This window comes from Pyrus communis, chromosome 3 (assembly GCF_041283825.1).
Source record: "Pyrus communis isolate YQ-2024b chromosome 3, ASM4128382v1, whole genome shotgun sequence".
NCBI classification, from domain to species: domain Eukaryota; kingdom Viridiplantae; phylum Streptophyta; class Magnoliopsida; order Rosales; family Rosaceae; genus Pyrus; species Pyrus communis.
In genome coordinates, this window is record NC_142567.1 from 25362618 (window position 1) to 25427965 (window position 65348).

The following is a 65348-nucleotide window of genomic DNA, read 5'->3' on the forward strand; positions in this document are numbered from 1 at the left end:
ACTTGTCTTCCAATTTTTGCCACAACACACTTGCCAAAGTCTCCCGCATCACAAAATACTTCTGAGTTTTTGCAAGGCACAACCGAATTGAAGAGCAAGCCCACAAATTTAATTTCTCCCATTCCAGTTTCGACATAGCTTCAGGCTTCTCTCCCAAGGCGGCAAGAAGATCTTGTTGAGCCAACACATCTTTAACCTCACATTGCCACATCCCGAAGTTGTTTGTGCCATCAAACTTTTCCACTTCGAATTTTGCATTTTGCACCGTAGTTCTTGCAAACCCGGAGCTGCTTCCAAAAGGATTCTCATCTTGCCCGTCTGACATCTTTGGCAACTAGACAGTACCCAAGAGCAACCAGTGCTCTGATACCAATTGTTGTGCTAGGATAGCACCAAAATCTTTTGGAACCAACTCAAGCTAACCCACAGGAAATATATCAAATAAAATGCAAGAACAAAATATAAAAGACACCAAGATTTTAACGAGGTTCCTCCACAGTCAGTGTAACTGGAGTACGTCCTCGGAGCAGTAGGAGCTCACCCAATAATCCACTATCAACCAAATGGGAGTTTACAAAGTGTTGTCAATCTCACAACCCAAAAACTCAATACACCCAATAGCTCTCACACACCAAAGAAACAAATAGAGGAAGAAATATAATGAATAATTTCTTCTCTATACATATAGCTCAAAGCTATTACAACAACAACTACTTTGGTGGATGATTACTAACCAATTGAAGCAGCAGCTTCTCTTCTCTCTTTGCAGCTCCTTTAGCTCTCTGCAACTCTCCTTAGCTCTCTGCAAAAGAAAGCTCTTTTTTGCTCTTCCTTCTCTCTGCTTCTTAACAACCGAAACAAAATGAGCTCCTTCTTTCTCTCTCTCCTTTTCTAAACCGAATCATGAGCACTCATTCTTAAAAACAATATTTCTTTTTCCTTTAGCCAACACCCACGGGTGTTGGTTCAAACTTTTTCCACAAAGACAAAGACTTTCCCTTTTTTTTCTCCTTAAAACAAGGAAGGTGTTTCCCACCTTCTTTTGTTTAATCTAAAGTATGGCCACTTGGCCACTTATTCAACACAATTGTCATCAATCCCTTCTGGAAGGGATGAGAGAATCAGCCGTTACCACTTACGGCTTTAATCCAGGAAGATATAGCCAAAGCAACTGGTAGCTGAATAGTTATAGCCTATAGATGCTCGTATACACCATTATCATATTTTGTGCCAATAATAGTGTAATGTGAAGAAGCTAAAATTTGTGGCATCGTGTTATTAGTTTGTGATACTGGGATGGCAAATTGGGATGTATATGTTAACTGAAGCAGCCATTGTAGACAGCCATTGTAGACTTGTTAACTGAAGCAGCCATTGTTGACTAAAGAATTAGGCATGAATTCCATTGTAATTAATAAAGTAGTTGTAAGCAGAAAAGTTAGGTATAGGCAGTAGTTTCATAGCAGTGTTTTTATGACTTCTTGTACTGGTTTCATACCTGATCATCATTGCTTGTATTCCTATATAAATCCTCCGATTGGGAGATGAAAATATCAAGAAATTAACTCTATTTTGGCATGGTATCAGAGCCATTCTGATCCAAAAGGAGTTTCTATTCTGATTAACCTACTGGCACTACTGCCATCTACCCCATAAGACCTGCAGAATAGCAGGCCTTCTACTTTCATACGAATCCAATCTCTCTTTGGCCATATCTGCCAACATCACTACCTATATTGAGCTTGTTAACCAGATACATTCCGCTGCATCTCTACCCATCTTCTATCCATTTGCAATATCTCCACGAACCCATAAAATTTTCCAAAAAACAAAAAAATTTTAAATACTACCCCATACCCTATAAACCATACCCGTTGGAATCACCCGACAAACCCGTGCCATTGCCTCTTCCCCCTTGCATTTTGTTCCTGCATCTCTCTCAGTGAGACTGACTCTCTATTGTTTCAATAAAGAGAATTCGTTGCAGTAGTAATGGGTGACTCCAAGACCACTGTTTCAGCTGCTGTTACACAAAATGATATGTCTCTGCATATCACCCCAGACAAGTTGGATGGGTCCAACTATTCCTCGTGGTCCCAAAGTGTCCGCATCTACATCACTGGCAGAGGCAAATGGTCTTATGTCAGTGGAAAAAAGAAGGCACCAGCAGAAGCCGATGCATTGTATGCTATGTGGGAGGAAGAAAATGCCATGGTTCAATCTTGGCTTCTCAACTCCATGACTAGAGATTTGCGGGCCATTTTTCTCCGACTCTCTACTGCAAAAGATGTTTGGGATGCTGTTACCCAAACTTACTCAATTGAAAAAGATGCATCAAAATTATATGAACTTCGCCGTCAAGCACTGGCTACTCGCCAGAATGGTGAGCCTTTATCTGCATATTATGGTAAACTTCAGCAAACATGGCAAGAAATAGATTTCTTACGTCCTGGAAAATTGAAATGTGCTGATGATGTTGCTGCTCGAGAGACAGAAATTTCAGAAGAAAGATTGTATGATTTTCTGGCTGGCCTTGATCCTCATTTAGATCATGTTCGCAGTCAAGTTTTGACTCAAACACCTTTGCCATCTGTTCGTGCTGCTTATGCTCTTGTGAATGTTGAAGCAAGTAGGCAAACCATTATGTTGGTTGGCCCACAAGTGGAAGGATCAGCCATGGTAGCTGCTCCGTCTCGATTTCCCCGTGGAGTCTCGAATTCTCGATCAGGTGGATCTAAAGTTACTGATACAAGGAAGTGTACTTATTGTGACAAGGATAAGCATACTAGAGATACTTGTTTTAAGTTGCATGGATATCCTGATTGGTGGGTTCAAAAGAAGGAAAATCAAAAGAAAAACATTGTTGGATCACAAGCACACCTGTCTACACCAACACCTTCCGTGCCTCGAGTAGATCAATCTGCTCACTCAGTTTCTCCTACTACTGCTTCCACTTCCTTAGTCGACACATGTAACTTTGGTTTTGCCTTGAACACCACATTTGGTGCTCCAAATAAACCTTGGATCATTGATTCGGGGGCTTCTGACCATATGACCAATAACTCTTCATGGTTTGCTTCTCACACTACTCCACCTTTAAATACCGTTAAAGTTGCTAATGGTATTTCCACTCCAGTGCTTGGAGCAGGCTCCATCTCATTAACACCATGCCTATCTCTCTCATCTGTTTTACATGTTCCTAATCTTTCTCACAATTTACTTTCCATTGGTAAACTTACAAATCAACTAAACTGTCTTGCCATCTTTTCTCCTACTCATTGTTGGTTTCAGGATATTCGAACGAAAGCGTTGATTGGTCATGGTAGAGAGAGGGGAGGTCTATACTACTTGGACTTACCACCAGATTGTGAGAAGACAAGTTACAGTTGTCAAGTGGAAGCTAAACAATTTGAAGCTTCTGAAAAAATTTGGTTATGGCACAAAAGATTGGGACATCCTTCCTTTCAGTACCTGCAATATCTATTCCCTTCTTTATTTTCTAAAGTCAAGGTTTCTAATTTCCATTGTGAAACTTGCATCTTTTCTAAAAATCATCGTGTCTCATTTCCTTTAAGCTCCAATAAAAGTGATGTTCCTTTCTCTCTTATTCATTCTGATGTTTGGGGACCATTTCATATTCCTACTTATACTGGTGCTAAATACTTTGTCTCTTTCATTGATGACTGCACTCGAGTTTCTTGGGTATACTTACTAAAAAGTAAGAGTGAGGTTATGTCTGTTTTTCCAATATTTCATCAAATGATTCAAACCCAATTTAATGCTAAAATTCAAGTTGTTCGATCTGACAATGGGAAAGAGTATTTGAATTATGGACTTGGAACATTTTTTCAACAAGAAGGTATCATTCATCAAACATCTTGTCCACATACTCCTCAACAGAACGGTATAGCAGAACGTAAAAATCGTCACCTCTTGGATGTGGCTCGATCTTTATGTTTTGCTATGCATGTTCCTAAACGTTTTTGGGGTGATGCCATTCACACAGCTGTTTTTCTTATCAATCGCATGCCATCACGTGTTCTCCAATTTCAAACACTTATCCAAACCCTTTCCCAATATCATTCTCTTCCTTCACTCCTTCATATTCCTCCAAAAGTGTTTGGTTGTGTCTGCTATGTTCATGTCCACATGCAAAATCGTGATAAGTTGGATCCTCGAGCCATCAAATGTATGTTTATTGGCTATTCTGCTACTCAGAAAGGGTATCGATGTTACTATCCTCCCAATGGGAAAATTTTTGTCTCTATGGATGTTACCTTTCAGGAACAAGAGGCTTATTTTTCAGAGGGAGATTCGGTCACTTCTCTTCAGGGGGAGATGGGGAGTAAGGAGGAAGAGCAGTGGCCACTTGACATTGGTGGTATGCATTTTTCGGATGAACACTTGTCTGATGCCGGTGATGGTCCAAATTTGCCTAATGATGAGGCAAAGAGTGGAAAAATATTGAAGGTATATGAGAGGACAAGAAAAAGGGGAGATAAAGGAAAAGAAAAAGAAAAAGTGGCTGATGAGATAGACCACCCACATATAGATCCCCTCATTGACCAACTCTCTAACCAATCAGCTGCTACTCATACGAATTATCCTGAGGTAACCACTCATTCTCCTTCTCTTCAGCCTACTATATTTGATGAGTCCAATCATGAGATTTCATTAAGTGCTGATCCAAATGAACCACATCATGAGTCTGGTTCTCGTTATCCTATTCGAGAAAATCGAGGGATACCCCCTGTTCGTTATGGTTATTCTTCTACAAAGGGTATTCAATATCTTATATCTAATTTTGTTTCATCTCATCGCTTGTCAGACTCTTATATAGCTTTTGCAAACCAATTGTCATCAGTCTCAATTCCTAATAAGTTACAGGATGCTCTTAAAAATCCAAATTGGAAAAAAGCTATGATTGAAGAGATGGAAGCTCTTCGAAAAAAACTCCACTTGGGAACTGGTTAAACTTCCTGAAGGCAAGAAACCTGTTGGGTGTAGATGGGTGTTCACAGTAAAGCATAAAGCTGATGGTTCAGTGGAGAGGTACAAGGCCAGATTGGTAGCCAAAGGTTATACTCAAACCTATGGCATTGATTATCAAGAGACATTTGCGCCGGTAGCAAAGATCAACACTATTAGGGTTCTTATGTCATTGGCAGCAAATCTGAGGTGGCCTCTACGACAGTTTGATGTAAAAAAACGCATTTTTACATGGAGACTTGGATGAAGAGGTATACATGGATCTTCCTCCTGGATTCACTACCACTTGTGATATTGGCAAAGTATGCAAGTTGAGAAAGTCCTTGTATGGATTGAAGCAATCACCAAGGGCATGGTTTGGCAGGTTCACTCAATCGATGAGAAATTATGGGTTCAAGCAAACTCAGGCTGACCATACCTTATTTCTTAAGCATGATAAAGGTAAACTTACAGCCTTAATTGTTTATGTGGATGATATGGTGGTTACAGGTGATGACGTCGAGGGAATTCAAAAACTTCAAATGTATCTAGCCAAGGAATTTGAAATGAAGGACTTGGGTACTTTGAAATATTTCTTGGGTATTGAAGTTGCAAGATCAAAGCATGGCATTTTTCTTTCTCAAAAGAAATATGTTATAGACTTATTAACTGAGACTGGGATGTTAGCTTGTAAACCTGCAGACACACCAATTGAGCAAAACCATAGATTAGGAGACTATCCTGATCAAGTTTCGGCTAACAAGGAAAGATACCAAAGATTAGTTGGGAGGTTGATTTATTTGTCTCATACAAGACCTGACATAGCCTATGCTGTAAGTGTGGTGAGTCAATTTATGCATAGGCCAAGTGAAGCCCACATGGATGCTGTACAACGCATTCTCAGGTATTTGAAGTCTGCTCCTGGAAAAGGCTTGATGTTTTCCAATCATGGACATCAAGAAGTTGAAGGATACACTGATGCAGATTGGGCTGGGTCAGTAACTGATCGCAGATCGACTTCTGGATACTTTACATTTGTTGGAGGAAATCTAGTTACTTGGCGCAGTAAGAAGCAACATGTAGTGGCTAGATCCAGTGCTGAAGCTGAATTTAGAGGTATGGCACACGGCGTGCAAGAATTGTTATGGCTCAAGATTTTGTTGAGAGAATTGGGTTTCAATTCTACAAAGCCATCAAATCTTTATTGTGATAACAAAGCCGCCATTAGCATTGCTCATAATCCAGTTCAACATGATCGTACTAAACATGTTGAAGTGGATAGGCACTTTATTAAGGAAAGGTTGGTTGATGGTACCATTAACTTGCCTTATGTGAAGAGTGATGACCAGCTAGCAGATATTTTAACAAAGGCAGTGTCAAGTAGGATTTTCCATCTTTCACTCAGCAAGTTGGGCATTCGAGATATTTATGCACCAACTTGAGGGGGAGTGTTAACTGAAGCAGCCATTGTAGACTTGTTAACTGAAGCAGCCATTGTAGACTTGTTAACTGAAGCAGCCATTGTTGACTAAAGAATTAGGCATGAATTCCATTGTAATTAATAAAGTAGTTGTAAGCAGAAAAGTTAGGTATAGGCAGTAGTTTCATAGCAGTGTTTTTATGACTTCTTGTACTGGTTTCATACCTGATCATCATTGCTTGTATTCCTATATAAATCCTCCGATTGGGAGATGAAAATATCAAGAAATTAACTCTATTTTGGCAGTATATATATATATATATATATATATATATTTTATATTCAGTCATTGTCCTGAATAAATCAAAGAGTAATCAAGAGCTTGAATTTAGAGGCTTATGCAGAAGGTAAAAAAGGATTTTTTTTAGTAACTCACCTCTATATAAACTCCAAGGGTTTCAATGAAACAGTCAAAGATTTAGAAATCCAATCACTGTAACCTTTATGGGGTGTGCGTGTGTCTCTAAGAGAGAAGAGAAAGAAGGAAGGATGGAGATGGAAAAGAAAACACAGAGTAACAGGTTGGTCTTATTCCCATGTCCATACCAAGGTCATATAAATCCAATGCTTCAGCTGGGTTCCTTGCTTCACTCAAAGGGCTTTTCTATCACTGTTCTTCACACCCTGTTCAACTCCCCCAACCCTTCAAACCACCCGGATTTCACCTTCTTTCCAATACAAGATGGCTTGACAGCTGAAGACATCTCATCTGGGAATGCAGTGGCCACTTTGCTGGCCATAAATGCCAACTCCACAACAAGTTTTTGACAGCACTTGACTCAAGTTATGGAACAGGAACCCGAGAACAAAATCACATGCGTTATCCATGATGACCTTATGTACTTCACTGAAGCTGTAGCTAAGGATCTAAACATCCCAAACATCATGCTACAAACTATCAGCGTTACCAATTTTCTAGCTCGTACTGCTCTCCTACGACATCATTCAAAAGGTCGCATCCCATTCAAAAGGTCACATCCCATTCCCAGGTATGTGCCATATATATCTCTTAATCAGAATGCAAAATCTATGTCTGTCATTCTGCAAAGCTATTCTAATTCCCAGATGTTCGTTTTTCTTACTTATAACTAAGAACACAACACTGTTGGATTGCAGACTCTCAGTCTCTGAATCTGCAGCCCAATGTTGATCACCTCAGGTTGAAGGATCTGCCCACCAACAACTTCGACACATTAGAAAAGTACTCAGAACTAGCCGGTAATGCACACAATGTGAGGACAGCATCAGCAATCATTTGGAACACCACTGATTGTCTTGAACAATCATCACTAGCACAGATCCATCAACAATGCCTAGTTCCAATCTTCTCCATAGGTCCTCTTCAGAAGATTGAAGCAGCAGCTTCTAGTAGCTTACTAGAAGAGGACACCAGCTGCATTGGGTGGCTCGACAAGCAATCTAACAACGAGGTTATCTATGTACGCTTGGGAAGTATAGCATCCATCAGTGAGAAAGAGCTCGCCGAAATGGCTTGGGGATTGGCTAACAGCAAGCAGCCTTTCTTATGGGTGATCAGACCTGGCTCAGTAAGTGGTTCAAATTGGATGAAGCTATTGCCTCAAAGTTTCATAGAAGCGAATGGAGAACACAGTTACATTGTAAAATGGGCACCCCAGAGGGAAGTTTTGTCCCATCGAGCAATCGGAGGGTTTTGGAGTCACTGCGGTTGGAACAAACCCTAGAGAGTTTGTCTAAAGGGATTCCAATGATATGCACGCCACCTTTTGGTGATCAGATGGTGCATTCCAGGTATGTTAGCCTAGTATGGAAAGTAGGGCTACATTTGGACAATGAGTTAGAAAGAGGAGAGATTGAGAGAGCTGTCAGGAAACTGATGGTAGATGCTGCTGGGGGGTGATGAGGGTTAGGGCCAAGGACTTGAAGGAGAAAATAGAAGTTTCTTTGAGGAATGGTGGTTCTTCTTACAGTTTCTTGAATTAGCTTGTAGTACTTATCATGTCACTTTAATTGCAACAAAAATGTATTTCTAAACACAACCTTGAATAAAGCTTCCGGCAGATGGATGCAAGAAAGATTTTCTTTGTTGTCCATCCTCAACTTTGAATAAAATGTCCTATATATTGTAATGCATAAGTTGGTAACACAAATATTGAACTTGAAGGAATAGAGCAAACTAAGAGGCGTGGTTGGTTCAGTTAGAGTTAGGGCACTAAAATGGTCCAACTAGATTTGCTCTTATATTTTGTTAGGTATGCTTTATGCAGAACCCAAACAATTTGTACCCAAACATCACATATGGCCGTGAGGAGAACAACAATGGTGAGTTGCCTCAGTTCAGTACCCTACAACAGAAGGTATTACGTAACCGAATAAACAAAACAATAGATATACATCCATTCATCGTTAGGAGAAAAACTTCATTGTGGACATCCATACCATGTGACCATGCCCCGCACACAAAGCACTCTCCGCATTTGTCCCGCATACCCACCCACAATTCAAGGTCATCTTCAGCTGTCATTTGGAACAGCGTGGAATGCCCCAAACAATCATTGCTGGTACGGCTCCAGCAATAGTACCAAATTCCATTGTTTACTATCAATACTCTGCACGAAACTGTTCCATCCCTATATATAAGCTTGTTGAAAGAGGACCAGAGTTGTATGTCATGGCTCGATAAATAAGCACACTACTCTGTCATCCATGTAAGCCCAGGAAGCATAGCTTTCATGGACACTGGACAGTAAAGATTTACATATTGACAATGGGGTCTGGCCAACAGTGAGCAGCCTTTCATGTGGGTGTTTCGGACGGACCCCATATCAATGCCCGAAGGTTTCCAAAAAACGGTTGGTGAAAGGGTCACAGTGAAATTGGCACCCCAAAAGCAAGTCCTGGCACACAGGGTTGTGGGAGGGTTTTGGAGCCATTGCAGCTGGAATCCAACCGCTGAGACTATCTCGGAAGGAGTCCCATTGATATGTAAGGATCAACAAAATTTTCTTTTGAATACGGTGATGAGAATTTGAATACGAATTTGAACTTGGCTGCAAAAGAACGAATACACTACCATAATTAACTAGTCTAACTCACATTTGTAAATTTTCTCATTTATTTTGTAAGAACAAAATTTTCTTAAGAATATACTGTAAACATACAAAAGAAGTAAACTTATATGATTCTGAAATTTTATTAACAAACAAAAAAATACAAAGTAGATGGCACTAACATCAAGTTCCACACTACATATGTGGAGCCTAAAATAATCCCAAAAAAGACAAGTGGACATTTATCTGAGAAAGACAAGATTGCACTTAATAAATGGACAGGCTTCTTAGATGCTCCCACGCGCAGCTCACACCCATGAAGGTCTCAGCGGCTGAATTCGACTACCCACAGCTCATCTGCTCTTGGCAAGGAATTAAAGATAAGCATTAATTACCCAAATCCTATCTTTAATACATTCCCAATTGAACATTGATTCCAATCAAGTAAGTAATCACAATTTAAATAAATTATGGATAATTACACTATTATCTCAAGATATTATTTCCTATTTAATATCTTGAGAATATTTCTACATAAACACCTTGGCCATTAGGATGCTGCTACGTGTAGGGTAAAACCTTAACATTGTAGCCAGCCCTATCCCTATAAATACCTTATATTCTACCAAATTTTCAGAACTTTTGCTACCCCTAAAAAAGCCTTGAACACTTTACTCTCTCAGAGAAACTGACTTAGACATCGAAGATCCATTGGCCTAACCACCCCCCTCCCACCTCGTGGGCGCATGAAGCTTAGGTCTTTGATCAAAGGTGTTAATTGTTTTGCAGGTGCATTTTCATCAAGACTGAAGACAGCGGAAATTTGCATCGACAAATTGGTGCTTTCATTAAGAGCTGATTCAAATACTCAAAGAAGTCTCTTGCATTTGTTTCTTGACTTTTTTGTTACATTGAATTTCTCACACGTCGTATCAATTAATTTTTCTTAGAAAAGTTTCTTGATCAATCCCTGGAGAAAGGATACACACTACTAGAAATTTGGCTATAAGCCATCCTTTTCATTGATGGCTATTGTCAAGTGTTGCCACTCGCATTGGTGGCAAACCTCTATGGTCACCAAGAACCCACTAAACTAGAGAGTGTGGCCTATGTAGAGGACTCTATTGTAACAATGGCTACCAATATTGCATTGGTGCCTTTGCTACAGTGCCACCCTAATTCACATCGGTAACAAAGTTGCAAAATAATATTACAAAAAAAAAAAAAAAAAAAAAAAAAGATGCCCTGTGTGGGCACCCAAATTAGAGTATCATATTTCTTTTTCTATTTTTGGTGAGAAAACAAATTGTTATATCATTAAAATGTAAGAATACAACTATAAATTTGCATAACTGATATTTTATAGAATTTTGTACAAATGTTGTAACCAAACTTTAAAAAGTCTTCGAACCCTTTGTTTCCAAGAGCTTAATCATCTCAATAACTTGAATCTGATCATCAGCTACAGCCTGCACCCAAAATCAAACCCACAAATTTTGTAAGAATAACGTTAACTCAAGTCCAACTGAAAGTGATTAGAGTTGAGGACAACACTGAGATATGACATATAAATACCAAGGAAAAGTAGATTTTCAAGGGGTTTGCAGTCATAATTTACCATACAAAAATCTCCACAAATTCACTGCAACCATTCTACAACTTCAACTGAGAACATATTAAATTGACAAGTTCATGAACATGCAGACTACCTTCAACCTTGAAACAACAAATGATCTCCCAATCAGCGTGGGTATTCAAGAATAAGATAAAGAATGCATAGATACTATATTTATGACCAATGGGCAGAGGACAAGATACAACAAAGCATTTACATATGAATGAGAGAGAACAGAAATGAGAATGGAATATCAGTGAAGAGCGCGCGCATCTTCACACATATAAATGCATTAACATTTTCTCTTTTTTCAGAAACTCAAAAAACCAGGAAATTCCAATACAAGAGATCACCAACTAATGATCAAGGCAGATACAAAACAGAAAACAAAAAAGTGAGTTCTAATTGAATTCAACCTGCATTGCAGAAATGAACACTGTAGCTTATATACATTCTCAATGTCCTCAGCAAGTCCTCTCTCCAATGGCTCTGCAATCTACAAAAGGTTTATCGAAGATTATAATTTAAAAACTGAATCACATAAAATTTCTGAAATTAGGTTGCTTCTTACCATGGTTATTTTATTCTTCTTATTGGATGTTTCAGCAAAGCATTTGATTGACGAAGGCTACACTGTTTCACAAAATGAAACAACATGATCAACCTACAGACAAAAGCATATCCATCAAGAAAAGAAGAAAATAAAATTTCACATTCTTAAGGGGTAGAAAAATTACTTTAAAAAGAAAAAACGTGAAGATCACGAAGATTGTTGGAGACTGATTCCAAAAACAAATACAAACATAGTAAAATTCAACTCAAATTCGTGCAATATAATATAAGCCAAACAACCCCAATTTTCTCAGGAAACCAAAAAACCCCAAGAAATAAAAAACGAAAATGTGAATTCCAGGATCTAATAAAAAAAATCAAGATTTAAAAAAAAGAAAAAAACAAAGAATGTGGATCCGAACCTTTCCTGGCCGGTGGTGTTCCAAATCTGGACCTTGACGACCTTATCGTCGAGCCGAATGCTTCTGGTGGCAAGGGAAACGCAAAACTAACCATCGCTATCTCTGACTTTTTAAATATTCAGACAAAAATCAAAGCACAAACCACCAAAAGACCCAAATAAAAAAAATTAGCCCAAAAAAACAAAGTGCAAAGATAAATTATATACCTGGCCCAAAAAGGGTTTGCAAACTCCCACAACAAAACCCTAAAGTTGGAAGATAAACGTTTCCTACAACCAAAAACAAAATCAGACAAAAGATCCACACGCAAAATAGGAAAAAAATAAAGAAAACACTTAGCAGTAATCCAATTTTACAACAATCAATTAAATTTTTTTCTTACCAGCCAAGCACAAAATAACGGCACACAGGAACCAACGCACCCAAACCATTGCGATTTTTCCGTGGAAAACAGCGGGAAAAACAGGCCAACCACCCTTCTAAACGATCGGATCGCGATGAAAACAGCGAGACACACTCAGAGAAACGCAAAGAGAGACGGAAAAACAGAGAGAAGAAAAGAAGAGGAAAAGTGAAAGTGAAAGATGCTGGAAGTGGAAGTAAAGGTGGAAGATGCTGAGGAAAAGAAAAGGATAAATTAAACTTTCATACCTTAGGTTTGGGGTCTATTTCAATTCCTTACAACATCTTCAAAAAATTTCACTTTCATACCTTAAATACCATTTTATTTCAAAATAATACCTCTGTTACATTTTTCATCCATTGATTCGTTAAGTGCTGACGTAACTTCTACATATATATACCACGTAGTTGCCAAATGTCTATCACATGGCAAAAAAGATAACTTCTAAATTTCTTTTTAAAAAACCTGAATTTTCTTTAAAAAAAAAATATATATATATATATATATATATATTTGAAACTCATCCCTAAACCTGCACCCCCTAGGGAGAAAAGAAATAAAAAAAAAAGGCCAAACCCAGTTTGTCCTCTCCTTTTCATTTTCAAAAATCTGAAGTATGAAAGTGTAATTTATCCAAAAGAAAAAGTGAAAGATGCTTCCAGTATCTTTTCTACAAAACGCAACGTGGCCAAAGCTCAACCAAAAAGCACCTTTCAAACGAGAGCAACACCTGCAAACAAAAATGAAAGAAGGGCAAAATAGACAATTTGGGGGTGTCTAACTTCGTATTTATTTGGGTGTGAAACTATTGTAGAATAGAATTATTAAATGAAAAAATAATTATTTTTTACAGATAAAAAGGAGAAGACTGATAAAGAAATAAAAAAACAGATCCCAAAGTTGAAAAAACATGTAAAAAGTCTTTGGTGTAATTTTAAGAAATAAAGTTAGTTAACAGACACCAATCATTGGTCGTTGATTTCTTAAGGTCACCGATATCAGTGGCATCCCACTATAAGGCCACCAAAAAATAGTAAGAGTAGCAACTTTATATCTATGGCCACTAATTGCAAAGAGTGTGCAAAAAATGGTGTGCAATGAGCATAATTCTAGTAGTGACAATGGTAGGAAATTCAGAAACTAAGACGAACAAAACCCGTACATACAAGGATTTGGACCGAAGAGTGGAGGCGAGGACATAACCCCACGACAGCGATTCTCAAGGCTCAACGCGACGGCAAGAGGAACCCCACCGCCGCAGAGCTGCACCACCACCATTGTCGTGACCCAGCAGCCGTGACAAGGCCACCAAGCCATGGCACCACTTCCACCGCCGCTGCCTTTGCAGCGCCGCACCCAACTAACCTGTAATTCCAATGTTCTGCAGTCATTGCTTCTTGAGCAAGCAGTCATGCTTGAACCTGTTCAAATTCAAGGGATGCAGAGCCATAGGTCTATACTGACAATATTTCAGACAAAATAAGAAAAACAAAAACAGTTGAAGCTCATAACAAGACAAAAACATCAGCGTTGATTGATAAAATATCTATTCATTACAATGAGATTTTCCATGGACAAGTTTTCATATTTTGAAATCGTTGCATAACGATCTCATTTTCGATACTATCAAGAATGTCTTTCGCAATATATGCAATCCAGCTATCATCCGTCCTTTGATCTTCCATTTGATTGAGTAACCGGTTCTTCACAATCCTCGTAGCACAAAACGCCCAGGAGTTGCAACTGGTAAGATAAGTGCCAATGTCAACAGCAAGTAAACTAATAGGTAAACACTGTCTTTTTTGTCTCAACCATTTTCTGTGCAAGATCCGCAATCCCATTCAATCCTGAAAACTCAAAGCTGGAGCGCAAGTCCATAATGTACATCTTAAGCTGATCTTCAAGTATCATCAAGTCAAGCGCAGAAAAGTCATTTGGGTAACTGAGCAAGCCAAATCAACTTTTTCTTGTCACAGGCAGAGAATTAATCGCTTGGATTCAAATTCTTTTAGACCAAAGATATTTTATCTGCAATTGTCATTAATATAACAATGACAACAAAATTATTTTAGACCACAGATATTTTATCTGCAATTGTCATCAATCCATTATGGAAGAGATGAGAGGATCAGCCGTTACCGCTTACCGCTTTAATCCAGGAAGATGTGGCCAAAGCAAGTGGTAGCTTAATAACTGTCGCCTATATGTGCGTACTATTCTGTGCCAATAATATAATGTAATGCGAAGAAGCTAAAATTTGTGGCATCGTGTTATTAGTTTGTGATACTGAGGTGCAAATTGGGATGTATATATATTTTACATTCAATCGTTGTACTGAATAAATAAAAGAATAATCAAGAGCTTGAATTTAGAGGCTTATGCAGAAGGTAAAAAAGGATTTTTTTTTAATAACTCTCCTCTATAAAAACTCCCAAGGGTTTTAATGAAGCAGTCAAAAATTTAGAAATCCAATCACTGTAACCTTTTGGGGGTGTGTGTGTGTGTGTCTTTGTAAGAGAGAAGAGAAAGAGGGAAGGATGGAGATGGAAAAGAAAACACAGAGTACCAGGTTGGTTTTATTCCCATGTCCATACCAAGGTCACATAAATCCAATGCTTCAGCTGGGTTCCTTCCTTCACTCAAGGGGCTTTTCCATCACTGTTATTCACACCCAGTTCAACTCCCCCAACCCTTCAAACCACCCAGATTTCACCTTCTTTCCAATACAAGATGGCTTGACTGCTGAAGAGATCTCATCTGGGAATGCAGTGGCCATTTTGCTGGCCATAAATGCCAACTGCACAGCGAGTTTCCGACAGCGCTTGACTCAAGTTATGGAACAGGAACCCGAGAACAAAATCACCTGCGTTATCCATGATGACCTTATGTACTTCACTGAAGCTGTAGCTAAGGATCTAAACATCCCAAACATCATGCTACGAACTACCAGCGTTACCAATTTTCTAGCTCGTACTGCTCTCCTATGGCTTCATTCAAAAGGTCACATCCCATTCCCAGGTATGTGCCATATATATTTCTTAATCAGAATACAAAATCGTCTATCATTCTGCAAAGCTATTCTAATTCCCAGATGTTCGTTTTTCTTATTTATAACTAAGAACACAACACTGTTGGATTACAGACTCTCAGTCACTGAGTCCGCTGCCCGATGTTGATCACCTCAGGTTGAAGGATCTGCCTACCAACAACTTCGACACAGTAGAAAGGTACTCAGAACTAGCCGGTAATGCACACGATGTGAGGACAGCATCAGCAATCGTTTGGAACACCACTGATTGTCTTGAACGATCATCACTTGCAAAGATCCAGCAACAATGCCCAGTTCCAATCTTCTCCATAGGTCCTCTTCACAAGATTGAAGCAGCAGCTTCTAGTAGCTTACTAGAAGAGGACACCAACTGCATTGGGTGGCTCGACAAGCAATCTAACAACGCGGTTATCTATGTAAGCTTGGGAAGTGTAGCATCCATCAGTGAGAAAGAGCTCGCCGAAATGGCTTGGGGATTGGCTAACAGCGAGCAGCCTTTCTTATGGGTGATCAGACCTGGCTCAGTAGGTGGTTCAAATTGGATGGAGCTATTGCCTAAAGGTTTCATAGAAGCGATTGGAGAACGCGGTTACATTGTAAAATGGGCACCCCAGAGGAAAGTTTTGTCCCATCGCGCAATCGGAGGGTTTTGGAGCCACTGCGGTTGGAACTCAACGCTAGAGAGTTTGTCCGAAGGGATTCCGATGATATGCCTGCCGTCTTTTGGCGACCAGAAGGTGCATTCAAGGTATGTTAGCCTAGTATGGAAAGTAGGGATACATTTAGACAATGAGGTAGAGAGAGGAGAGATTGAGAGAGCTGTCCGGAAACTGATGGTAGATGCTGATGGGGAGGTGATCAGGGTTAGGGCCAAGGATTTGAAGGAGAAAATAGAAGTTTCTTTGAGGAAAGGTGGTTCTTCCTACAAATTATTGAATAAGCTGTAGAACTCATCATGTCACTTTAATTATATATCTTTTACCACAACCTTGAATAAAGTTTCCTGCAGATGGATGCAAGAAAGAATTTCTTTGTAGTCCGTCCTCACCTTTGAATAAAATGTCCTATATATTGTAATGCATTAGTTGGTAACACAAATCTCTGAAGGAGTCCCAGTGATATGCCAACCATATGTAAGGATCAACAAAATTTTCTTTTGAAAGTGCGATATTATAAACTGCTCTAATTTACGGCGATGAGAATTTGAACAAGAATTTGAGCTTGGCTGCAAAAGAACGAATACACTACCATAATCAACTAGTCCAACTCACATTTGCAAATTTCATCATTAATTTCTTAAGAACATACTGTAAACATACAAAAGAAGTAAACTTATATGATTCTGAACAAAACTAGACGGTAGGAGTGAATTTTATTAACAAGCAAAAAAATACATAGTAGATGACACTAACATCAAGTTCCACACTACATATTACATTAATTTCAGCTAAAAGCATCACAAACACACACCTACGTCGTACATTTCAATCACACAAAGACATAAACTTTTCACATTCCGACACAAAACGAGGTTACCCATTATCTTAATTTACCCAGAAAGTGCACCCGATCGCTTCAACCATCGCCGGAAATTTCAATAACCCTGACATCGCGCCCGCCGCCGGCGGCCGCCAACTTAGGAACAGTCACAGTGAGCACTCCATTGCTCATGAACGCTTTGAGCTCCTCGATCCTGGCGTCGTCCGGCAGCTTCATCCTCGTCGTGAAGCTGCCGCTGTCGGTGCTGATCTGGAGCACTCGCTCGTCCTCAAGCGAAACGAGCACTTCCTCGTTGGCGAACGCCGGCAGCGCCGCGTTCAGGACGTGGGCGTTTCGGGTCTCTCTCCAGTCGAGCCGGGAGTTTACGGAAGAAAACGGATTGAATTCCCGGAGGACGTTGGAGATTGGGGAATGGAATGGAAATGCTCGGAATGGGAAATCCGTGAATGGGTCCCACAGGTCGAGGGCCGATGAGAGATTGTCGAAGTCGTCGCTGCCTCGTCGCTCGTTGATTGGGACGATCGACATCTTTGTCTGGAAAACAAGTAGGAAAGGAAAGTGAGGAACTTTGAGGTTGGTTGCGGAAGTAGGAGCTGAGAGTGCTTGTTGGCGGTTTTGTGTACTGACAATGTGGATTGAGGGGAATGAGCTCGCAGGTTCTAGAAATTAGGTGGGCCCTGGAGGGCATTGGGCTGGACAAAATGATCCATGAAGATGTGATCAAAAAACCAAGAAGTTGGGCCAGAAAACCGGACTGAACCGGGGGAAGTTGGGAAATTGGAAAGAAAATGGGACCGAATCGGAGGGAGTAGTGATGATACCGACAATTTGATCACTACCATCCAGAGGGAGTTGAGAATTGGGTTCAGAAAACCGGACTGAAATGATGAACTAGACCGTCCGGTTCAGTTTTGCGTGGTTTGCTATTTTTGAGTCGTGGGTTGAAAAACCAAATTCGAACATACATTTTAGTTTGGTGCATCTTTCAGTGTAAAATTAGAGAACCAAGGGGTCCGGTCCAGTCCGGTCTTGAACCTTGGCTTGGTTACCCACCCTGTAATTAATTTTATTTTTTTTCAATAAGAATTCAAAATCGAAAACAAAATGTGAATTAAGACTAAGGCCGCACTTGATACTACGATATAATCATATTTCTCTTAACTCGCTGTCACAAATGTCCAGCCAAAATATGACTTGTAAAATGCTGCTGGTTTGTTCAACTACTGCTATATTTGAGAATGCGGAGAACCATATGAATTGTATCTTGTCCAGGCTAACCGGTAACAAGCTTTACAACTCTGCAGCCAATCTGCCCATTAGATTCTGGACGGCATCAACCGATACGAGTTTAGTTAGTACTAAAGGGAAACCAGAAGAGTCCTATAACCATAAGTAAGACCACCGAAAGTGGAACTCCGATAGAATAAAGTCCAACATCCTCCTTCGTAATGGTTATCGAAGCATTTGGACTAGTACTTGAGGGAAACTAGAAGAGTCCTATAACCACAACATTTCTAATTGATTCTTGAGCAACGTCGTGGCTTGTCTAACGCAAGTACCCCCTTATATTTGAATCTATACAAGTTTGAAGTTCAGAAATCAAAGCAAATGCCAAAAGTAGTAGCTAGATAGAGAAGCAGAGACCAGATGAACAGCGCATTCTGTTATTCAACAAAACAAAGTGTGCTTCAACCAATAACAATAAATTGAGCTGGGTCGCCTATTTTTGTATCAGTGGAGAATTGACAATAATGACAAGTTCCAAGTCGAAAAAGGATCTAATTCAGTTCAATTGTAACACCCTATAATTTTCCGATACAATATGATATATCATGGCAAATACTAACTGCGAAATGCAGTCTATGGTCATCCACTAGCTAGATTCGAGAAAGTGGTCAGCCATTCAAGTACATTACTTCTCGACACTAACCTGTAATTCCAATGTTCTGCAGTCATTGCTTCTTGAGCACGCAGTCATGCTTGAACCTGTTCAAATTCAAGGGATGCAGAGCCATAGGTCTATACTGACAATATTTCAGATAAAATAAGAAAAATGAAAACAGTTGAAGCTCATAACAAGACAAAAACATCAGCGTTGATTGATAAAATATCTATTCATTACAATGAGATTTGCCATGGACGAGTTTTCATATTTTGAAATCGTTGCATAACGATCTCATTTTCGATACTATCAAGAATGTCTTTCTCAATATATGCAATCCAACTATCATCCGTCCTTTGATCTTCCATTTGATTGAGTAACCGGTTCTTCACAATCCTCGTAGCACTAAACGCCCTCTCTACAGTAGGAGTTGCAACTGGTAAGATAAGTGCCAACGTCAACAGCAAGTAAACTAATGGGTAAACACTGTCTTTTTTTGTCTCAACCATTTTCTGTGCAAGATCCGCAATCCCATCCAATCCTGAAAACTCAAAGCTGGAGCGCAAGTCCATAATGTACATCTTAAGCTGATCTTCAAGCATCATCAAGTCAAGTGCAGAAAAGTCATTTGGGTAATACTGAGCAAGCTGAATCAACTTTTTCTTGTCATAAGCAGAGAATGAATCTCTTGGATTCAAACATGCCACATAAAGAAGCAACTCAGTATTCAACTCAGCGAAACGAATATTTAGCTCTTGAAGTTGCATGTCAATAACATTACAAAACACCTCAATGCGATAATGATGCATGTTTGTTACCACCGGAGGTTTTTTTACCCCTATAGTTTGAAACATGTCATTCATGTTAGGAACTTTAATCTGATGCTTGTCACAGAAAGAAAAAACCTGACTGAGTAAAGAATCCCAACCACTCTTCTTCATCATTTTTAGCTCTTCTTTACATCTTCTGACTAAGTTAATGGCATTCACAATATCCTGGTCTTTTTTTTTGTAATGCCTGTGACAAAGCATCTGTGATTCCCAAAACATTTATCATCATATGTAAACTAAAAATACAATCTAAGGACCAGAGGGAACCTAATAGAACCTCTGCTTTACATTTCTGCTCAGTCTTTGATCCAAAATCTGCTATGACCTCAAGTACATCTATCACAGATGAGAACATGGTAAGCACATTGTTAAATTCTTAAACTTTGAGCTGCCTTCATTCAGACCTTGTCCACTTAGAAGATCACTGGTATTGAGTGCTTCAGAAACCAAAGCACCATGTTTCTTCCGAAGAATATCACAACATTCAACAAATGCCCCAATAACATTCACCAGATTAGCAACCGAGGTAAAGAGATGCAAGATTTCAAAAGGATCCTTTGCCACATCAATAAGTGTTGAATGAAGATTGTGAGCAAAGCAATGAACATAATAGGCACACTCGTTCTCCTTCATTATAAGTGTCTTAAGGCTATTCAACTCACCTAGCATATTACTTGTCCCACCATAACCTTGCCCCCGTAGCTTTGACATGCTTAATCCATGAGTAGAAAAGAAATCATCAATAACACCTTACATGAGTCAGCAGTATTATCAGTGGCTTGTACAATGCCTAAAAAACGCTCAATCACATGACCTTTATCCACAAAGCGTATAACAATAGCCAATTGATTCATTGGAGACATGTCATGAAGCTCGTCGATGAGAATGGAAAAATACAAATCACCAATATCTTTAGCTATTGCTTTGGTAATTTCCATTGAAAAAGCAGTTATAATGTCCCTCTGAGTATCAGGTGAAGTCAGCTTCAGACTTAAGGGAGGATTTCTCAATGTGATAGCTTTTAACTCCTCGTGACGACCACATTGGAAGTTCCAGAGTCCAAGAAAAACATCTTCGTTGTTTGAACCTTCATATTCATCATCATCTCCGCAATATATAAGCCCTTGATGCAAAAGAAACCTCATACAAACAATTGATAAACCCAAAAGAGTTTCATATTCCTTTTGTGCTTGGTTCTGCTTCAATAAACCATCGTAGGTTCTCCAAGCTTGGCTGTGGGCACTATTCCATCCTCCAATGTAACCCTGCAACCTTTCTTTCTTCTTCCAATTCGAAAACCCTTTGCTAATAAAGCAATCACCGCCCACTTGCTCTCCCGTATTTGGCTTAAACATATAACAACATAGACAATAAGCAGCGTCTAGTTAGAAGTGCTTTGGTGGCTCACGAGGACTTGACGGTGGTTCTGATAGAACATCACAAATGTAGGATCACCTTTGGGTGTTGTGTAATTAGTATTTGTTCTTTTGGACTGCACTTGGGCTTTCTATGCTCTGATACCAAACTGACACACCCCGACCGAAATCAAGGCGTGTTGGCCGTCACCCTCACATGACGGCCAGCACGCCTTGATTTCAGTCAGGGTGTGTCATACGGTCAACAAAGATTATAAATGAATTAATACCAAAAGGAAATTAAATTAAATAAAAGAATCATATCTAATTTTGAATTAAAACAAGGGGTGTGTTATCCACACACTCCTTGTTAATTTCTATATGTTTATTTTCTTCAATTTATCAGATTCGACGACCGAAAATTAAAAGGGTGTATAAAAAGTAAAATGGGGTGTGTGAATATCATGCCCCTAAAACAAATATAAACAACAAATGTAGTTTAAGATGAGAATTTGTGCTTTGAAATACCACTTAAAATTCCAATAATCCTCCACATATTTCAAAATACAAATTGAATCACCAGAAAGGAATTTGATAAATAAAAGGATAACGAGGACAAGGATGTACCAAGGGAAAGTGAGAATCCAACACATCAGAACTGGCGTCTTTTGGATTGTGAACCAGCCTTAGGACGAGCTAGCCATAACTCACAGAAATTTGGTGAAAATTAAATTTTCTATTAACCAAGATTTGTTTTCGTGAATCATAGGACTAACCATCCACATTGAATCCTCTGAATCAAGCTTATTCTAGCAGGTTGGTGCGAATAAGCCCTGCGCCCACCTGGATATTCACGAGTGCTCTAGAGAACCAACCTAAGCTCTCATAGGAAGTGGCTCCACTCCCACACTCGTATAGGTGAATCCATCGAATGTGTACTGTAGTCAAGCACACCACCCATATATAGGCTATGGTATTCATTCAGAACATAAATTCAACCTCACACGCTACAATAAGTGCACTATCTACACCATAGGGATAGACTCTCGATAATAATAACATTCGATATAAACGATAGTGCATGCCCGATCAACAACTTGTTCTTAACCATATGAACTTACTTTTTGGGATCTCCATTCACATAGGTTGGGTTACCATCACTCTTGATCGATGTTATAGATAAGTCTCATCCCCCTCGATGTAATAATCATCACAAGCATCTAGTTTAGTGGATTTGTCAGAGGATTAGCTAGATCCATTTCTGACCTCAAAACAATTATATCAAATACATATATCATTTAGTTTAATGCCCTCATAGCTATGATATCACACACAATGAACCAACTAGTCTCTTCCACAAATAGTTATATATCACAATAATAGACTCAAACAAAGTTGGTCTCTTCCATATAAAATGGGCTATAACAAAGAGGTTGTTAATTAAGCCTCAAATAAATATCTTTTCCAACGAGTTTCAACTCATGTTCGAATCCAAAGTGAACCTGCATATCTATTTAACATATATGTGCCAAGCGTGACATCTCAACATAATATGGCATTTGCACGTATAACATTACCATAAGTTGTCTAATAAAAATTACTGCTCATTCATATTAATATTTAATATATACTATATAATACCTCAAAATATTTAGCATTCAAAATGCCTCTGCAATGATCCATGGAACTTATTGGTACACCTGTTCAGATCCTTTACATCTCACCAGCTGAGTGTTAATATAATAATGGTTACATATAATTTGCATACCATAATTGGTGAGAACAAAACTGATTTCAAAATGTATCTCAAAATATTATATCAGATGCATATATGCTAAATAAATTTAAATTCAATTCAAGCTTTCATAGCTAGACTATCGTCACATATAAACACAGATAAGCTGATCTCTTCAACGTAAAAGGAATAAAAACATTTGTCGTTCAATGTTAAGTCTTCTTTAAGACTACCAACTAGATTTCATATTGGGCCTGCATGTCTAATTAGGATAGCTGTAGACATCTCTTCTCACCATATCAAAGTAAGTATCATAATTGACATAATATTATCATCATACAAGAAAGATAAAACTCACCAGACATTATCTATCAATAAAGAGTACCTCTCATATATTTGCAAGTGAAATATATGGCTCTCTAAGACTTTTGAATGTACTCCAATTAAGTGTTTCATCACATATGAATTCACAACTACATATTGTGGTTGTCTTGGTATCTTCTTAGCTATACCCCACATTACCAAGTATGTTGTCACCTGCAAGAAGATTTTTCCATACAAGGGCTCTCCACCCCGACAATTTGAATGGTATTCTGGAAAGGTGTATAGCGTCAAGACCTGCAAACATTAGCACTAACCTAGTTCCACCGGTGTCATGGTTAAATGTATAATAAGCTTTAAAAATGAATGAGTGCAAACTAAATTAGACAGATACACACACACACACACACACATATATCTTCAAGTTAAGTTCTCCCCCGCATATTTAAGCGTCGCCGACATCCTTATTTAGAGTTTTTGAAGTAAATTCTTATGCAGTGGTAATATGGCACTGCTCTATTTGATGGATCCGAACCTTCTCGATTTGGAGCTGTCACAAGGGTCATCACAATTGTACTACTCCTTCTTTATAGTTACTCTAATTATAGTATTACAAAGGCTCAACCAATACATTAGTTCCATACAGATCAAATTGATATCACGCATAAATCAACCTCACAATTAAAATGCATGTGAGGAAACCTCACAATTAATTTCAAAATAGTGACAACCCCCACAATTTCTAATCAAATTGCAGTAAAAAATTGTAAACAATTTAATTTTATAAATCACAAGGTACGGTGAAGGAAAACCCTCATAAGTTCTGGAAAGCCTTAAAATTTTAACAAATCACACTTGATTTATTGTCATATTTATTGTACCTGCTCCCAAATATAGTGTAGTAATCTTGATCTCAGTTTTCTCTGAAGCAATATACAAGGGCAAACCTTTACACAGTGAGGGACAAACACAGTGACCTACTCCATTAAATAAGCCTTCCTTGGAAGTGTTGGTCATCACAAGTACATCACCACTATTCCTAGGATCACTCTTATTGTTGCAACTTCACCATACTACTCTACAGATATCGCAGACAAGTCAAATATATAAGTGACAAATAACAGTCCATTAGAATTTGGAATGAATAATACGTCTTTCACAACTAATTAAGGAGATTAAAACAATTCAAGCATGTATGTGTATGTCTTAACTCTATAACGCATATGTTTTCCAATTTAAACTATCTGATTAAGAAGTGTACCACACAAAAAACGTCAACAAGTTATGCAAAAACTAGCTCCTCATGAACCCCCACAAATTGAGGGAAATCTCAAGCAAATGTAGGGCTTGCAAACCTTATAGTGCATGCTCACATCACAGGGCTGTCCTTAGCACATCACTGCTTTTCATCATAATCACGGTAAGCTCGTGAGGTACATGACTGATATTACAATGGATTACTAATAAATTGACTATGACTATGGAATCATTCTCACATAATAGATTACTAATAATTATAATTTACACAAAGAAATAATCAATAACTAATTAAAATAATGTGTCAGTTATCTGAAAATTCCATAATGAAAATGGACCTTAACCCAGCACATCTGGGTCATCTGGGTAAGAGCTTGCCAATCAATCAAGTGACACGAAAGTATCGTTTAGATTTGTCCACCTAGAAATACTCTTCTAGTATTTATAGTAAAAACACAAGAACACAACAAATAAAATCGACATGGACGATAGATATATTCTTGCTAAATTATTTCTAAGTATTATTTTCAGTGAGAAGTCAATATGGCACAAATCAAAATAAGTAGCAATCGAATCACAAGGTCCATGGAAAACCCTCACAAAAAAAATATTATAAATGTAAAAAAACAAAAAAACATTCTTTAGTAACATTTCAAAAAAAAAAAAAAAAAAAAAATTTCTACTAGCGCAAGGAATAGTAGGTATCTTTTAAGAATCGAAACCATTACACATAATATATATAAAAGAAGAATCCCATCTTTCAAGTATATCCTTATTATGAAAATATAAAATAGGGTAAACTGTCAATTTAGTCCATGAATTATCACCTTAGTGAAAATTAGGTTTCTAAACTATTTTTTCAAAAAAATTAGTCCCTAAAGTATAAAAATCTGCCAATTACATTCCTAATGTTATATTCGAAGTTACTATATTCAATTTTTCATTAATTTAAATCACGTTACTTGCATGTGATACACATTGGAGGGTAGATTGGTAGTTTTTCATAAAGAAATAGTGTATGGAGTTAACTTTGAAGGAGAAATTGATAATTTTTCATAAAGAAATAATGTAAGTTAACTTTTGAGGGTAAATTAGACATTAAAGTCGCAATCTATATGAAATGTTAAGCACTTATAGACGAGAAATGATGGTACTATACTCTAAAATGTGTCAAGTGACTTAAGTTGACGAAAAATCGGATAAAATAGCTTTGAATATAATAGTAGAGATGAAATTAGCAATTTCTAATGAATTTAGGGACTTATTTTACCAAAAAAATAATTCAGAAACCTAATTTTAACTGAAGTGATAGTTCAAGGACTACATCAGCACTTCACCCTATAAAATATATATAGGGCTAATCACAAAAAACGTTGGCCAAATAGTGGGAATTCACAGAGCATTATTGCACAGTGAAATGCTAATATTATAAATCCCTTCAATGCATCAGTTTTGGTAAACAAAACTTGTACTCAGAACAGACAACTGATTATGCATGTTAGTGGTTCCGGTAAGAAAGATAAACACTTTGGATTTGAAAAACTCTCCAAAAACACTTTGGATTTGCAGCACCTACCCATGACCTGAAAATTAAAATGTCTAACCATATTGAAAAGGATCATCGGCGGATCCTTTTCTTGAGAATCCTTCGTGACCATTCATCGTATATCGTACGATCAGTTTTCATTAAGTACTATTTATAGTTAATTTTAAATTTTAAATTTCAAAATTTAAAATAATTTTTAATCACACGATGTACGATAAAGGATAATAATCATAGAATTCTTAGGATTCCAAAAAAAAAAAATCTTGCGAGATTCCTTTTCCTAACAATATCACCACTATTCCATCGTGATGTGCATCCATGAGCCCATAATCTGCAAAGGAAACGACAAGCAAGATCGCCATCACCCCTCCTTGCCGACATAGATAATAGTTGTGCGGAGCGCAAGCGATAAAGAAGTAGCTTTCAAATCTATTCTTAAAATTGCTAGAAGTATAAGCGACCCGGTACTACTTCTCCTACAATAAATCACATAAAATAAATATCAGTAAATATCATTTTACATCAAAATAACAAAATGGATAAAACTAATCTAATAACAACAAAATACTTATCTTTTGTAAGGTAGAAATCGTTCTTCGTCGATATTTGATTAAAACAAGATTTTAGGTTGATGCGTGTTAGTTCACTGTCCTTAAGTGTAGATTTCGCTCCTCGGAGACAATGTCTCAGTGTAACAAATTATAGCGTTCTACCCTCCAAGATATAACAATTTATGATCCTTGTAAGCGTACACTCTCAATACTTGGATTGGTTGAACAACTCAATTTTGTCATTGGTACAAAACGAATGATATAGCCACACTTCGAAGAATGAGGGATTCGATTACGGAATATAGATGATTATCTTATATTTATCTCTCTAAAAAAGACTCACGACTCCGAATATATATTAGAGGCTGAGTCCGAAAAACCCGTGTACAATCATGACAATGAAAACAAATTAAAATCAAATAATTGCAATGTTATGCATTCAAATGTGATTGTTAACCAATATGTTAAAATCAGACTCATGTAACTGGAGGATTTTATTCTCATCTACCTTGAAAATAACAGTAAGTAAAAACCAATTCTAATGCCATATCCAAACGGTCCAATGAAATAAGATTGGAATCAAAACAATCATATAAAAGATTGGATGTCAAATGCATTGAATGTATAGTATAAATATTCGATGGAAAGTTATTTCTAAAAGTACGCTCAACGAAGATTATAAATGAATTAAGGGGTGTGTTATCCACACACATTTTGTTACTTCTCACACACCATTTGTTAATTTATGTCTGTTGATATTCTTCAATTCATCCAATCCGATAGCCGAAAACTAAAAAGGTGTGGGAGAAGTAAAAAGGAGTGTGTGGATATCACATCCCATGAATTCATACCAAAAGAAATTAAATTAAATAAAAGAATAAAATCTAATTTTGAATTAACAAAAATATAAACAACGAAGGTAGTTTAAGATGAGAATTTGTGCTTTGAAATACCACTTAAAATTCCAACAAAATGGAGTGATACTGAAAAAAATATATATATTTCTCAAATTTAAATTTCCTTTAGCTTTTTTCACACTTTTTTATGCACGTTTAACATGATTAAAATCTCATATCATCAAAACCACGTACCATTATGAAGCTTCTCACAATGTACAATTGCACGGATAAATATCGATAATATAAGCGATTTCTAGCCTTCGTATAATTATTGGTGTTGAAAATCAGATAAACTCAATTAATTTGATGAAAGAAAAGTTTTTCACGCACTCATTTCAATTCGAACATTAGAAACCCAAGTAAAGCACATGATGTTCCAATAAGACTTCGTTTGTTGACACACGTCGTCTTCACCACAATCACCGCGCACCTCACCAATTCACCACTCGTGTTAGCCGATTCTCTATGTTGATGAACTATGATACTTGGGCTATTTAGGATGCAATAAATTTATTAGAAAGCAATGTTTAATAAATAAATAAAAGTAATTGGAGAATTGATAATTTGTGCACTAATAGGTTTTGGCATATTCTGAAGTGGATGAACTTTTCAAGTGTCTCAAGTTAGCATAACTTTGGGCTGGAGTAGGCCATAATATTTAAACTCAAAGGGAACAACGAGAACAAATGCATAGAAATGGGCCAAGTGATAATTGGAATTTCAAGAAAGTATGGTATTTATTTAAATAACTTCATATTTATTTTGTTTCTGGGATTAAGTTTCTTGATTTTGTGTTCATGTTAAAACAGGACTTACTTGCTATAAATTAAGCACAAGTCACCAGTTTGATTCTGACTTTAGAAGGTTGAAACTGATCCAAACCAGTTTCTTTTTAATCGTTAGATTTTAATTTTTTTTTTTTCTTTGTCCAAAGATCTAACAGTTGAAAAAAATCTGAATTATCCATTACTCTAGAATATCACAAAAATTCCCTAACTTATGAGCTTGATTGATGAATTTCCATATATAAGATTTTCATAAAAACTTTATGAACTTCATTGGACACGGCCCCTTTTTATTGAAATTTAACTTTATTCTTTTTCTCTTTTTTTAGTGAAATTAGCCGAAGGTTGTTTTAATTATTAACACCCCACAAATTTATTCAATACACTTCATTTTAAAAATTTTTAATTGAGTAATTTATAAGTTCACTTAGTACTATAATCTAGTGATATTCCTCTTTACTTGTAAGTGAGAGGTCTTACGTTTGATTCTCACCAAAGAAGAATTTGAACCACATTATTACTAACTCATTGTAAGGCCAACAAATCACCCGATGCTCTCCCTTAAGCACAAAAAAGAAAACCATAAAAGAAAATGATAATTTCTGAGAAAGCTTCACATTTTCGTTGGGGAAACTCCACAAACTACACGGCTACCAAACCAAATTTTTTTTGCAGGCTCATTACACACACTTTTTACTTCTCACATACTCTCTTAATTTTCGGTCTTCAAATTGAATGATTTGAAGAATATCAAATGACATAAATCAATAAAGAGGTGTGTGGATATCACACCCCTAAAATTTACACTGTGAAGATACATTATGTAATGAGATATACACCGGTGATGCAAGTTTTTCCTTTTTATATTTACTAGAAAATGAGATATTTATTGAGAAAACACATTTTATAACCATCTTAACCTAAAAGGTTCCTACTTGATATTTTTTTTTTATCAATTTACAACGTGATTGTATACTTAAATTTCCGTAACTGTCAGATTATCTACATGGTAGACCTTTTTATTTTATTTTTTTTACAAAAGTGCTATTCACATATTCATTTTTTACCTTTCACACATATTTTTTTAATTTTTTTGTTATTATTATTATTTTTTTTCAATTTATTCAATCAAACGGTCAAAAATTAAAAGATATTTTTGAGAAGTAAAATAGGTGTCAACAACACCACCATTTTTTACTCAAGTTTCAACAACACAACAATCATTCATGATATTACAATGAAAGACCTTGTTCCAAAAAAATGAAGACGGAAAGTCAATAGACCGAAGGGGTGTGATATCCACACATCATTTTTTACTTCTCCCACACCTTTTTGGTTTTCGGGTGTCGGATCGGATGAATTGAAGAAGATCAACGGACATAAATTAACAAAGGGTGTGTGAGAAGTAAAAAAGAATGCGTGGATAGCACACCCCTAGACCGAATAGTTATTGTCAAGGTTCTAAAAGACACTAGGCACTAGTTGGGCGACGGGTTGGGGCCTAGCGCCTAGGCGGACTAGGTGGATTTAATTAATTCTATTATATTTTGTAAATAAATGTCTGTTTATACTTAAAATATATATGATTTCATCATAAACTACAAAATATAATGATATAGTTATTGTCAAGGTTCTAAAAGACACTAGGCGGGCAATGGGTTGGGGCCTAGCTCTTAGGCGGACTAGGTGGATTTCATTAATTCTATTATATTTCGTGTAAATAAGTATCTGTTTATACTTAAAATATATATGATTTCATCACAAACTACAAAATAGAATGATATATATATATTATGAGCTATTGGAACATAATGAAAACATGTATACAACGTGTGTTCCTTTAAGTATTCAACAAGTCTCTTACAATTTATTGAAAAAATTAAATGCAAAATGAAAGTTATTTATTTTCTGTCTAAGTGAGTCACAACCTAGGCGAATGTCTAAGCAGGTATGGGGGGGGCTAGGCGAGTGCCTAGGCGGTCTAGGAGGGCGCCTTAGTAGGTCTAGGTACCCTTTTTTAATTTTCAAACGCCTAGGCAATAATCGGAGCGGTGGCCAACTGCCTAGCGCATAAGCGGGGCTTAGACGACGCTAGGCGGATATTTTTATAACAGTGTTTATTGTTATTAACAACTTGTAGGTATAGAGTTGAACGTGGAAATTAGGTATCCTCTTTTCAGTGGTTTTATAAGGACGAGGATCATCTCTGGATTTTCTTTGTGGGGATCTAGATGATTAATCAATCGTGTCCATTCATCGTACATCGTGCAATCAATTTTTGTTAAGTATTATTTATATTTAATTTTAAATAATTTTTAACCATAAAATTTACGATAAACGGACACGATTAATTAATCATTTAAATCTCTACCAATAGAATCCAGATATGATCCTTTTCCGTTTTATAATTCATATGTTATAAGCCCTACCCTACCCCTAGTATGCATTTAATTATTTTAATATAGGGCTGTGACAACCTTGGATCTCCATTGTTCCTTTTTTTCTGCATGTTCTCCTATTAATTTTATCACTTCCTTTTGCTCATCACATTTTCACCTTTTGCCTTTTGGAAAAAGATCATCTCCAGATCTTTTTCACCAAGATCATTGAATCAAGTGATCAGAACTTTTAAAATTTTATCAAACGACTCATTTGTTTTAACCTCTTAAAAGCTATGATAATTTTTGACCGTTGGCTAAAATTTCAAAGATCTGGATGACTTTGGTAAAAAAAATCCGAAAATGATATATTTCCTTGCCTTTTACCCTTCACCTTTTACCTTTTGCCTTTTGTTTTTTATCTTTGCGTAATGTTAGAGACAAGAATTTTAAATAAAATTTTATAAATGAAATGATTTGATTGTTTATGATTAGATCGTTACTTAAGTGTTATTTAACGTGCTTATTTTTTATTAATAATACATCATTTGATTTGCAAATTTGGTTTAGAAATTTGATTTTCCTAGCATTCTCCTTTTCCTTTTACTTTCTTTTCTTCTACTACTCTTAGATATGAGCACAATATATTCACGGGTACGAGTAATTACGGTTACTTGCTTATTCAAAATTCATAATTACAATTATGAAAAACTACTTGAACAAATAAACGAGTATACTCGTAAAATATAAACAGGAGTTTACAGGTAGAACTTTTTACCTTTTGATTTCTTTTTCTTCTACTGCTCAGCCTCTCCCTGATCCCCTTTTTAGTTGAAAGCGATCACTTTAGTTTGCTAGGCACTTCTTCAAAGCATATCCTCTCTTTTATCTTTTGGTATATCTTTTTGGTCGATGTGTAACTGTATCGATAGTATATTCATCAAAATTAAACTAAGTTGGATTATTTTCCTTTTCTTATTTACTTCATCATATTTATTTAGGGATAAATGTCATTAAGTACCCAATGACATATATTTGCCAATTGCTATGTTCATTGGAAAAAAATTTCATTGTGTCACTAACCCAACTTGATACACCTTTGTGATGACACTATTAGTTGAATTTTTTTAAGTTTCTAATCAATTGTATTATTATACTTTTGTGTATTAAGTCATGTTCCTGCACATTGAAAAATCTATAATGTGGTCCAACTTCGTCTAAAGTAAAAATCGAATTTAAACTTTTTCACTTATAAGTAAAGTAGAACATCGTTAGATTGTAGTATTAAACGACGAAAAAATATTAGATATAAATAAAATAATGCCCTTTCAAAAGCGGGGCCCATGAACATATTGTCTCTCTCTCCTAGATGCCTATCTGATGTGACCGGTCGATCATCCGGTCTTCCTCTCAGCCGTCCGATGACAACGATTGCTTCCGGGTACAATACAAATCAAGTAAGCCAGAAAACACCACCACACACTCTCACTCTAACTCGCAGCTCTCTTTCTCTCTCTCCTCTCTTCTGATATGCGTTAGGGGAAGAGAAAGACGCAAGCATCTCGGATTCCGAGGCTGACCTAATGATTCCTCTGCGCGTTTGATCTCCCTGCTTTTTCACCTTTCTGCTCGCACAGACCAATGAGCCACCGACACATTTTGCTCCGCCCTCGAGCCCGTCGTGGTCTCCGTTAAAGGCGGTGATTGCCTTTGCACAAACCAAAGATTTACTCCGGTGAGTACTATGCATACGATGCCACTCGTGTGAGTCAGAAATTACGAGACTTTTTATTCTGTTTGTTTCCCGAGAAAATGCAATTTTTTCTTGCTTGCTGTTTCCCGGATTTTTGTGCCGGTTTGTTTTCTAGTTTCCGTTTTCTTCCGTTCGGAATTTTTCGGTTGAAAGACTTTCAATTTTCTGTTGGCCGCTGAGAAAGTGAAGAGAAAAAGATTTCCTTTATTTTATTTATGTTATTTTGTTTTCGCTGTGATTTCGTTTTAACTGCCAAGGGGGTTGAGATAAGCCTAGGGGGTTGAGATATTCACTTACTGTTTGGCAGCTGAGAAAGTGAGAAAAATATTTCCTGTGGTTTCCTTCTCATTGTCAAACGGGGCAGAGCGTTCTGGTTCTGATTGTGGAATAGCTGGCGAGCTTTGTCGTTTCCGTTAGGCTTAGCGGCGACGGTGACACCGTCGACGACGACACCGTCGACGACGACAGGGCGTTTTTACCTTATCTTTGATTTTTGAGATTGGGGTTTCAAATTTCCATGGACCACCAAAGTTCTTGGTTTTGAATTTGCTTCTCTGCTTTCCCTGTTTGTCAATGTACAGCTCCCCAATTGTCTTGTTGCATTTGAGATTTCAGTTTCACGCTATTCAACTCTCTTGTTCTGCAATTGTGTTTTGTGGACGACAATTTTTTGGAATTTTATGTTTGGGAATTAGGATTTAAGGCCATATGTGTAGCTAATTGGAAAGTGAGATTATTGATAGTTTTAATTGAGCAGAGTAGACGAGTACATTTGTGCTATTTTTCCTGTGATTGTAATATCTGAATGTGTGAGAGCTTATCTTGTTTACCACACCGTGTATGCCGAGCCAACGAGTCATGAGAGTGAAATCAAGATCTAGATACATGTTGTATTGTGCTTTCGCTATTTTTTCTTCGGAGTTTCCTGGAAAAGAGGATGTGATAGATTCCTGAGTTCTGCTGTTGTTATTGTAAATACTGCAATTAGAATGTGTGTCATGTTCTTAAATGTTGGGAGAAGTTATGGAGGAGCGCTTCCACCATTTTTCGGGTTGCTTTACTAGGGAGACCTCAACTTGGTGTATTTCTTGTTTAAAAGGCTCTGACTATGTTATTTTGCTTCTTGATTAGTGTAACAGGTAAGTTTCATTTGTCCATTAACCAATATAGTTAGCGAGGAAAGAACAGTGCTTAGCACGTCTATCTGTTGTTTGCTAGTAATATATGGAATAACCTTGTTTTAGTATTAAAATTTGTAGGGCCGCTGTATTCAACTTTATCATTGTTTTTATCCGCAGATTGGCCAGCATCTTTGTGGTTTGGTGCAACTGTGTAGCTGAATAAGATGCATATGGGGCTTCCTTGTAGTAAGATTTTTCAAGTTTGATAAAGCAGGACATTGCAGATAGCAACATGGAAGGCTATTTAGAACCCAGAAGGACTTCCAATGATCAACAATCTGTGGGAACGTCTGGAAGCGTATCATGTCCAACAACTGCAAGCTTAAACCAAGAAAACAAGTCCAAATCAAGAAAGTCTAGTTTGTCCTATGCTGATCTCCATCATGAGATTACAAAGAATATAAATGATATTCGACGTGATTCTGTTGGGTACCACCAAAAGCAGCAAATTGATAAAAAGAAAAAGGAAGAAGATGAGCTTGTTAAGTACATGTCAAAGTTGCCAAGTTATCTTGAGAGGGGAAAAAACCTTCAGGAGAAAGTTTTAAATGTCGGTGTCCTAGACTGGGGGCGCCTAGAAAAATGGCAGCATAGCCATAAACAGATGGCATACAGAAGTAGCTGGTATTCACCGTCAAGTAGTAATACAACCTCATGTTTTTCGACAGATGAATCATCAACCCCTTCTAGCCGAGGCCACAGTTGTTCTCCTGCTCGACCGAAGGTGCGTCGTCCTTCACTGGAATCTCATTTCATGAAATCTCCATTAGAAGGCCATTCTGAAGTTGTCAACTGTTTTAGAGAAAGGGTCGAAAAGTTTCAAGATCTTAAAGTTGATGGGAGTAGCACCTTGAATGGGCTGGAAAAGTCCATTGGAACAGATAAATCTTTATGCAAAAACCGCCAAGACATCAAGGTGGAACAGTACATGAGAAAAGATTCAGACCCAAAGAGTGAGCCAGAAAACGGAGTTTTGCAGAGTGGCCCACATGAAATTGCAGCTCACGGTGAATTAATGAAGAAATCAGAGAACTTACGTAAACCTTATTCAGAAAATTCTGAACGAGATATCCCTGAAGGATGCCAGAAAGTTGTTCTGCTTTTGCCTAGAGATTGTCCTGAAAACAAAGATTCTGGTGTTTCCAATCCATCTGATTCAATGAAACTGCTTCATCAAAGAGCAGCAAAAGCAACCTGGGGAAGATTTTCATATAGACCCAAGGAGGCATGCCATGCAGAGCTCAGAACTGATATGCCACACTCCTGCCCTTACCCTTCTGAAGTTGAAAGTAAACAGTCTCGGGTAAAACAGCTTGGCTCTGTAGATGCTACGAGTATCAGATTACAATCTAATGTACCTTGCTCAGTAACACAGTCAGCTAAAACAGGAACAAGCCCATCAAGAGGCATAAAAGTAGAAGAGAGGAAAGCAGCTGTAGCCTCCGCATCTTCAACTGTAAGTGAGCCTTATAAAGGAAAAGATCTGAAACCAAGCAAAGCAACTGCTGAAAAAGTAAGGAGCACTTCACCTTTTCGCCGATTTAGCATTGGCATGGGTAAGATCGGTAAGATTTCCAGTTCTAAGGACTGTTCAGATGTACAGAAGCTGAGTTCAACAACTTTTTCAGCCAAACCTGGTTCCACGAACACTGTGACTTCCACTTTTATGGATGCTTCGGACGATGATAAGTCCAATTCCACTGGCAGAGCCAAGTCGAGCCCTCTGAGAAGGTTCCTGGATCCACTGCTGAAACCAAAGGTGGCTAGCTGCCATCCCTTAGTGGAGCCATCAGAGACAGGTTCCATATCAAAAAATAAGCTACGCAAGTCATCTGTGGGGGAAGTGGATTCTTTGTCTGAGCTGCCAGGGAAGGTAAAACTAGGTATGACTGGTTGCAGAACAATTAATGTCAACAAGTCAGCTATGGTCAAGAGAAGTGGATCCACAGCAGTTCAAGCTCTTCTACGAGTTGCAGTTAAGAATGGCCTGCCCCTTTTCACATTTGCGGTTGACAATGACATTGACATTCTTGCAGCCACAGTGAAGAAGTTAAATACCTCCAAAAATGATGACTGCAGCTGCATCTACACATTCTTCAGCATCCAGGAAGTCAAGAAAAAGACTGGAACTTGGATGCATCAAGGCAGCAAAAGCAAGAGTCATGACTATGTCCATAATGTTGTGGCTCAAATGAAGGTTGCTGATTCTCAGTTTCCCAATTTGGTCAGACTGGAAGACTTTAGCGTTAGAGAGTTTGTTTTATTCTCTGTAAACCTGAGACAGGCAGATTGTCAAACCTCAGACTTCCAGCCAAATGATGAGCTTGCCGCCGCTGTTTTCAAAATCCCAAAAATGACCAATCAGCAGTCTACCAGAGTTTGGCATGATAGGGATAACTGTAGTATCTTTCCTGTGATTGGTTCAGATGAGTGTTTGTCTAGGGTAAGACGCCATTCTTATTCCGGGGAAGCTGTAGACGGTAAGCCTTTTGTTGGTACCCAAGGCCTTATTAGCACAACAGTGATACTTCCTACTGGTACCCATAGTCTACCAAGCAACGGAGGACCGTCGTCACTGATTAAACGTTGGAGTTCAGGCGGATCATGTGACTGTGGAGGTTGGGATTTGGGTTGCAAACTAAGGATATTTGACAATAAGGATCAAGTCAGCGAGAAATTGACCTCACATAAAGTTCGCCACTTCACAGATCGGTTTGAGCTTTATTCTGAGGTATGTTGTTTTTCTTTAACCTCGGTGATCTTTTTCCACCATATTTTTCTGAAAATTCCCGGCTAATTGGGCCTTTTGCTTTATTTTGTATGCACAGGGAGGATTACAAGAAAACCAGCCTGCCTTCAGTTTGGCCCCATTCAAAGATGGGATCTATTCAGTTGAGTTCAATCCTTCACTCTCAATCTTACAAGCATTCTCCATATGTATAGCAGTATTAGATAGTCGGAATCTGTGTGAGTTCTCTGTGTCAAGGAACTCGTTACAAGAACAAACTTTCGGGGAAACTATGTTAATGCAAAATGATGGATTAAGTCTTCCAGATCGAACTGAAGGGGAAGTTCCTGCAAGATATTCCTCATATCCCCCACTTTCTCCAGTCGGGAGGGTCTAGTTTTACCATGATTGCCTCTTGAAGTTACTGTACATCTTCAGTTGCCCGGGTTGATATTGTACAAAATCTGCGGTAGGTGCCTTGACTCGTATTGGGTTTTAGATTCATAACCCCGCGAAGATAACAGGCGTCGGGAATCCGCAGATTACTGTAGATGTCAGCAGCAATATATGAAGTAATTCATATGTATTGTGAGTTTAAAGTGTTTAATCCATTTAAATCGTGAGTGAATAGTATTTTTTTTTCATTTGAATTTCAATAAGCTCAACATTTTCTGATGGGAATATTTTGGTGAGTAATAATCCAATTCCTGTAGTATGGGGGTGCAAACCCCTCTTGAAATATGAGGCCAAATATTGTTGCAGCTTGCAGGCTATTTTCCAACGTCAGGTGTGGAAAAGTTTATTATAAAGTAAAAGTAAGATTGATTACGATAAACGTTCTTCCGATCCTTGTAAAACAGGGGCTTCGTTGGCTTGGGGTTGCCTTGTTTTACTTATTTGGTATGCATATTCCGTCTGCATTGTTTTCCATGCCTGATTCAACTGATTTATGTGCATCAACGGGAACTCTCTCACACGCACACGCGCACACGCACATGCACACGCACGCGCTCTCTGTAATACAAACGTAGATGATACAGAGTGTCTAGGTATCTTACATAATTGCAAGGCAATGATCTAGGGGCCCTGCAAAAAATCTTGGCTGTGAAGCAACGGCAATACAAATGTATGTACGACATGCATTTACCAGGTGGATATGCGCTAAATAGTTGAAAGGGAATTTAACGGGTGGATATACGCTCAATAGTGGTCGAAAGGGAATTTAACAGGTGGATATGCATTGTTGTATGAAACTGGCTTTCTTTGCTGCACGGATAAGGAAAACTGGTTTGGCTTCTTTTTGAATGCAGTACAAAATTAGGCACAATACTTAGCTACTCAAAGATGAGTAGGAACTCCTACTCAAAATTTCTTAAAATTATTTGTTGTCAATTTATAGAACTTCGTTTTTATAATCAAAACCGTTCATATTATAAATCATCCTATAATGATCGTCTCTGCAAAAAATCAATTAAAACTAAGGATATTTAGCCATCAAACTGTTTAAAAACAAATGAATGGTATTGGTAAAAACATTACGAACCGTCTATGTATTTGCTACAATAGATTGACTAAACGACCTTATTTTTAATTTATTTTTTGCAGAGATGATATTTACAGGGTGATTCATAGTATGAACGGTTCTGATCATAAGTACAAAGCTCTGTGATTAAAACACTAAGAGTTTTGAGTAGAAATTCTAACTCGTCTTTAAGTAGTCAAGTATTGTTCCAAACTTACGAGGAAAGCCAAAAGCAAAAATGAGGACGTATGACTGAGAAAGTGGATTAGTGTCTAATTTTATAATTTGACCTTTATTTTTTCAATTTACAAGCAATATTAAAAAAGAGAAAAACAAATTTGAAATCTCAGATGAAGAAAAAAATACGCTTGATCGATTGAACTATATTTTCTCTATTAGAGTTCAACATAACACTACCACTTCTTTACCGAGAAAAATCGAATCACTTCCAAGCACCAACACTATTACTTTAAGCACCGATATTAACCCTTTTTTAAAGTGTTTGTGTGTAACTAACTACTTGCACACAATCAAAGCACTGTGATGGCCAAAATAGAATTTCAATGTGGAAGATGTTATTAGTTCGAATCTTTCATCTTGTTGATTAATACATCACTTAGTATGATAGGTTTAGGTGTAGATTGACAATTTACATTATGTAACTAATCTAACTCACATCTGTAATAACATGATTTAAAGTGGACAATTCATTTACTCACAGAGTGCATTTTTGCTCCCTTAAGTGAGAGTAATGCTTATCCCATTGATATTGTTAGATTAGTTTAAATTTCGAGACTCGTGTCTTAAACTAATCAAATCAAACTAATCTAATGAGGAGGGTTGAGCAAAGATATATGTTTTTGTACGTTACACAGACTGCTAACCGTACTTTGATATTTAACCAAAAAATAAAAAAGAGTTTTTTTAATTGTGCACTCCTCGAAAAAATATTTTTTTCTTTTCTTTTTAAATATAGAAATTTTTTGGAGTTCCATATCAAGTTGTTTTTCCAATAAATAAATAAATAAATTTATAATTACTTATAATTATCTGTTTAATTATCTCTCCCCCAACCACTCTAAAACCTTCTTCTCAACTGCCACCGCCGAGGCTGAGGAGACCGAGACACAAAATACTCGGAGAGAATTTTATCTCCTTTTTTGAATTAGTCAAAATCCCAATCCCCAAATTTTCAAATTTCCAAAATTCAATCCAATTTTCTCAAATGATCCTCTTCTTTTGAATTTATTGTTATCGCGTCGGACGATTAGAAATCGAATTTATAGCGGTTAATTTGGAGTTGTTAATGCTGATTCATGACGAGCTCTAACCTCACATCCTCCCAAAATGCCGTTTATCTTTGCTCGCGAGGCTCCTAAGGTTGCTGCAATTTACAATCATGGCCGCCACTGTTCTTGCACTTCAAATTTTCAATTTTTATTTGTAATTTCAGCGTTAATTGATGAATTGATGCTTGGATTGTGCAGCTATGGAGGAAAGTATGCGCAGAGACTTCAACTGAGCTTTCGCTTCTCGCCGGAAATTGGAAGTTTGTCCTTGCTGGTCTCATTTTTCAGGTTTTCCTTCGGTTTCAATTTTCATTCATTTTGTACATGAAGTGTTTGTTTTTGTAGCATCTAGTTTGTATAGATGTTCATTACCTTGTGAACTTACAATTTTAGTACGCGATTATAATCGAATCATAGGAAAAGACATGATCATGGTAATGGTGTTTACGATAGTTTTGTGAACTACCATTAGTTGTAGTAGTTATGGTTCAAATTTAGTGTTTAAATTTGAATCCCAAAGGAGTGGACTTTGAGGTTCGCTTCAATCCATAATTAATGATTCTGAACCGGGGATGGATTTATTGGTGTCGATTTAGTTCATATTATTTGTTGCGCTGAAGTGTGTAACCTGCGGAAGAATTGTAGCTGTTTCGGTGATATGAAGTTGAGACCCTTATGTGTTGGACAGTAAATTATGCTTTGGCCGAAATTATTCTCCCTATTCAGTGGAGTTTTCTTTCACTGGGTGGGGTCTTTGTGTTATTTGCTAAGATATCTTATGAGAATTGGTGCTTGTTCAGAAGTTTATCTAGTAGTTATGTTTGTGTTAACAGTATCTTCATGGAGTAGCTGCTCATGGAGTCCATTATTTACATCGGCCAGGACCAACCCTTCAAGATGCTGGGTTCTTTCTACTCCCGGTGGGTATACTTTTAGTGATTTTATTGGGAGGGTTTAATGTTTAATAAAACATCTATCTTATCATTCTTTACTGTTGCTTGGTGTTATCTTAGGAACTTGGTCAAGCCAAAAATTATCTAAGTGAGACTCTCTTCGCTGTCATCTTCTTTTCCTTTATCTTGGTAAGCTTTCTGGTAGATAATATTAGAAGTTAATTTAGATTTATCCTGGACTTGTCTCTTGTTTTTGAAATGCTAGTTGTTCATGCAGCTCTCTATTTCTTTAACTTTGCTCCTTATTGCCTGTAGAAGTTTGATAGTACCTTAATCCAAAGTTTTTAGTTGTTGATTGCACTAATACTGTGTCTACTCTGTGCAGTGGACATTTCACCCTTTTGTTTTCCAGTTGAAAAAGATATATACAGTCCTGATATGGTGCAGAGTATTTGTGTATTTAGCCGTAAGTACAGCTTTATTTTTCAATAATTTTTTTTTTTCTTTCCGTTTTTGTACGCTGGTATATCTACATGTCCTATAACATCATCCATATTGATCTTTCTTATGGAAGTCATTCATCATGGCTACATATGTCCTTGTTTTAGGTGGAAGCTTTTAAGTGTTTCGTATCTTCTAATAAGCAATAAACATTCATGTCTATGGCAATTTGGTGAATATTCTATAGTAACTGCACGGATTAAAGGCTCCAAATCTGCTCATGGTTCCCAGATTATGTGACCTGCTTATATGATACTAATCCTTGAGCTTGGAGCATTTTCTGAAGCACCTGAATGGGAATTGCACTCAGAAACTCTTCAATTTATGAATAAAGAATGCACGACTTCTGTGAATTTTCTTAATTTCCATTGTATGGATCAATGGACTTAACAGTATCTTATGTTGTCCTGCTATATTTTCAGCCAGTATTTTACTATCTTTGCCTATATTTTGCATTTTGTTTAGGTGTGTCAAATGCTCCGGATCATCACCTTCTACTCCACTCTACTTCCTGGTCCAAGCTACCATTGTCGTGAGGTAAACTTATAGAAGACTGCAAGTTGTGGCTATTAGCTGGATGTAATCTTGAATCATTAAATTGTTGTAATTAAACGATGTTTTACAATCAGGTACAACTGTCTCTTTCAGGGCTCTAATCTTGCCAGGCTGCCCCCTCCAGAGAGTGCACTTGAAGTGCTCTTGATCAACTGTGGGTTTGAGTTATTCATCTTGTAGGTTTAATTCTTCAGTAACTTCATTAAGTGTAATGGCCTTCATGCTAATATGATGTACATGAATGTGCAGTTCCCCAAGGCATTGTGTATGGTTGTGGTGATTTGATTTTTTCATCACACATGATTTTTACCTTAGTATTTGTGCGCACATATCAGAAATATGGAACAAGGAGGTAACTAATCTATATTGATAGGAGGATTGTATATACTTTCTTTTGTCATTGTTGGGGTGTGGGTGCGTGTTCTATGGATAAACTGGTATTCTTAATTTGTTGACACTACTGTTGCTTTTCATTACAGGTGCTTTAAGCAGCTTGCTTGGTCAGTTGCTGTGGTTCAGAGCCTCCTGATTCTAGCTTCTCGCAAACATTACACAGTGGACGTTGTTGTTGCCTGGTAACACGGATTCTGTTATGCTCTTTCTACTCGAATATCTTATAATATACTGGTCTGAGTGTAAGTCTTTTGTTGCCCTGCAGGTATACCGTGAATTTGGTAGTGTTCTTTATAGACCAAAAATTGCCAGGTTAGCAAAATGCAATTCCTATAATCTTATCTCCTCTTAAAACTGGGCGAAAGTTTGTTCTTGATTCCATCTTTCAGTTACATCATTATGATGTCTATAGTTGAATCAGTTTTGTATAGTTATTGACCGAAAGAAAGGGATTTTTTTTTTTTTTTTTTTTTTGGTATATATTTAGAACAAAGCAGAACTTTTAGTAAGCAACTCTTTAGAATACCCAAGGCTGTGTATCTGCTGACTCAATTCTAATCCTCCGCAGAACTGCCTGATCGATCTACATCTCAACCACTGCTACCAATGAACACCAGAGAGAAGGATAGCAAGAACAGAGAAGAGCTTGACAAATTCCGTAACGGAAATTCTGCCAACATTACCACTTGAGTCCGGAAAATCAGTAAATATTTCTTATATTCCCGTTCTGTTTGACATTTCCTTGAAACATAGTATGATAGATAGTTCAGAAAGTTTCGAGATAGGAACGTAGTTAGTATATGGTACATAGATGAGCAGCACAATGCAATCTCCGTCGGTTTAGCGAGGCGGGTAAACCTGATTTGTATGATTGCTGGAAATGGGAATGGAATGTTTTAGGTTTTCACATGCTTATCAGTTTCACGGTTTTCACTTTTTATCATCATCATCATCATCGTAGAAATTAGAACGAATCGAGAAAAGCGGTGACTGATTGTGGATGAAATCCAAGTCATTGCCTTGGAGCACCAGGGTGTCATGTTTAAAGATTGTTTGAAATTTGGTCCACAAAACACCGAAACAGGTTGCGTGGGTGAAGAATGGGAGAGATGGAGAGACCAATGCACCTAGGACAACATGGCTTGGTGTTCTCTAAGGTAAATTAACTAGGGGTTAGGAACTCAGGGCTGGCATGACCCAAATATGCAATTTGATAATGCTTCTTGTCTGATGGGCCCACCAAGGAACACCACCACTTCCCTTTTAAAGTGATTTTATTTTGTCAGATGCCAAATCGTGTGATTTTAGTCCTTGGTTGTAGATTCAGTTGTCGGAGGTTAATTCCGTACTCTACTGATTGTACTATTCAAGGACAACTTAATTTTGTTATTTTTGGCATAATTAGCTCGAGAGTGACATATGCGAGGGTAAATACTAGATTGGACTTTCTCAGTGTAAAAACACCCCACGTGTTACTGCCGGATTCATGATTTGAACCATAGGGTTTCAGTATTAAAGGTTCAAGTTTGTAGATAGAAGGAGAGAGCAAAGCGTGCAAAAAATTAAAAAAAAAAAAAAGAAATAAGAAAAAAAGAAATAAGTTTATTCACTGAGGCATTTCTACGAGCACTTGACGGATTTGTTGTCGTTAGTCAAATCATGTTGCACGTATATCAACATATTTCAAAATAAGCGGTTTGATGAGTGATATCGAGAGAATTTGTCAATTGTTTTCGACGTAACCTATTGAGATATGTCTAGCAGACATTATCTCAAATATTTGGTGGGCATAAAAATTATCCATATCAAACATTTAGAGGGTTCTGAAACACACATTCCCATGTATATTTTCCGACTCCGAGTGGTCTTGAGACCACCTTGGCTAAATGTAAATCCGTCCCTACACGCGTCTCACGTGTTACTATTGGTGAAAAATTGGTTGCGGAATTAAATTCCTGTCCTTAAACTGCAGTAACTAATCAACTATATGGTTTAAATCACTACGATTGGGATTACACGGAACAAATGGAAGTTCGGTACAACTAGAGGGACTAACCTATACTTTGGAATTTCCCAATTTTTTGAACATTGCTTGACAGTTAAGGAATCCTTCTTCCTTACAAATCATAAGCCGACACATAATATAAGAGTAAATCTCAGTTTACTACTCTCAAGTTTCGTGGTTTTCAACGTTTAGTATATGAAGTGTTATTCGTCCCAGAGTCATACCTAAAGTGTTAATTTTGGGACAGTCTCATACATCCGTTAGTCTGGCTATTAAATCTCCCGTTAATTGATGATGTGGCGCCCATATGAACAATGACTAGATGCCGAGTGTCATTAAGAATATTAAAATAAATAATTAAATAAAAGTATTAAAAAAAAAAAAAGGCACCCAGAACCCCTTCGTCTTCCCCGACCCTCCATCCCAATACAAGAATAATTAATTTTGCAACTCCAAAACCATAATGGAGAAATTGAATCAAAAACCCACTTTTACCAAAAATTGGATAATCCAAACAATGGAGGAAACGAATATGAGGATCATAATCTATCCATTTATTTAAATTCCACACATTTAACCTCAAATCTAACAGATCTTATCCTCAATGATCAAAACGCACTCGGAGGGTGATAAATCAATTCAATCTCTGAAAAATACTCAATCAATCACAAATTTTCACCAGAAAAAGATTAAAGTTTGATGCAATAACAGCTTTAGATCCAAATATCATAGATTAATTAGGCATAATAAAAACAAAAGGGAAAGAGAGAGAGGGATCTGAGAACGAGACCATCTCCGTCCTTGTCGAATAGGTTAAACGCCTCCTTGAACTCGGAGATCTAGTTGTCGGTGAGTTGATCAGCCATTGTTAAGAGCATTTGGCTTCCGAGAAAATCATAGAGAAAATGTCCAAAATGAAAAGGAAAATATGTATGTGCGTGTCTCGAATATGGAAAAATGTGAGAGACGGGTAGGCTTTATATATCCAAAGAAAGAGTGGTGGAGGGGATGAAGGGGTGGAGGGGTGGAGCCGTGGAGCTGTGGAGGAAGACGAAGGGGTTGTGGGTGTGTGTGTGTTTTTTTATTATTTTTAAATACTTTTATTTAATTAATTAATTTAATATTTTTTTAATGACATATGGTGTCCAGTCATTGTCTACATGGATGTCACGTCATCAGTTAACAGAAGACTTAACAACCAGACTAACGGATGTATGAGACAGTTCCAAAATTAACACTTTAGGTACGATTCTAGGATGAAAAAAAGTTCATGTATTAAATGTTAAAAATCATAAAACTTGAAAGTAGTAAATTGAAATTTATTCTAAATATAAATAACTAAATAAAGTTTACCATGAAAACTAAAGAACAAATAAAATATTATGTCCACATATCCCCAAGTAACTGAGCCAAGTATCTTAATTTCATTCTCTTTTCATAATTTCATAAGTTGTTGAAACATGAAGACATCACTCATCACATCACTCGTCACATCACTCGCCTCTCATGCTTTTACTTCACCATCTGAGGGACTGTTTATTTTGACATTGGCATGGCAGATCCCCAAGGTGAGCACGTCAGACAATTCGTCTAATTCGACAGTCGAAGACAAGAATTTCTCTTAATTTTTTTAACAAAATTGGGAAATAAACAGTGTAAGAAAATTGACATCCATGGAATTCAAATTTCTTTAGTATAACTTTATTCTGTCGACAAAAGATCCGAGGAAAGATACCAATCATTTTGTGCTAGCATGGGTGATGATGTGGAAAACTTTTACATGGTTCCAGCACAGCTCCAATAGAATTTAGCCAGCCCGCAGCTAGCATCGGTCTCATATATTTCTGTTACAGTCTGATACAGTGCGACAACATTATGCAAAATAAACTTAAGTAAAGCTGATGCCCGATTTTATAACCAAAGTTGATTGTCTGTCGTTCAAATTGAGCTTTTTAAGTCGTTAAACAAAGATGCACTTGGTTTCGCATTCATATTCCTTGGCAATTAACAAAGAACAAGCAAAGATAATCAAGTCTGGTCAATCATTTACGTTCTAATAACGTTATTTGTACACTTAATATAATTTACTCATTCGTTGAATTGCTATAAAAGAAATGGATGATGATTTTTTAGAAGTGTTCGAATAACAACTCACGTAATTTCTTGCTTTGGACTAAAATTTCAAGATATATTGAAAATTTTGAATTTTTGGCTACATAATTCTAAGGATCTTCGTTTTTTTTTTCCTAAAAAAAAAAAAAAAAAAAAAAAAAAACAAAACAAAACAAAAAGGGACCAGTTGGTGGTTTTGCCACAGCATTTGCCCTTATGGGAATTAGAAAGACTCAAAAAGACATTTCAACCTCCCATAGTCACTTATCGTATGATTCACCAGCAACGGTAAGATCTTAGTTAAGGATATATGATTGACCTCGCCTACCAAATTAGAAATAAGATATAAATAGTGAAGTGGATGAGTGAATTGGTGTGATCGTTGGTCAGGATAGCTTTTGTTGAATATGTTTTTAAGCATGTGGTCCATAAGGTAACATGGTCTTGCATCTAAGTATGGGACTTAATATAATTAAGGCACATTTCATAAGAGCAAAAAAGAGCTCATCTTTCTCCTCATGCTTTCCAAATGCTGAGCTCATCGAGAAATTTTGGAGCATGTGAATATATTCATGTTGTTACCAGTTTACTCATTATGATAATAATTATTGACTATATAATTAATATTTCATAAATGGAGACAAATTCATGGCACTATCTTTTTTATAGTATTTTTTACACACATTTTATAAGACCTATTCCGTAATGCATTTTAATGATCCGAATTGTCTATTTTTTAGAACATTATTCATAGATCATCTTTGCAAAAAATTAGACAAATACAAAGTCATTAAGACATACATTTATAGTAGACAAAATGGACAAATACGGCTCTACAAATAAACCCTAACTCTTGAGCCAACGTCATATGGACATACATTTATAGTAAACAAAATGGACATATACGGTTCTACAAAGAAACCCTAACTCTTAAACCAACACCATATGGTTTCAGATTTAGATGAATTTTGGTAGACATGAACCTTGAGGGGAGACCTAAAGATAGATGGTTCGGGTGGTTAAAATATATTACGAAGCAAGCCCCACAACAACGTGTGCCAAAAATTATGTAAAAAAGTAATGTCATGGATCCGGCCCTTTATAAATTATGTCATAATATGTAATTATGTATAAATATGTATACATATACAAACTCAACATCAATGAAGTATACACTATGTGATGGTGAGGCAGACAAAGTATTTTTGTATTTGTATTGAATTTTGGAGCACAACAATTATATCGTTATGTGATATTACAGATTCACATATTATAATATCAACATATGTTTCCTAATTAAAGTATTATTATTAATTAAAATATATATATATATAATATCAATTAATATATACTCAAGTTACTACTACATAACGATGCCATTGTCACACTGAAATCTTTATCATATTGATAGTAAATTAAAGCTGCAAACATCTATTTTATATGCCAATTATGTCAATTATAAAACCTTTATTTGTGCACAAGAGGAGCTGGAAAAGTTGGTCAAGAAGATAGGTTGAATGCCTTCTTCATCATTTGAGGCATGTCTGGCTACAACATTGCATTATGCTTTTAGTTTCATCTTTTATGTGCACAAAATCATGACTAATTGTGTTGTTTATCTGCATTGCTCAACTGTCCATCTTCATAAAAACTAAATAAATTGATTGCTTCATTTAATTATTTTAAATTTTGGGTTGACATAAAAAATAGTATTTGGATCCTCGTTGGTACTTTAGTGTCTAGAGTTTAAGGACTAAGGAATCTGGGTCTTTGGTTTGTATAAAAGAGACATCGGAACTCTTGATTTGTGTAACGTGGGCAAGCAAATTAGTTAATAAGGAGTCGAATTCAATTTGAATGGTCTGAATTGTCTGATCTTTAAGCTTGGATAATGAGATATGAACAAAATATCTGTCTTAAAAAATGTACTATTGGTGGTACCCAGTCAGCTTCAAATTTGATATGATATGATTCACAGCTTGTTCTAACCATTTTAGTCTTTTTGTTTTCAAAGCTTTTATAAGATAAAACTTCGTCATCCATGACTGCAACTTTACCTAAATTTAGTCTAAGGTATAATATTTGATTAAAAAAAATAAGTTTACGTGTAATATTGAAATCTCACTTCTTTGATTATCTTTGGGATTATGCTTTTCGGAATACAATTACGTGTTGTTATCAGTTTACGTGTTACAATATAGATGAACAATATGAATGATATATCATAATTTTAAGGGAGTTTTAATAAAACACTTCAAGTACTATTCACTTTTTAACAAAAATGACATTTTTACTCTAAAAAGTCACTCCTGATACTATTCAGTTACACCACCTTTTTGTCAATTTGATTAAAACTCAAAGTTTTCAAGCAATTTTCATTAGTTTTCCTTAATTTTAAAGGAGCAATTTTTCGTAATTAGATTCTCTTAATAACAACTTAACTTGTAAAGCCGCAAACATATTATATTGTTAAACTGTCAATTCACGATTACACATTTAATAAAATTTACATAAAAAAAAGCCTCACATGTTTTAGGGAGCAATTGTATTAGTTAATACCAAATCAAAGTTCAAAGCTTTGAATTCCACTAATGTTTATCTTTTTTGGTTGACAATTCCACTAATGTCATTTTTCATTTGTTGAATCTTTGACCTCATCCCATTGCTTCTTTCTAATAAATAACATACTTGGATTTCGCATATGAATCATACATGAAGCAAAAGTGAAAACAAATTTAAATTTTCTTTTCTATGTATAGACCAAATATGAATATCATTTTATTGCAAGAGGGCAAACGTCTAGAAGAAGTAGATGTAAATTAAGTTGACCGATTCTCTTGCACAAAATTTAAATTTCCTTTTCTGTAAATAGACCATTCTAGAATATCATAATCTTATTGCAAGAAGTATTTTTTAAGTTTTTGTAGGAATCCGACGGTTTGGTTTCCTTACTTAGAATTTTTCTATATTTAAGTTTTTTTCTTTAACTCACTGTATTCTGTGTTCAAATATTTCTTTTTGATGTACTTTATAGTAATAATAACACTTAAATAATAAGAAATATCATCTTATCAAAATAAAAGACAATAGAGAGAAAGAATCAAAGCAAAAGAGGAAAAAGAGTAAAGAAAACAATGATTAGACAGAGAAAAGGCCAAAGGGAGAAGATTGAAAACGAAAACAAAAAAGATAAAAAAAAAAGTTGGAGCGAGAAAGAAATGCAGAAAACGAGGGAAAGATGAAGTGCTAGTGAGATAAAAAATAAAAAAATAAAAAAAACCCAGAAAAACGGGACGACATTGGATCCAGAAAGTTACTTTTGGGTTTAAAATTTTTCTCTCACTTTCTCACTTTCTCACCTTCCAAACACTTCCTACATTTAAAATAAAAATAAGGAAAAAATAAAAAATGCAACCTCACTTGGTTTTTATTTGACCATATTTCTTCTTCTCCATTCTCCATCGTTTTCCTTACCCTATCCATCATTCGTTCCGTCTCTCTCTCTCTCTCTCTCTCTCTCATCTCCAAAAACCCTTCTCAAACCCTCTCTCTTGAGTCCCCAGGAAAGTGATAGAGAGAGAAGCCTCACTTTCTAGAGAGAGAAACTCACACACAACGGCATTTCCAGCTTTTTTCTCTCTCTAGGATTGGATTTATCTGCAAATGGGAGCTCGTTGCTCCAAGTTTTCCCTCTGCTTCTGGCCGTCCAATACCAAATCCAATCCCAACGACTCTTCAGACCCAGGTGAGCTTTTCTTCTTCTTACTCTTTTCCTGTTTGCAAGTTTTTAACTTTTTCATTTTCCGTCACTTTCCCGAGAAAATTTCATACATTTCTTCTTTCTGGTGAGGCTGCAGAGAATAAGAACAAAAATGAGGATTCGCTTCCTGGGTTCAGCGAGTTCAGCCTGGACCAACTGAAAGCTGCCACGTCAGGATTCTCGTCGGAGAACGTGGTCTCCGAGCACGGAGAGAAAGCTCCCAATGTGGTCTACAAAGGAAAGCTCGAAGACGGCCGTTGGATCGCCGTTAAGCGCTTCAACCGATTAGCTTGGCCTGATTCGCGCCAATTTCTGGTAATTTTGGAAGTTGACTAAATTGTGCTTCTTTCTTTTTTGGGTTCTGTTTTTGGGATTCTACGTGTGAAAATATGTGGTGGGTTTGTTGGTTGCAGGAGGAGGCTAGAGCTGTGGGGCAGCTGAGGAACGAGCGATTGGCGAATTTGATCGGGTGTTGCTGTGAGGGTGACAATAGATTGCTTGTGGCCGAGTTCATGCCTAATGAAACTCTCTCTAAGCATCTCTTTCATTGTAAATTACCCTCTGATTTAAAACCCCTATTCGGTTTTACTCTTGATTTAGTTTTGCTAAATTTGGCTTGTTTTCGAGTTTTTGTTGTTTTTAGTGCATTTTTTTTGTTGTTTTTAGTGCATTTGTTGAAGCAATCAAATTCAACTGTGACTTACTTGAGCTGAAATTAAGAAAAGTTAAGAAATTGATTAGATTGGTTGAATTAAACTGTTGTAGGGGAAGCTCAGCCGATGAAATGGGCAATGAGGTTGCGTGTGGCTTTATATCTCGCGCAAGCTTTAGACTATTGCAGCAGTAAAGGGCAGGCGTTATACCATGATCTTAATGCTTATAGAGTTCTCTTTGATCAGGTAATAGCTTTTGATCCTTTTGAAATTGTCGTAATCTTTTGTTGGCGGTTGATTACATTAGTGAGTACTTGGCAGGATGGGAATCCCAGACTCTCCTGCTTTGGTCTTATGAAGAATAGCAAGGACGGCAAGAGCTATAGTACCAACCTGGCTTTCACCCCTCCAGAGTACTTGAGGACTGGTAATTAATACCATAATTGCTTTAGCCGATCTGAAACAACATTTAGTGCTATAACACTTGCACTATGTTTGATAGGATGGAGAGGAGGAGGAAAAATGACCTTTATCTTCCCATGTGATTTACCCCATGGTCCCCATCCATCTTCCTATATCTGTTTCGTCCCCATGAACATAGTTTTGTTGCGTCTTCCCATGTAAATTCAGAACCTCATATTTTTTCCTAGAGTAAAAACTTGTATTGTCTGTTTTTCCAAGATCTACTTTTATGAAAAACAACTGGAAGTGAAAACAAGTGAGGATGCTATACAAACGTCAACTAATGAGCGATTGAAGTTGTTTGTAATGCATTGTCATCTGAGTGAGTTGAAAAATAGCAACTAATAATGATTATTCAACAAGGGCTTCTGGAGTAGTGGCCTTTTGGACTGGTTATGACTTTACGTTATTCATGATCTCTTATTCATATTTCCTTATCCCCTAAAGAAAATTTCACTGGGAGAAGGGCTTAAAACCTCCACATTAGCATGCACGATATTTGAACATGTTGTATGGTGATAGAGTCTTTAGTTGGGCTATTCTATTGATTGCTATTTTTCAACCCAGTAAGACTAAATGGATGAAGATGAACCTGGTAGCATGGGAAAAAACTTTTGATGCTTCTATATTTGTTGTATGCATGAGGTTTGAACACACTTCCACGGGCGATAAAAGTCTCTAGTCAGGCTAATTCTTATCTTTATTTGGCAGGAAGAGTGATACCAGAAAGTTTAGTTTACAGCTTTGGGACCCTATTGCTTGATCTGCTCAGTGGAAAACATATTCCCCCAAGCCATGTAGGATTTCTTTTCTTTATAATAATCGAGGTGGATGGTCTGATATTTTTCTTGACATCTGTGGCACTTTATGGCCTACAAAAGTTACTTGTTTAAAATTGCTTTAAGCATTTACCAAATTTCCCAAGTTAAATCTATCTGGTTGTGTTGCACTCTCAGCATTTACTGCTTATGTAATTGGCTTAAATTTTTTCTGAATTATGTGGTGATTACAATTTCATTGAAACCAGATTAAGATTGTCATATTAGGAAGCTTCTAGCTGAATAATTACGTATTTTCTTTGTGGAAGGCACTTGACCTGATACGCGGCAAAAACTTTTTGATGCTGATGGACTCGTGCTTGGAAGGTCATTTCTCAAATGATGATGGAACTGAGCTGGTGAGGTTAGCTTCGCGATGCTTGCAGTATGAACCTCGTGAAAGGCCAAACGCCAAGTCTCTTGTGACTGCCCTCATTCCTCTTCAAAAAGAAACTGAGGTGTGCTGATGCAAAACTAATTTGATTTTCTCTGTTTTGCACAACTGGTTTGCAGTAATGCTGCAAATAGAATACCATGAAGGTATTATGTCATCTCATGTAGTGGTTTGTAGCAGGTTCCATCATACGTTTTGTTGGGTATTCCACATGGAAATACGCCTCTGAATCAGACATCGTTGTCACCTCTAGGTGAAGCTTGCTCGAGATTGGATCTTACTGCAATACATGAAATATTGGAGAAGCTTGGATACAAGGATGATGAGGGGGTCACAAATGATGTTAGTGATCCTCAATTCTACTTTTCTATCGTCTATTTTCTGACATATGCCAGCCATTATTATTATCTTTTCGGTCATCAATATCATGCCGCAGTTGTGTATGAGCTGCTTTTTATGTTGGTTTTTGTGTAATGCACTGCCCTTACTTTGAAGTTACCTTGCAGCTTTCTTTCCAAATGTGGACAAATCAAATACAAGAGACATTGAACTCTAAGAAGCATGCAGATGCTGCATTTCGAGCAAAAGACTTTGCTACCGCCATAGAGTCGTATACAGAAGTAAGGCACAAACTTAGGATTACAAAATATGTTGGTCATAAGTTCTGTCGTTAGAATCCAGATACAATTAATCAATACCTGTGATATTAGGAAGATGTTCATTTAGTTGAAAGCTTTAGCGATATAATTTGTTTCTTTATCTAGACCAGTAAAGAAAATTACATAGAAAACTTATTAGCGGTTGGGCTTTTCTGCCTCGTAATAGAAATCTATGACTTTCCATAAATTTTACATGATTAGAAACCGTAATCCCTAAGAAAATATTTGCTGTACCAGCCGGCTACTTTTCATTTGACAGATAGAGAGTAGGACTGGATATGCTTCTCATCTTACTCATAGGCAGATCTTTGTTTCTTTTTATTGCAGTTCATTGACGGTGGAACAATGATATCCCCAACTGTGTTTGCTCGACGTTGCTTATGCTACTTGATGAATGGCATGGCGCAAGAAGCTCTTGGAGATGCAATGCAAGCCCTAGTAATAAACCCCGAATGGCCGACTGGATTCTATCTTCAAGCGGCTGCCCTCAAGAGCCTGGGGATGGACAACGATGCGCAGGAAACACTAAAAGACGGATCATCCTTGGAAGCCAAAAGAGAGAAAAACTGAAATTGTATAGGTGTTTTTTTCCTCTTCATTTAAATTTGTATCTAGTTTTCTTTCCCAATTTGGCATTTGGTCTTGGTGTTTTTTTCTTCTTGTATTTTGATATATAGGAATCAAGTTTCTTTGTTTGTTTCCTCATGTAACATGTCCCTTTGGAACAATATGTTACATTACGTGCCATTTATTATTATTTACCTTTTTAATCCAAGAAAAATTATCATATTTCAACCACGAAAAAAGGAGTTCTCATTTCGCATGCTTGGGCTTGTGGCTTGATTGCTCGGCCCATCTCAACATGAGAAAACCCAATCTAACCGCGTTTAATTGGGCTGGGCCTCGGTCAAAGCTGTTAAGTCCGGACCTGACAAAGTCGAGCTCATTGTGGCCTGACTCAAGCCTTTAGATAACATTGTGTCAATACTCCCTAGACCTTGAGGGGTTGATTTAGACAGTACAAGGTTTACAGTACACTCCCATGTGGATCTTATTTCTCTCTAATTGCTGGGACCTTAAATCACAATCTACGGTTGCTAGACGTTGCTTGTGTCATTTGATGAGTACACAAAAAATCTTGTTGATTCGCGGTGTTGGACTATTTGGCCGGTCTTTGTGAAACTTTGACAAAAAGCTGGCACATCCTTGCAAGTTAAAAGCTCACCTAAACAGAAAAGGGGTAGAAGGTGTTGTTCTTGTTCCCTTCTTTCTGGTAGGGCTGGGCACTTGGAACCAAAAATCGAAACCGAAACATGAATCAAATCGAATCGCACCGAACAATTTGGTTTTGTGGTTTTGAAACGATTTCGGTTTGAAACCGAATAGCAGTGTAGGAAAACGGTTTGGTTTTGGTTTTAGCTTTTGAAAACCGCACCGAAACCAAACCACACCACAAATATTAAAAATACCTTTAATTAAATATCCATATTAGATGTTATGTTTTAATTGGTTGTTTGTTACACTTCATACATTTAATTAGTTGTTTCCTGCTTAGTTCTACTCTCGGTCTCATTTGGCACTGGGGACAAAACATTTTTCATAATACTGGGGACAAAACATTATCATAATATTAGTTCATGTGTATGCATGTAAATCAGATTCAGATATGTATGTTTTTTGTCCTCAATTGCTCTGTTTTGGCGATTTTTACTTTTCTTAGGCGCTGATGGCGGGTCCTAGGCAAGGTACTGAAGGCTTCAATATTGGTTTTTTTGGGTGATGAATGTGAAAGGGTAATAGATATTGACAATGATACCTTAATTTGTAAAAAAATCCGTTTATTCTGGTTGAAAATAGAATTTTTTTTCATTTTGTATGTAAATGGTTTGAAACTGAATCTAACCGAACCAAACGATTTGATTTCATTTCGATTTTGACTTCAAAACCGCATCAAACCGAACCGTAAAAAATTGTGGTTTCGGTTTTGGTTTCACTTAAAACCTCACCAAACCAAACCGTGCCCACCCTTACTTTCTGAAAGAGGGATGAGGATCCTCTTGTGAGGATCCCAATTCATCTTAGCCGTTCATCGTACATTGTGCATTCAGTTTTTTTTTAGGTACTGTTTGTGTTCAATTTTAAATAAAAAAACTTAAAATGATTTATGGCCGCAGAATGATTGATGAACAATAAAATGAACTAATCCGTAGAATTCTCACAAAGAGGATCCAAATAGGATCCTATTCCTGAAAGAGTACTATCATATTGCCATCTCAGATGACAAGTCAGCACAAAATCCATGTCAGCACTGTGAATCAAGTCAGCAATTGCCTGACTCGGTTAGTTAATGTTTGACTATTAGTTGTTAAATGTGTGATTAGCTCCTTTTTATCTTTTCGGAGTCAGAAAATGAGAGGAATTTCATAAAAAGCTGGCAAGGCTTTTGCATATTACGCGTTCTCGTGGACGCAGGAATTCGAAAGGGAAAAGAAAGTACATAAAACTGTCGCATATTAAACTATAGGACCCGTAGCCATTTGTTCTTTTCATCAATGGAAAATGGATTTTTTCCTAATCCTTTTCATCTAATCCTCTTCATCAAACAATCAGGATTCCTGAAATTTGATTCAACGGCTACAAATACGGACACACTCTAAAAGTTATAATAACTTTAGCCGTTAGATCAAATTTCAAGAACCCAAATTGTTTGATGAGGAAGATTAGATGGAAGGGATCCGGAGGCGATCCCTTTCCTTCACCAATGACAAAAAAAATTCAGCTTGTCAACTCAATTCAAATTTGGAAAACACTAGAAAGACCAAAATTTTGGACCATGTTTTATAAATCACATGAATGTGGTAGTTGATTGTTGAAACTTTTTCTTTAATAATTTAAAGAACATGGATTTATAAGCTGGATGTAGATCAAAATTGGTTGCAAATTTACTTCAAAATTTTGGTTTCCCTAGCATTGTCATTTGTAAATCATGTCATGTGGTTTACGAAAGATGGTTTAAAAATTTAGTATATCTAGTATCACCATACAAATATAATTCAAAACACAAAATGCTCAATGCAATTAGTAATCGAGCAACTCAACATATGTAATATCGCGAGTTTTCTGACGTGAGCTTTACACTCTTCAACAAATTCAAAGAGTTGTGTGTGAAAGGTTTCGCTTCTAGTGTCACGAAACAGGACTTGTGCTTAATTTGGAAGGAAGTTTCCCTTCTAGTTCTGGTCGACTTTGCGCCCTTCCCGACCGAAGTCAATGCGACAACGGCGTGGTGGCTTCCTCTACATAAAAATGTCGCATGTGAAACTATAGGACACGTAGCCATTTGTTCATTTCACCAATGACAAAAAAAATCAGCTTATCAACTAATTCAAATTTAAAAAATGTTAAAGGGACTAAATTTTTAAACTATCTTTTAAAAATCACATGATATGACGGCTGATTGTTGAAACTTTTTTTAATAATTTAAAGAAAATAGATTTGTAAGTCGGATAACGCTAGGTAGACCAAAATTGGTTGCAAATTTGGTTTCCTTAACATTGTCATTTGTAAGTTACGTCATGTGATTTACGAGAAATAGTTTAAAATTTTGATATCTCTAGTATTACCCTTCAAATTTTATTCAAAATACAAAACGCTTAATGCGATTAGTAATCGAACAACTCAACATATGTAAAATCGTGAGTTTTCTGACGTGAGATTTACGCTCTACAACAAATTCAAAGAGTTGTGTGTGAAAAGGTTTCCCTTCTAGTGTCACGAAACAGGACTCGTTGCTTAATTCGGAAGGAAGTTTCCCTTCTAGTTCTGGTTTGACATTGCGCCCTTCCAGTCCGAAGTCAATGCGAAAACTGCGTGGTGGCTTCCTCTACAAATAATATACCGCCACTGCGAAGTGGCAGCAGAAGCAGAGACGCCGGCCACAAACATTTTAGAGAGAGAAAGCCATACAGTCACATATTTCAGAGCTCGTTTCTCTCACTAGATTTTGATTCCTCAGCCAAATGGGAAACGGTTTCTGCCTTTGCTTCCGGCCGTGCAACACCATATCGAATATCGAAGACTCGTTAGACGCAGGCGAGGCGCTTTTCTGTTGATTCTTTTACACTTTCTAACTTTTTTTCCGTCACTTTCCCGGGAAAATCCTGACTTTTTTCTTATTTTTCTTGCGTGAAATGCAGAGAATAGGGGCAGGGACAAAATGGACTCTCCGTCTCTGGTGCCGGGGTTCAGTGAGTTCAGCCTGCAGCAACTGAAAGCTGCCACATCGCAGTTCTCGTCGGAGAACGTTGTCTCCAAGCACGGCGAGGATGCTCCTAATGTGGTCTACAAAGGCAAGCTCCAAGACGGCCGTTGCATCGCTGTTAAGCGCTTCAGCTGCTCCGCTTGGCCTGATTCCCGCCAATTTCTGGTCAGTTTGACACGCTAAATTTTTCTTCATTAAATTTGCTTTTAAATTTGTGTATGTAATGTAGTCTTGTAATCCGGCGATGAAACAGACATTCGTTCTTCTATAGGTGCTGCATAAATAAAGAAGGGACGTCCTGCACAGAGAATTTCTGTAGTAATATACTAATATGTGTTGTGTATGGTTATAGGAGAACGCTAGAGCTGTGGGGCGTCTGAGGAACGAGCGTTTGGCGAATCTGATCGGGTGCTGCTGTGAGCGCGATCAGAGATTGCTTGTGGCAGAATTTATGCCTAATGAAACTCTCTCCAAGCATCTTTTCCATTGTAAGTACCACTCTAATGTTAAAATTCTTTTTCTTCGCTAGTCTGAGGTTTATTTTTTGATTACCGGTATGTTTATGATGAAAATAGGATTTGTCAATTAATCCCCAGTTTGTTATGGACACAGATCATTCAAGATTTTGATTTTTTTGGTGTTTTTTTTCGGTCTAAGAGAAGTAGAAACTTTAATTATTGAATCGGTTGCAATTGGTGTAGGTGAGAACCAGCCTATGAAATGGGCAATGAGGATGCGAGCGGCGTTGTACACGGCACAAGCTTTGGCCTATTGCAGCAGTAAAGGGCAGGCGTCGTTCCAAGATCTTAATACTTGCAAAGTCCTGTTTGATCAGGTAATTTTATAATTGTGGCTGTGAGGCTTTTGCTCTTTTAGATATTGTAGGTAGCCTTGTGATTGTCATTGCTTACACTGAGTTAACACTTGACAGGATTGGAATCCCAGACTCTCCTGCTTTGGATTCATGGAGAATAGCAAAGATGGCAAGAGCTATAGTACCAACCTCGCTTTCAGCCCTCCTGAATACACCAATAAAGGTAACACCCTCATTGCTTCAGCCAACAGAGACCAGTATTCAATCTTGTAATGCATACACTGTCTGGTAGAAGAGGGAGAGGGGACGGAAATTACGAGCTTACAGCTTCTATATCAGTATGCATGAGTATTGAATAAATTTCCCGAGGCAGGGAAGTCCTTGATTGAGCTAACATATAGCTTTCGGTTGGCAGGAAAAGTGATACCGGAAAGCGTGGTTTACGGCTTTGGAACCCTGTTGCTTGATCTGCTCAGCGGTAGACGTATCCCACCAGCCCATGTAAATTTTCTTTTCCTAATGTCTTTCATTGACGTGGATCGTTGTTCTGATATTTTTATTGACATCCAGTGGAAGATTTGTGGCCTGTAAATGTAACTTGTGCTTTAATGTGCTCCAAGTTAAAGCTATCTCTGCTTGTGTATCATTCACAGCATTTCGAGATTAAATATTTGGCTCTTAAATGCTTATGAATTGAGTGATTAATTCCATTTGAAATGTTTTAACTGAATTCTTTTCAATTTTCTCTCTGCAAGGCGCTTGAACTCATAAGCGATAAAAATTTGTCGCTGCTGTTGGACTCATGCTTAGAAGGCCATGTCTCGAATGATGATGGAACTGCACTGGTGCAGTTAGCTTCACAATGCTTGCAGTCTGAACCTCGTAAGAGGCCGAATGTCATGTCTCTTGTGGCTGCCCTCGTACCTCTTCAAAAAGAAACTGAGGTATGCCAGGCTTTATTTATCTGGAAAGGTCATGCTTTAGCATACGCGTTGAAATGTGATTTGGTATTGCCTCTGTTTCAAAATGCTTATTTGTAAATGGAATACCTTAAAGGTGGAATATACTTTCATCCAGTGGTTTGTCGCAGGTTCCGTCATATGTTTTGAGGGGTATCCCCCATGGGAATGTGCCTCCAAAGTCGCCGACATTTCTATCACCTCTAGCTGATGCTTGCAGAAGATTGGATCTAACTGCAATACATGAAATATTGGCGAAAGTTAGATACGTGGATGATGAAACTAGGCACGAAGTTAGTGATCTCAATTCTAACTTCTGAATGTTCTATTTTGTGAGATCTGCCAAGGGAAAAGAACTGGCTTTCTATCTTGCAGTGATCACTTACGTTTATTACCAACCAGTTTATGCTAAACTATGTCTAACGCACGACCTTTACTTAAATTCCCTTGCAGCTTTCTTTCGATATGTGGACAGAGCCAATGAAGGAGGCAATAGATTTTAGGCAGAAGGGGGATGCTGCATTCAAAGAGAAAAATGTTGCCATCGCAATAAGTTCTTACACAGAAGTAAGTCACTAATCTTGAACAGCAAAACTATCTTGTCATAATTTCTTTAGTGTCCAGATATATTGGAAAGTCACTTGATTTTGTTTGTGAACAAGATATAATTAGCGGTGGGGTTATGGAAACTAAGCTATGATAACTTAAAAAATACACTTTACCAGTTTAGTACTACGCATATTAAATGGATATATAGTAGAAATGGATTCACTTATCAGTTTAGTCCTAAGTGAATCTTCTTATTTTCGTTGCAGTACATTGGTCGTGTGACCGTGAAATCACCAACTATGCTGGTTAGACGGAGCTTGTGTTACTTGATGAGTAGCAAGGCAGAAGAAGCTCTTCGAGATGGCCAGGAAGCCCTAGCAGAAAAGCGTGAGTGGCCAACTGCCTTCTATCTTCAAGCAGCAGCCCTAAAGAGCCTCGGGATGGACAATGACGCGGAGGAAATTCTAAACGTTGGCATATCCTTGGAAGTCAAGAAACTGGATATAAGCTGAAAAGTGAGTAATACGTGGTTTTTCCTCTTCGGCGTCTGAGTTCTTCTGATGCAGCACGAAAGGATTGGCCCTAACAATCTTTAGGTTGGTCTTCACGTATATTTTCATTTATTTTGATCTGTAGAAGCCAGTGGCTATATAGAAGTCAAGACAGTTGTTGTTTCCTCTTCTATACATGTTCAGATACTGATGTTGGTCTGAGAGGCTCAAGATCTTTTAAGCCCTTAACACAAAGACTTTCATGTTTAGTACGTGAGAAACTCTTAGCACGTTTCCTCATGTGTATAGGGTACCTTGAGCGTAACACTTGTTCAAATTTTAATAGTAACGAGAGATTGTTTGGCATGGATATTCTTTAAATACCATGTTAAAATGTGAACATTGAACTTAAAACCAATTGTTAATAGGCAGATAATCTTCTAATCAACACTGGAATGTAAAAACCTAGGTTGCTAATATGATCATGTTAACAAGCTACTTAGAATTACAGTTTAGTAATATTTCTCTTTACTTATAAAAGCGAGAGTTCTTAGATTCGATTCTCACCAAAAATAGATTTGAACCACATTATTACTACCCATTGTGAGGCTTAGCCCACTCCCCACCCTTTTAGTGCAGATAATATCATTTGTTCAAAAATATATAAGATATGTTAACAGGCAAAATTCCCCCTCTTGACTTTGGAACGTAAAGGTGATCAAATGTCTCCTCCGCGTCCCCACACAATTTTACGTCGGACGACTTTTTCACGGTTAATGTTGACCATGAGTTTCTGGTCTCTCCTATTTCCACCCAGCAGGAAACTGCATAGAAATAAGACCTAAAAATTTGGAAAGTGAGTAGAACACTCCTGGTCTCCTACCGCCCAGCTGGAAACTGCACAGAAATCAGACCTACAAGATTAAATCTTAAGAAGCATGGGGTTGCTGCGTTCTGAGCAAAAGACTTTGCTACTGTGATAGATTGTTACACCGGGGATGTGTTACATTTAGAGCGAAAGACTTTGCTGTCACGATACCTTTGTACACAAAAGTGAGTCCCTAACTTAGTTTTTTTATCTTATCGCAAAAACATTACTAGACGAGCCTTTAACTTGGGGGATGTTGTATTTTCGTCCTAAGTTTAGAGGATCATTTAGTAGTGCTTTTAGAGAGGCTAAAAACATTTCTGGCAATATTTGTTAGAAAAATTTATAAGTGCTTCTGAAGTCTTAAAGCACTTGAAGAAGCACTAGAATGTTTGGTAATGTGCTATAAAAGCACTTCTTTTAAGGTGTCACCAAACCATCGAAAATCCTCGTAACTTTTCCTTAACAAAGCTGCCGAAAAGGTAGAAGCATCCCAACATTTTAAGGTGTAACCAAAGTCTAAGGTTCTAAAAAACGTTAGGCGCTAGTCGGGCGGTAGGCTGGCGCCTAGCGCCTAGGCTGCTAGGCGAGGTCTAGACGGCTTAGGTGGATTTAGATAAATTTCTTATATATCTTGTAAATAAGTGTATATTGACACTTACAAAAAATGAAACTTGTATGAAATCCATGAATAAGATAATAAAAGAATAATAAAATGCAAAAAGAGTATCCAACAAGTCCAAATTAAAAAAAACACATTAAGCATATATATATATCATAGAACCATAGTGAGGAGTATTGTAGGATGACACATGTACAATAAGTTCCCAATTTTAAACCACACAAAATGCAAAATAGGAGGAAAATAAGGAAATATAGTAATGTAGATAGGATTTTTTTTTTTAATTTAAAATTAAAAAAAAAAAAACCTCCGAGCCTCCTAGCCGCCTAGCACCGCCTAGGGCCTCCTCACCCGCCTAGCGCCTAGCCCGCCTAGGGCCGCCTAGCCCACCTAGGCGCCGCCTAGCCCGCTTAGGCGGCCACCTAGACCCCAACCGATTTTTCCAACCGATTTGCAAGAAAACACCTCGGGTCACCACCGCCTAGCGCCTACGCGGCTGCCTAGGCCCTTTTTTTAGAACATTGAACCAAACCATCGAAAACAATGGCAATTATTCAAGAAAAGAAAATATTAAGAACTCTTCACTATGAATGCCCAATTCTACTATGGACTTGACATAGGGCGACGTGTGATAAAACCTGTCCTATTTCTTCCGTAGACCAACAAAATGGAATCACCTTATGACAGTCAATTAGAATCTCCACATCCCCGGAGAACCATCCAAGCATCTATCCGAGGAAGAGCAGATGTCTAACAACATTTTACATAGGAGGCCTACCAGAACCAAGCAGCTGGCCGACTAGATTAGTCACCTGCAAACAACAAAATGTTTCGATCATATAAACATGAAAAAAATAACTTGCATTTGCATAATCATAGATGCAGCAGTAGCAAAAGTTGTGAACGTTTATTGCTTAGTTTCCATCAAAAGCGTTCAACTGGTAAAGACCAACACTCAAATTTAAAAATATGTACTCTAAAAAATTGCAATCGCGGTAGTTTTCGGAATTTTCAAAGAAATTATTTGGAGGGATGCAGTGGAAGTAGCTAAAGAGAATAAATCAAAGTCACAAATACCAACGACAGCAGAAATGAAGAAATAAAAATATTTGAAGGATGACTGGGATTGTTCTTATAACGTAATCCAAGTAATATGCTAGAACTAAAATCATATGAAACAGATAGATACTTACATGCCAGTATTTTGACACACACCGATCAATGCAACTGTTTTCACCCATATTAGCTCAGCCTCCTTGTACCTGGATGTATTTGACAATTCACATTTACTAACTTCAGTTTTCCAAAAAGGACCTTAGAGTAAACTGCTGCATATCTTTCATAGAGGTCCATAAGAACTAAATAGAGAAAAGAAAAGGGTTCTCATACTTCTTCTCGATGCACTTGTTGAAACATGTGTGGGTAAGCCTGAATCAATAAACAATTAAATGCTTGCAGTCTGAACCTTGTAAGAGGCCATGTCTCAAATGATGAGGGAACTGCACTGGTGCAGTTAGCTTCACAATGCTTGCAGTCTGAACCTCGTAAGAGGCTGAATGTCAAGTCTCTTGTGACTGCCCTCGTACCTCTTCAAAAAGAAACTGAGGTATGCCAGGCTTTATTTATCTGGAATGGTTATGCTTTAGCATACGCGTTGAAATGTAATTTGGCATTGCCTCTGTTTCAAAATGCTGATTTGCATCAATGCTGCAAATGGAATACCTTGAAGTTAGAATATCCTTTCATCCAGTGGTTTGTTGCAGGTTCCCTCATATGTTTTGATGGGTATCCCCCATGGAAATGTGCCTCCAAAGTCGCCGACACTGCTATCACCTCTAGCTGATGGTTGCAGAAGATTGGATCTAACTGCAATACATGAAATATTGGTGAAAGTTAGATACGAGGATGATGAAACTAGGCTCGAAGTTAGTGATCTCAATTCTAACTTCTGAATGTTCTATTTTGTGATATCTGCCAAGGGAAAAGAACTGGCTTTCTATCTTGCAGTGATCAATTACGTTTACTACCAAAAAGTGAAATCCCGTCCCCGGAATTTCACTATTCATTATGTATCTCATTATTTAAATTCGTATTTTACGTTTACATTACCTTTATTACTTAATTTTAATTCCGTTAATTTTAGGAATTAAATCGAATAGTTATCAAGTTTGAATTTTCGTAATTAATCTTTAAAATTATTGAGATCTTCATTCTGGTAAAATTTGATAATTTTTGGAGTAGGTGAAATTTTCCGATAAGTCGGGGCAGCGCATGGGCCGAGACCCCACCTAACCTTCCTAGGCTAATTTGATGCCCTGATTCGATATTTGACATCCAAATTAACGAAATTCTGTCATTTGAGTATATTTTCGTTAAGGTCCGTCACTTGAATATTCTAACTAACGACGATTTGACCGTTGGATCGCCACGAAACTTTGAAGTATTATTGTAAGTAATATTCAAGGACCTTAGGAACTTACAAATAAAAAAATCTAGTGGTTAGATCTTACGAAGCAAGTGACGGAGGATCATGGACCCTACCTTTGAACGATGGTTCAATCTTTCTTAAAATGTTATTGTGGGGAACTTATAGAAGTTGTGGATGTATGATTTATTGAAAGAATTCTAAATGTGGACTTGTACTTTGTTTTAGGCGGCGACAGTGCGTGACGTCTCGTTTCTCGTGCTAGGGACAGTGTGTGACGTCTCGTTTCTCGTGCTAGGGTGTGTTAGCGCGGATCCCAGGTGAGTAACTTTAATATATGTGATATAGTTATTACCCTAAAAACTCTTGTGCTAGTATACTTTGTGGATACAACATGGATTTCTAAATTATTTTTTTATGCTAAATAACTGTTTTTATAAAGTTTGCCATCGATCTACTAGATGAAATGTTGTGTGACTTGGATATTTGAACTGTTTATGGGTTGGGTTTAAAAAAAAAAAATTATATATACACACACACACACACGCACACACATACATATTTGATTGTTTGATAAACGTGAGGGCTAGTAGAGGACCGTTACCCTAGTGTCACGGGGTTACGTGACACCTAGTCTGCATCATGTAGCAATGGTACATAGATGATCCTACATGGTTAATCTGTGATAGGAGACCATACTATTTATGGATCATGCTTGGTTAATCCGCGATATGCGATCCTTATATCTTTGGTATAGCCACACACACACACACACACACACACACACACATAGGAGTGATCATGCTTGGTTAATCCGCGATAGGTGATCATTGCCTAACAAATGCGTAGGAGTGACTCTGCTTGGTTAATCGACAATAGGGGGTCACTGCCTACTTAGTTACTTTCTCAAGAGTGGCTCTACTTGGTTAATACACAATGGGGGCCACTTCCTGTTTGGTTACTTATGTAGGCTTTGGCCGAACTGCGTCACTCTAGCTCTAGTTTTTAGTGTTTTCGTGATCTATAGTTTTGAGAGCCTTGTGTTTTGATTTAGAAAAGTCATTGGATGTTTGGGTGACTCCTTCAAAGATTTCAAGGATTTGGTATTGATTTCTTACGAATGATTTATATTCGAGGTTTATGAACTGTGATCGATGGTTGATTTTATTATTATTATCACATACTTCGTATTTTTGTCACTCACATGAGCTTTGTAGCTTATCCGGGTACATTTGATTTATAGTACATTTGAATTTTTTAGTACACATTTATTTTCATATGTAACATAAATTTTAAAACACTAACAAACAAAAAAAATCACAACTGCCTACATAAAAAGGATATAATCTTTCCCTAAAAAAAAAAATATATATATATATAGTCTTCAATGACATTTTTGTGGAAAACAATATAATCTTCAAAGACATTTTTGTAAAAGTTTAAAAAACAATTCCGATAACCAAAAGAAAAAAAAAATAAATAAAGATATAGATAAAAACTCCACTTCACAGGAGAGAAGTCCCATGAACGTGGTGGGGTTGTACCGCGCAAAAATTGAATCGTCTCAGTCTTTCAAGTATTTTTTTGTTTACTTTTATTTCTCTCCTTGGAGTTTGATTTCCCTTTGTGTTTGCTCTTTTGCTTTTTTAGAGTCTAAATTGCGGCCAAAAACATAGACGAAAAATTATGGCAAAAATCTGTCGATGGATTCCGACGCGACTCTGAAAGGGCAGCGGTGATCGAGGTGAGATCAGACACATGCCGCAATGGGCAGTGAAACCCAATTTCAGGAGCAGCGAGAGCCCCTATTGGTGGAGTTGAGCTCATGACTCCGATTCTTGTTTGAATAATTTATAGGTGAACTGCCAATTTAGTTCCTGAATTATCACTTCAGTGAAAATTAGGTTCCTAAATTATTTTTTCAGAAAAATCAATGCTTGAATTATAAAAATCTGCCAATTACATTCCTAATATTATATTCAAAGCTACTATATTTAATTTTCTGTCAATTTAAGTCACGTTAATTACATATGATACACATTGTATGATAGATTGGTAGTTTTTCATATAAAAATAGTGTATGGAGTTAATTTTGGAAAGTAAATTGATAGTTCTTCATAAGAA

At 37.2% G+C, this 65348-nt stretch overlaps 6 protein-coding genes, 1 long non-coding RNA gene and 2 pseudogenes across 21 annotated transcripts; 6 read left to right on the forward strand and 3 right to left on the reverse strand.

Moving 5' to 3' along the window:
• Positions 1-6916: 6916 nt before the first annotated feature.
• LOC137714699 (UDP-glycosyltransferase 76E2-like) lies at positions 6917-8502 on the forward strand (annotated as a pseudogene).
• A 2237-nt stretch (positions 8503-10739) lies between these two features.
• LOC148698207 (uncharacterized) lies at positions 10740-14460 on the reverse strand. 13 transcript variants are annotated; one of them, XR_015960954.1, is made up of 7 exons: positions 12449-14460; positions 12273-12335; positions 12067-12129; positions 11830-11871; positions 11664-11725; positions 11509-11588; positions 10740-10946 (listed from the first exon to the last, which is right to left on the reverse strand). It is a non-coding gene; the product is annotated as an uncharacterized LOC148698207 (long non-coding RNA). The 13 variants fall into 13 exon arrangements; XR_015960953.1 differs by having other exon boundaries at positions 12067-12172; positions 12449-14459; XR_015960942.1 differs by having other exon boundaries at positions 12067-12168; positions 12449-12969.
• Positions 14461-14768: 308 nt separating this feature from the next.
• On the forward strand, positions 14769-16599 carry LOC137716185 (UDP-glucose iridoid glucosyltransferase). The gene is given in 3 exon segments (XM_068455596.2): positions 14769-15487; positions 15612-16457; positions 16460-16599. Coding segments are annotated over 3 exon segments (1353 nt in total). The 5' UTR covers positions 14769-15006; the 3' UTR covers positions 16486-16599.
• Positions 16600-16871: 272 nt separating this feature from the next.
• On the reverse strand, positions 16872-17655 carry LOC137716208 (17.6 kDa class I heat shock protein). The gene has a single exon (XM_068455621.2). It carries the CDS (start codon positions 17544-17546, stop codon positions 17094-17096), a length of 453 nt encoding a protein of 150 aa, XP_068311722.2. The 5' UTR covers positions 17547-17655; the 3' UTR covers positions 16872-17093.
• A 1441-nt stretch (positions 17656-19096) lies between these two features.
• Positions 19097-23185, reverse strand: LOC148698208 (uncharacterized; annotated as a pseudogene).
• Positions 23186-31893: 8708 nt separating this feature from the next.
• Positions 31894-36978, forward strand: LOC137715784 (uncharacterized). 2 transcript variants are annotated; one of them, XM_068455131.2, is made up of 3 exons: positions 31894-32292; positions 33609-36222; positions 36320-36978. In XM_068455131.2, the coding sequence occupies exons 2-3, from the start codon at positions 33724-33726 to the stop codon at positions 36614-36616; spliced, it is 2796 nt and encodes a 931-aa protein (XP_068311232.2). In that variant the 5' UTR covers positions 31894-32292; positions 33609-33723; the 3' UTR covers positions 36617-36978. The 2 variants fall into 2 exon arrangements, with proteins under 2 accessions (XP_068311232.2, XP_088547596.1); XM_088691470.1 differs by having other exon boundaries at positions 32025-32321.
• A 1785-nt stretch (positions 36979-38763) lies between these two features.
• Positions 38764-42281, forward strand: LOC137715576 (phosphatidylinositol:ceramide inositolphosphotransferase 3). The gene is made up of 11 exons (XM_068454919.2): positions 38764-39121; positions 39229-39318; positions 39864-39950; positions 40044-40112; positions 40309-40389; positions 40890-40961; positions 41073-41133; positions 41229-41331; positions 41459-41554; positions 41638-41684; positions 41941-42281. The coding sequence occupies exons 1-11, from the start codon at positions 39089-39091 to the stop codon at positions 42060-42062; spliced, it is 861 nt and encodes a 286-aa protein (XP_068311020.1). The 5' UTR covers positions 38764-39088; the 3' UTR covers positions 42063-42281.
• Positions 42282-48659: 6378 nt separating this feature from the next.
• LOC137715300 (serine/threonine-protein kinase BSK5) lies at positions 48660-53016 on the forward strand. 2 transcript variants are annotated; one of them, XM_068454577.2, is made up of 10 exons: positions 48660-49234; positions 49347-49564; positions 49663-49798; positions 50015-50148; positions 50224-50329; positions 51076-51161; positions 51452-51640; positions 51757-51918; positions 52083-52196; positions 52563-53016. In XM_068454577.2, the coding sequence occupies exons 1-10, from the start codon at positions 49153-49155 to the stop codon at positions 52803-52805; spliced, it is 1470 nt and encodes a 489-aa protein (XP_068310678.2). In that variant the 5' UTR covers positions 48660-49152; the 3' UTR covers positions 52806-53016. The 2 variants fall into 2 exon arrangements, with proteins under 2 accessions (XP_068310678.2, XP_068310676.2); XM_068454575.2 differs by having other exon boundaries at positions 48902-49234; positions 51754-51918.
• Positions 53017-55953: 2937 nt separating this feature from the next.
• Positions 55954-59675, forward strand: LOC137715575 (serine/threonine-protein kinase BSK5). Its single transcript, XM_068454918.2, has 10 exons — positions 55954-56327; positions 56432-56661; positions 56849-56984; positions 57198-57331; positions 57428-57533; positions 57726-57811; positions 58066-58254; positions 58401-58562; positions 58723-58836; positions 59085-59675. The coding sequence occupies exons 1-10, from the start codon at positions 56255-56257 to the stop codon at positions 59328-59330; spliced, it is 1476 nt and encodes a 491-aa protein (XP_068311019.1). The 5' UTR covers positions 55954-56254; the 3' UTR covers positions 59331-59675.
• The last annotated feature ends 5673 nt before the right edge of the window (positions 59676-65348 follow it).

Excerpts from the sequence above, each read along its gene's own strand:
- LOC137716208 (XM_068455621.2), bottom strand. The coding sequence starts at position 17,546 with ATGTCGATCGTCCCAATCAACGAGCGACGAGGCAGCGACGACTTCGAC.
- LOC137715784 (XM_068455131.2), top strand. The coding sequence starts at position 33,724 with ATGGAAGGCTATTTAGAACCCAGAAGGACTTCCAATGATCAACAATCT. Across the intron at positions 36,223-36,319 it reads GGTTTGAGCTTTATTCTGAG|GGAGGATTACAAGAAAACCA; the intron begins GTATGTTGTTTT and ends TTGTATGCACAG.
- LOC137715576 (XM_068454919.2), top strand. The coding sequence starts at position 39,089 with ATGCCGTTTATCTTTGCTCGCGAGGCTCCTAAG. Across the intron at positions 39,319-39,863 it reads TTGCTGGTCTCATTTTTCAG|TATCTTCATGGAGTAGCTGC; the intron begins GTTTTCCTTCGG and ends TTGTGTTAACAG. Across the intron at positions 40,962-41,072 it reads CAAGCTACCATTGTCGTGAG|GGCTCTAATCTTGCCAGGCT; the intron begins GTAAACTTATAG and ends TGTCTCTTTCAG.
- LOC137715300 (XM_068454575.2), top strand. The coding sequence starts at position 49,153 with ATGGGAGCTCGTTGCTCCAAGTTTTCCCTCTGCTTCTGGCCGTCCAAT. Across the intron at positions 49,235-49,346 it reads CAACGACTCTTCAGACCCAG|AGAATAAGAACAAAAATGAG; the intron begins GTGAGCTTTTCT and ends GTGAGGCTGCAG. Across the intron at positions 51,919-52,082 it reads ATGAGGGGGTCACAAATGAT|CTTTCTTTCCAAATGTGGAC; the intron begins GTTAGTGATCCT and ends GTTACCTTGCAG.
- LOC137715575 (XM_068454918.2), top strand. The coding sequence starts at position 56,255 with ATGGGAAACGGTTTCTGCCTTTGCTTCCGGCCGTGCAACACCATATCG. Across the intron at positions 56,985-57,197 it reads CTCCAAGCATCTTTTCCATT|GTGAGAACCAGCCTATGAAA; the intron begins GTAAGTACCACT and ends CAATTGGTGTAG. Across the intron at positions 58,563-58,722 it reads ATGATGAAACTAGGCACGAA|CTTTCTTTCGATATGTGGAC; the intron begins GTTAGTGATCTC and ends ATTCCCTTGCAG.